The following is a 64,053-nucleotide window of genomic DNA, read 5'->3' as shown; positions in this document are numbered from 1 at the left end:
ACAAAATTGGCCGTAGTGTATGCGTGAGAATGAGAGTGTATGGGTGTTTCCCAGTGATGAGTTGCAGCTGAAATGTCATCTGCTTCGTAAAACATATGCTGGATAAGTTTGCGGTTTATTCCGCGGTGGTGACCCCAGATTAATAAAGGGACTAAGCCGAAAAGAAAATGAATGAATGAATTCTAAATTTGACTGGTCATTATTAACAGGTAAACTATAAATAAGAATGTTAAATTACCATCAAATGGCAGTATTACAAACAGAGACACGGCATGCAGCTGTGATCCCAGCAAACAATTGTGTTTCTAATAGACATCTAAATGTAGATAGCTTGGCTAAACATGGCTAAACTTGGGCTGTCAGTGAAAATCTAATAGACATCTAAGAATAGCCCAAAACTAGACTAGTCATCAAATAGACAGATTAGACAGACTTTATATGTGTAGTCATTCATTTCTGTTTATTTGATAACTAGTCTAGTTTTGGCCTATTCTTAGACATCCATTAGATTGTTACATGACAGCCCAATTTTAGCATTGTTTTAGCCAAGACGACTATGTTTAGACGTCTATTAGACACCTATTAGACATCTTTTAAAAACAAGAAATGCTTGCTGGGATGCCTCTGTGAATGGTGAGGAAAAATTAAGGAAAATATTACATTTCTTTCATTTACAAATGTAGAGCATTTTGTTTTTGGAAGAGTGGGTTATGCAAAAAAACTAAGCTAAACGCTTTACAGCTTTGAATGATGTCCTGTGCATATATGTACATCAAAAATAGATGTTTTATTTAGCCTACATTGACAGAGATCAGCCCAATCTCATTAGGAAACTTGACTATTTTACATATTGTCAGAAAAGTGGCTGATTTGAACAAAATCATATGACTTCAATCATTTGAAAACACAATTTTTAAAAGGAGGCATGACTCCAGAACACTACCCCTCATTGGGGGAAGAGCAAATCATGCTAAAATGTATGAATGAGATTGTACAAATTAATCCAAATTAGTCACTAAATCACAAAGTTACAAAGATTCCCAATGGGGTGATCAGTTCAACACTGCAGCTGGAATTGCTCACCAGTTCATCTCTGAACAGGGCAAAGATCTGAATCTCAATGTTTATTTCTTTTACGTCTTAACACCATTCCAGAATCTATTGCTATATACATAGCAATAACCAGTTATTAACCTGCATGTCTTTTTGCAGTGGGTGTTTTTTTCTAAGTAGGATGCAATCCTGGAGTAACATCCATGTTGTTCCTGGAACATCACTCCAGGTTCGAAAATATAATCCATACCTACGGTAAACCTAACCATAACTGTAAATCATCCCCAAAATCAGAGGGGATTGATAGTTGGATAACAATGATATAGAAGCACAAAACCCTAACTGTAAGCCCAAATTTAACAGAAACTGTAATCTTATCCCTTAAATCTGATTGGCTGATTGGAATGTTGTTCCAGGATCAACATAGATGTTGATCCAGGAACATGTCCTACTTGCTGAAATCACACCAACCATATTTTGGCTGTAGGAGGAAACCGAGCAAACCCATGCAGATACAGGGAGAACACAGAAAGGCTTCCTGCTGCATGGGGCTCGACCTGAGCATTCGTCTGATTCATCATCTAAATGAACCTTTGCCGAGGACAATTTTGTGTGAAGAACTGAACCAAAGTTTACTTTACTAATGAAAGCAAGTTTATTCGATCTGGGTCCAATAGGAAACATTATTCTAGTCAACTAAAACTGTGGAAGAGACTGGATAAAGAGTTCAAGATCACACCAGAGCAGTGTTCAAGACTAGTCATTCAAGTCGATGAAGTCATTCAAGTCAATTTTTCTCTAACATTGACCTGCACAGTATATGTATGTAAAATATATGCTAGAAAAACAGTCCCTGACAGTGACAGTAAGCAGCAGTGTGTAATATGACTCTGCTGGAGCTCGAATAAAAATGGAGACTTGAACAGTTCTCACGTGCTGTGTCATTTATTTATTTTTAACACAACATATGGTATTTCCTCACAAACATATGTCTGCTTTTCTCTCAGCAGAGTGCTGTTGTAGTTTAAACCAGACCTGGGTCATGGCACAGTGTGAGATCATCTATAGGACGTTTTGTTAAACATGCAGTACCGCACTGTACCTGAAACCAAAAACTTTGAATGTCCTCTGAAGTGCCTTGAAACACTTAGCCCCATCTAATGTGTTAATGTAATTTCAACTGATACAGGAAGATGGGAGGGCCATGTTGAGCAGCTCCTCCTTATTTTTTTTTTTAAATAGCCAGTAGAGTTTTGATTATAATAAAGCTCAGCCGGGGCAGTTTAGTTCAGCTACATCTGATTGCTTATGACAGCCACAGTCTAATAGTACTGAGTTTGTCTAGGAATTGTGTAGAATTCAAATGGGTTCAATATGCTTTGTGGGGAAAAAGTGACCAATATCAGCTACAGCTTTAATGGAATACTCCACTTTTTTTGTAAATACACTCATTTTACAAGTCTCTTACAGTTGTATCATTTTTTATATCCATTTAACCAATTTCCAGATCTGACACGAGCACTTTTAGCTTAGCTTAGTATGAACCATTGAAGCAGATAGCTTGTCACTCAACAATTAAATTCATTTTCCTTCAGCTTATCCAGCATATGTTTTACACATATGTTTCCAGCTACAACCCATTTCAGGGAAACACCCGCACACTACGATCAGTTTAGTCTATTCAATTCGCCTATACCGCATGTCGTTGGACTGTAGGGGAAACCGGAACACCTGGTGGAAACCCTAGCAAACACGAAGAGAACTTGCAAACTCCACACAGGTATCCCAACTGGCCCAGCCGGGACTTGAACCAGCGACCTTCTTGCTGTGAGGTGACAATGCTAGTCACTGAGGCACCGTGTCACCACTCAAAAATTTCATTTCAATTTCACTCAAAATTACATCATGTACTAAGACCAATGGTAAATGAAAAGTTGCTATTTTCTTAGGAACTTTGCGGCTTTACCATGGCTGCAGCAGGCACAATGATGTAGAGATTGGCTGAATGGATTAAAAAAATTATTAAACTCAACTGTTTAACTCTAGAGGAGTTGTAAAATGAGTCTACTTACAAAAAAGCAGAGTGTTCCTTTAATGTTTATTTGTAGTGGGGTCAAGACACTTTAGATTCTAGAGAACATTTGATTGAACAGAATAACTCATAAGAAGTTGTGAAGTGCAGAGTGACGCCATCAAAACACTGATTCATATTGGTGGAAGTGAAAGACTGCAAGTTTTGAAATCACATACTGTATCTTCTAAATGCAAAATTAGTCTCTGTTTTGGAACACACTAGCTAACCTTAAAGTCCATGTGAAAATAAAAATGTACCACACATTGTTATTCATTAGGTGAACAATTAATCTGTGCAAGTTAATCCACTGAAAGGAAATGTTTAGGTAATCTTCAATTGTAGTCTGGTAAGTTTGCTACGAGGCAATGATTTGCAAAACTAAAGCCCCGTCACCCTCATCACTATTTTGTTTCAGATGGATGTACATCCATACTGAAATAAAAGTCTCAGCAATTTTTGATTCAAGCTGACTTTAACAGTAACATACTACTACAGTTAGTAAGAATGCCATCCCTCATCTCTGCCATTCACCTGGACTACACCTCCCACTATATGCATTACGCCAGTCATCCCACCACAGCTGTGACCCATCAGACTCTGATTAAACTACACCTGCAGGAATGTATGACTCACATATGAGCACCACACTTATACACATTCAGTGCTTAGTATTCTTTACCAGTTGTGGATATTGCCCTACCTGTTTTTATTCCTGAACTGGTCCTTGTTTTATGTTTGTTTTCTTCCTGCCCTGACCTTCACTTCTTTATTCTTTATTTATTCTGAGTGAGTAAGTGCTTTTTCTTTGTTGTTTACATTTAAATATAATTGTTCTTAAGATTTAGAAAACCCCTTAACCCATTTAAAGCTATTACACCAAAAATACCTAATCATGGGAAAAATGGTTGCAGTGGTTATTATAATTTTCAAAACAAAATACTGTGATAGTGTTTCTGATATTAAGTGTAAGTACTTTTACATCTTGTATTTCACTAGGTTATAGGGCTGCACGATATTGGAAAAATCTGACATTGCAATATTTACATTTTCTGCAATATATAGAGAGATATTGGAGAGAATTTTTGTCACAATTTTATTTTAAGTTTCAGTTCTCACTCTTAAAAAATTCTTTTGAATTTTGCTTCAATAAACTCCTAATTTTCTCCTTATTAATAGTTATTAAGGTCGTTTAGGTATTGGACAGGATTAGAGATGTACAATTAGATTATACAGAACATGTGCTTTTATAAGTACTAATAAGCAGCCAATAATCGTAGTGTGTATAATAACAGTGACAATTAGTCCCTAAAGTGTTACCGAATGTATTAATTTTGATTGACAGGGATGATTCAACTCTGAAAACTGGACTGACACATTTTCAATTTACTAGAAGTTCTATGTTAAGATGCTTTGACACAATCTACATTGTAAATGCGCTATATAAATAAACATGATTTAAATTGAATTGAATATTCTCTTGGGTTACGCTTTACATTGTTGTTTGTCGTTCTATATACCATTCTTTTATTGAAGCTGCTTTGGGTATGTCATCTTTAATTCATAACACGTATACTAAACCAAGAAAAAAATAAATTTTGATTTCAAAGGGGATTTAAAGGTAAATGAAGCAAACTCTGTTCATTAGTTATGATGATGTCACTTGTATTTCAATAAGTAAATATTTAACTATTTTGCAACACATTTACCTGAAAAGCATGATATATATACCACAGAGGCACAATGGTGTAGTAATACTGATATAATGAGGCCATGGGTATATATGTAGAATGATTTACAACAGTTTTTAACCTGGCTCAACTAATTTGTGCCAGTTCGTAGGAAATAAATCCATTTTAATCTTTGTACATTTTGTTCCGTTGGCACAGTCATTGGGAATATTCGAGAACCATTCAAACTCAAATCATTTTGTTTCCCTCAAGGTTATATTTGCCTTGTTGAACTTGTTCAGCACTTTTATTTCACATTTGACAGTTCAATATTGAATTTAAAAAAACAACAATGAATGTGTTTATCTCAGAGTCTGGAATGATGCAAAATCACAAGATGATGTTGAAGAATGGGAAAATAGCAACATGTTTTTTTTTTATTATTATTTAAAATGACTCCTGGCTACTGGCTCATTGAGAAATATGGGTAAATAACAGGGTGAAGTGGAGTTCGGCTGTCTCAGACCTTTCAGTCATATGTCAGAATGACAAGAATAGTGAGACTCTGTGTTGTTTGTTATAATAAAAGCATAAAATATCAATCATTCCATTTTTGAAAGCCAATACAAATATTGGATATCAGTAGAGCAGATTAGGAAAGACACAGAGCCTCCCACAGACATTAATGACAAACAAATGTTTAAAACAATACTATCACTATCCACTCATTTATGTCAAATAGATCTTTGTTCTCAGACAAAATCAAAGTATGATGCAGATGAGGGTAATCTTGCTGGTTCCAAAACGAATTACCCCACGATGTGCTTGTCAAAATCAGCGATAACGGTGACATAAATCAAACCAATGTGCATGGTTTATAAAAAGGAAAGTACAACAGACCTACAACCCCCTGCTAAATCATTCACCTATCACCTCATGCAGTAAACATTATTACTATCATGAGATAAGGTGATGTGTAATTATCTTTTATACCTCTTTTTGCATCTGGAAACACACAGCCTGTGTTTTAGTGCTAATAACATTCCATGAAGGTCTGTGAAAATCTAAATGTTTTAGTTTGTGTTGCAAATTCACCATTGACAGATCAGCATTATCACACACAGAGGGGTCTTTATTGAATCTGCAGGCTGATAAATCAATTAGATCGCCCTACTTATCATTATATACTTTGTTATGGGCAATTCAGAGTTTCTTCTGACAAGCCACGTGTCACCCCGTGGCACTTGAAACCTCTTTTGTGCGTCTCAGGTATGACTAGTATTATTGCTGTTGATGTTGTTACCTCCCTGTCCCCGCCCAGGCTCGCTCGTCGTTCCGCATGACCCGCGCGCAGGCTACAAGGTAGAAAACAAGGCTGGCCCTTTAAGACGGCAGTGATCGCTCCGCAGGCGACCGTTCGGCGTTATTATCGAGCTCCAAGACTATACAACACACATGAGATAGATGGACTTATAACAATGGAATATCACTGCGTTCTGTTTACTGTTTTGTTGCAGTTAATCATCCAACCAGGTAGGGCGGCTGTTGTCATTTTTTGTTGCTTTTTTATGGTCTTACTTTGTTTCCCAAGCTTAAAGATAGACTAGAAGTTGTTCAGTGAAGAGTCGGGATGTGCACTTGCTGAGATGAGAGCCTTGCTAAATTACTATCGCAAAAGCAAAACGGATTACTTTCTGAGAATAATGTACGGACCTGTTGCTTCTTACTACTCATGGTTCATTATTAAAGCAGTTTAATATTAATCTACACACTGTTCTGTCTTTCATCATAATTAATATAAATGTGTATCAATAAGGGGCTTTCACGCTTACACTGGTCTGTCAGTCCAGAACTCTTCTATTCTCTGAAAACTGCATGTGAGAGCTTCCACTGATAATCCCTTTGAATCATATCCTCTTCACTTACCGTGCAGAGACTCTATATATCAGGAATTTAAGCAGTTACAGGAACCGCTCATTGAAACAAGATATTGATCCGGAGAGCGGCAGGTGAGAATGTAAAGTAAAGCCGATCCGCGCGCTGCTCTCAATTATTCATCACTCAGGCTCGAGCGCGCGCGCGTCTCCGCAACAAGTGGAGGAATATGAAGCCTATTTCAGCTGGCGAGGGACGTGAAGGAAAGAGTTTGGAGGCTAAAAAGTACACAAGTTGATGTTTTTAGATAAAATGCCTATTAACGCATTGTCGCTTGAAAGTCCCGTAAAGCTTTCGAAACAAATGTTTCCAAAGGCGTACATACTGCTACAAATAACATTTTATAGAATCGACAAAAGTAGACATTTGCGAACAGAAACCGCGGTCATTTGAGGAGGTAGCCATAGCAACAGTGTCCAGCTTCAGCACTTTTGGTCCAAAAGAATTCTTAAGACAACAAGTCTTAAGAATTTACGCTTCCAATATAAAGTTTGCTGAGCAATGCATTTAAAAAACCATTTTGATTACTTTAAGCACATAACACTGATTGGAAATGTTTTTTATATGTAAAGAACGTTTAAAAACATGTAAATAACTTTTTTTCACCTATAAAAAACTCTTTTGTGGGAAATAAAGGTTTCATCGATGTTAAGCGTTCTAAAAACATTGAAACCAATGAATAATGTTAAAGAATGGGCAACATATAAATGACCAGAAATATAAACACGAGTTTCCAGTATAACTGAAGATAAAATTGGACCTTAAGGTCAAAGTTTGTTGGAGTTTTCAAAAGTGGCTTAAAATGTGTTTGCATTTGCAGTTAATTTTATTATTGCCCTATCAGCCTGGACAACGGTTGCATGTAAATGATCAGGAATTCCTTGTTTTATACCAAAAGCCATTGAAGATGTTTTGCATGCTTCACCCTGACTTTTTTTTTTTTTTTTTTTTGCTTTGGCTCGCTGGCACCTTATGGACGTATCAGATGGTCTTTTGTAGTGCTCAGATAAGCCCTTATGGATGTTCTGAAAGATGAGGGGCGAGTCTGGACTGCATCTGTTAACTGACCACTGCGTATCATGTGTTCAGACTTTTATCCCAGTGTAACTCGTGCTTTTAAACAAAGATACTTTTTGTCTTGGTTACAGTTTTTAACTGCTGTCTTGTGCTAAATTTACGTTTCCAATAAGAATCTGTTGTGAAAAATCTGTTGTGATACTTTGCTTAAATTCCACGAACGCGCTCTTAGAGAGCATGGGCTTACCTGGAGAATCGTGGCAATCAGAGCCGTGTTATGAAGGACTTCATTCAATTCAAATGATCAGGTTTAGAGCGAGCGTGGACAATGCAGAACACATGCACACGCATTTAGTGTGGTTTTGGCATGAATCTGAAGATCAGCTTTGTAACGCTAGAGGGCTTCAGCGCTCAAGTGACTACTTTGCATAGGGTTCTTGTAAACCCATAACGCTACGGGCTTTCGGATAACAGCCATGAGAATTCGTTTACATGGAACGAATATGCATAATTAATTAATGCCATGATATCAACTGTTTGAGCATAATAATTATATTCAAAAGTAAGCCTTCTGGTGGTGCATGTATTAATTGGGTCTGTGTGTAGGCTGATGCCTCTAGTGACTGACGATGGTATCACAAGTCCTTATGAATATATGAAAGATCTGTTTGCATCTGGGACCAAATGTTACTGATCTTGCATGCTATTATATTTATCAAGCCTCATTAGCTTATAGTGAACACTCAGCTCCTTTACATCACCTCTGTTTAGCAACTCATAATGTTGTCGTAATGGCGTAATTAAGATTTAAAAAACCCTCTCTGCATGGTTTAAATATTTACCTGAAAAGCAGTGAGGTGATAATCTGTGTGCATTACCAGTGTTACTCTCAGAGTTGTTTTCTCTCTTTCTTATTTGTCTTTGTGGTGTTGGTGTTTGGAGCTTTGGAGAAGATAAGTAAATATGGAACGGTTGTGCTTAGGTTTTTCTCTGGAAGGACACCTGACTTTGCAGATGCTGTTTTCTTGGCACAGAGTGACAGTTTGCACTGAGGCAAGCAGCTAATCAGGCTAAACCACAGCTTCTATATTTTTATCATGTTATCTCATTTTAACTTGAAGCAGCCATGGGGGCCGTATAGCGTACTCCCCTCCTCCTGTCTCTCACATTCTCAGAAATCAAGACTGAAATAAGCAGATGCAAAAAGTAATGTTTTATTGAACATTTATTGAAGATACTTCCATTTATACATTTACATTTAAAATATATATTTCCTTCATTTTTGAGTTGCTTCTGCCACAAGACATTAACTTAGGAGTCATTAATATTATTATCTATCAATCAAAACTAACTACAGAAATCAATCACAGCTTAATGCACAGAATTTATTAACTACCAGGAACCATTATTACACTTCATTGCTTAATCTTTGAATTACACACACGACAGTGTTTTTTTTTTTAAGAAAATTATTCTGTTCAGCAAGGCGGCATTTATTTTATTAATTAAATGTAAAAACAAAAAAGTTAAATTGTTAAATATTTATTACAATTTTAAATGCTTTCTAATTGTATGTAGTTTCAAGTTAAATTATTACTCCAGTCATTATTGCTTTTATTACTATTACCATTAATAATAATAATAATTCATATTAGTGTGATTTCTGAAGGAAATAGATCTATCTATCTATCTATCTATCTATCTATCTATCTATCTATCTATCTATCTATCTATCTATCTATCTATCTATCTATCTATCTATCTATCTATATATATATAAATATACATATATATATATATATATACACATATATATATATATATATATATATATATATATATATATATATATATATATATATATATATATATATATATATATATATATATTCATTCATTCACTCATTTTCTTTTTGGCTTAGTCCCATTGTTACTCTGGGGTCTCCACAGTGGAATGAATCGCTTATCTAGCATATGTTTTATGCAGCGGATGCCCTTCCAGCTGCAACCCATCATTGGGAAACATCCATACACACTCATTCTCAAACATACACTATGGACAATTTAGCTCACCCATTTCACCTGTACCGCATGTCTTTGGACTGTGGGGGAACCTGGAGCACCCGGAGGAAAACCACGCGAACACGGGGAGAACATGCAAACTTCATACAGAAATGCCAACTGACCCAGCCGAGGCTCGAACCAGCGACCTTCTTGCTGTGAGGCGATTGTGCTACCCAGTGCGCCACCGCGTTGCCCTAAATATATATTTTCATTTTTCAGCTATTTTCATTGACTAACTTAACATTTAACATTTTACTTAACATATTTCCACATATTTAAAACGTAAATTTTCCACAGAAAGAGAGGGGGAGAGAGAGAGATTTTTTTTATTTTTTAATCAAAAGCTCCAGTGGTTTTAGAGTACTAACTTGAGTATTTTTCTTGAAAAGGTTACTAGCAACTTCTGAGGGAAAATATTTTCCCTCAGAAAATAAGTCCTTTTTGCTTTTTCAATGTGTTTGTTAGGGAAAAATATGCTTATATAATAATCAGTTGCATTTTTTATTTCCATGCTACTAAGAAATGGGTTTTTTCAGTTTGACGGTTTTCCTGTTTCTATCCAGTTTTTAAAATACATGTTTACCATGTTCTCAGTCTTGCGAAGAAGTGCAAGATGACTACACATTTATTTGTTTAAAACCTTAAAGCTAAAATTAAATATTGCATCTGTATAATAAATTGCAGTACTGAATGGAGCGTTGCATGTAGAAAGATGCTCTACTTTAATCAAGAATCTAATTCAAGATGAGTGAAACTTGATGAGCAGCTGTACAACTGTCTGAAATTGCAACCCTTGCAACCCTGAGGAACAGGGAAGACTTTTTGAATTGAAGTTGTGAAATTGTACATTTCACACCCAAAACTGCTATTTATGCAAGGGCTTTGGTTTGTGTAGGTGTGTTTGTATGCCTGTGTGTGTAAAATATCCATGCACCTGGTATATTCTTTATAGGTTTTTTTTCTCTTCAAAATCAGAAACATAGTATTCTGTCTTGTCAAATGCATTTAACACAGAGCAGATATCACCTTAATACCATACATTGACTCATTTCTGCAACTCTTCAAAACATTTTATCCGAAACATGTGTCAATAAATTCATAAGTAATCTATCCTCTTGTACGTTCATCAAATGTTCAACTTCTTTATCTTTCCCTTGCGCACCATGTTCACATTCTTGTTTCTTCTCAGGCAGGTCGAGGCCTACCATTACCCCACAAGGTCCCTGGCTCACAGTACCACTGAACAGCAACTTCAGTTTGCACTGCCAGGGTAACATTTCAGTGCGCTGGCAGCATGAAAACCGTCCCATGCGTACCCTGAAGGAGGAACAAAGACAGGGTCAACTGACAATTCTTAAAGTGAACAGAGCCGGCCCTCAACACTTGGGAAAATATTCATGCCGAGAGGAGAATACTGGTGAAAAGAGCTCAATCTATGTGTACGTGAAAGGTAAGTCTTCCTTTTGCATCTTTTAGAGAGTGTGTGTTAATTGGGTGTAATAAATTGTCTGGGCTGAGTGACATGTCTGTAGGGAAATATTTAAGGAATTCTGAACCCTCCTTTACTGTATGTAATTTAGCATCTGCCTTGTTTGTTATACCTGCATGATTGTTGCTACCACATTTTTTTATGTGTTTTCAAATCTGCATGCAACAGTTTGAATAGATACTAATAGAGATACTGTACAAACCAGTGGCATGGGCAAAAGGTGAGTGGACATACTCTCAAATTAAATAAATAAAAACAAAGATGTAAATTTTGACAAATAAAAATGTCATTATTGGTTGCATATATCATATAAATTCGTAGAAAAAATCTCTATGGTAGAGATCAAAGAGTAGCATACATGTAAACTCTCTATATATTTGACTTTGTAGCTTCATCAAACAATATTAAACTCTATTAGATCACATATATTTGAATCATGTGCTCTAGATTCAAACAAGCTTTATACAGGACATGTGGGATGACCTTGGCATTCCTATAATGAAGATGATATACTGCAGTGTTTTCCACCATAATGTGAAAATGTTGAGACCCTTTTCACGAGACTGTTATGATGCGTTTAACGATCATCATAATCTTAAATCCTTGAAAGTTTTTAATATTTAGATAAAAAAAACGTACAAACATTTCAATACATTTATTGATGTATTATATTATCTTTGCGTCAAATTACAAAAAGCGAAATACCACTTGTGTGAGGTGTTTGTAATGCAGCGTCTATGGGGCTGAGAGTATTTTTGACGTTAATCTCTCTCCTGATTGCCGTCATCAGTCTGACAGTTTTTTTTTCCTTTTTCTGAAAGTCTCGATAACACCACGGTGGAGTTTTTCTTTTATTATTTCAACAAATAGGATTGTAAAAAAATTATTTGTTGTGCTCTCCCACTCACTGTGCTCTCAGTTTACCCAGCTATGATGCCTTCCGCTACTGAGAAACCCGGAAATGTGATAAGGGTCTATTGAAACTGGGGGTGGAATGTTATAGTGGAAGGAATGATGAAATGATTGGATCAGATCAGCTTGTTTGACAGTTCTAGCCCTAGCACATACAACTGGAGGATGCAAATGAAAGGACTATTACTTCTAACAAATGCTATGCAGGATTTTACTTCTTAGACAAAAATCAATAAATAAATTGTGTCTCATTTGTTTCGATTGAGAAACTGTCAATATTAGTGATTAGGTATGGTCATTTTTGCAGAAACACATACAATAACCAATATTTCTTTGTATTTAGAGATCAAATCAGGTCTTGATATAAAGCCTGGTTAGAAAACAAAGAAGCAAACAGACACATTTCTGAAATTCAGATTTCCTTACAAAATAATTTCATGTAATAAACACCGATTAAATGCCTTATGGCTAGCAAGACATGTCTTTAACACTAGAACCGCCATGGGGTCAATTTTACCCTGCACTGTTATTCAATTGTACATAACAGACCTTCAATAAAACATTCAAGCCTCCCAGTCATTGACTTTTACTAAAACTACCATATTTACAATTCCCAGATATTAAAAATTATTTAGATACAAATAGATTTAAAAAGTGGGACATTTATACCTACAGTATAAGCGCCAACGTGGGTCAAATTTACCCACTATAAAAAAAATGCTTGTATTTATGCAATGCTTATGTTTGAAATTACTCATCACCAATAACTTTTACTTTTACTTTCAATTTTACTTACTGAATTAGTGGTTATAATTAACGAATAAAATCACAATGACTAAAAGAAGGCAATTTGTAGAGCTATTAAAAACACAAAATGCAATGAATGACGGAGAGTCTGGAGAAATAAGTTATGTATCAGAATATGATGGCTCAAATTTGGATATTTTAACCTTTACTCTTAAATCAATCTTCATTCATTCATTCATTCATTCATTCATTCATTTTCTTTTCGGCCCAATTAATCTGTGATCGCCACAGCGGAATAAACCGCCAACTTATCCAGCAAATGTTTTACGCAGCGGATGCCCTTCCAGCTGCAACCCATCACTGGGAAATAAAATAATCTTGTTATCCTAAAATAATCATTATCATAGTCATTAATAATCATAGTCTATACACTTTTTGTTAACAGTGGCGAAAAACAGTGAAATAGTATGTTTGTTTTTTTAACTATTTCTAAACAAAATTTGTGCTGGGTAAAATTTACCCACACTAGTGATTTTAGGAATGCATCGACCTTCGGCGGTTCTAGTGTTAAGGCAGGGGTGCCCAAATTTTTTCTTATGAAGGGCCAAAGGTAAATATAGCTGCCATGGGTACTTCCTAATTTATTTAATAATATTTAAAAATAACTAGAAAACACTGCTTTGTATTAACTATTGCAGTATATTTTTTAACGTTTTTATAATGAACTTATTACAGTAAAAATGATCTCATTTATAACAGAATGGAGTTACGCTAGTCAACTGCATCTGATTTGCCTTTGTTTGCTCGAAGATGTCTTCTGCATTGTCCTTGATCTGTCCAGTGACAGTATTTAAATTTTTTTTTACAAAGGATTTATTTACGTATGTACAATTAACATTTAAATGAAACATTAAATTTCAGTTGGCTTTTTTTGTAGCTCAGCAATATAACAAACAAACAAAACATATGATTTAAAACTAGAAATCTCTGTTAAAATCATTCGCACCCTGCCCATCATTCATACTCTTTTCTCAGACATGATGGTGGGCCAAATCAAAGGTTACATTAATTCACTCAAAAATGAAAATTTACCCACAGAAAGTGGTTCAGAGTTTCTTTTTTTTTGTCGAACACAAAAGAAGATATTTAAAAAAACAATTGACATCCAGACGACGCGGTGGCGCAATGGGTAGCACGTTCACCTCACAGCAGGGAGGTCGCTGGTTTGAGCCTCTGCCGGGTCATTTGGCATTTCTGTGTGGAGTTTGCATGTTCTCCCCATGTTTGCGTGGGTTTCTTCTGGGTGCTCTGGTTCCCCCCACAGTCCAAAGACATGTGGTACAGGTAAATTGGGTATGCTAAAATTGACCGTAGTGAATGAGTGTGTGTATGTTTCCCAGTGATGGGTTGCAGCTGGAAGGGCATCCGCTGAGTAAAAACATATGCTGAATAAACTGGCGGTTCATTCCGCTGTGGCGACCCCAGATTAATAAAGGGACTAAGCTGAAAAAAAATGAATGAATGAACTGACATCAATAGTAAAAAAAAAACAAATACTATGGTAGTAAATGGTTACACGTTTCAAAATAACTTCTTTTGTGTTTAACAGAGGAAACAAACTCATAATCAGGTTTGAAACAAGGAAAGGGTGGGTAAATGATGAAAGAATTGTAATTTGTGGGTGAAATATCCCTTTAAGCAAATCAAATGACAGAAATAATCCATGATAAATTGACCAATGATTGTTCCTAACCATCCGATAATATTCATTTATTGGCTGATACTGATATAACTGTCAATTTACTCTGCATTATTAGTCAATATAAGTGCCACTCTGAGCCTTATGTAGTCTCACCACTGGTATTGAAATGACATTTGCAGTATTTTATGTTTTTTTCATGTTCTTGTTCTAACTATTTATGTTCTTTATATCTTCCTCTCTAACTCTCCCTCTTTTTCTTTTACGAACACATGCTTAAGCATCTCTCATCTTCCTCTATCATTCCATATTGTGCCAGAAATAAACCTACAGATGCCCTAAATACCAACCTTCAGCCCTCTGCATTTACTTGTTACCTGCATGACCTGCATGACATTCTGTGTAATTTTTTTTTCAAGCATGTTCTTATAATCTCACTTAACCAACACTTAAACTCAGTCCTTGGCAGATTTGTTTTTCCAAGAGTAAACACTGTTGGTGTGGGTTGCTTGTATTTGTTTGTTAGGTATGATGGAGGGTTGTTTTTCACTTTCTCTCTTTCTCTGAGCTGTAAAGTCATGATCTAAGCCCCCTTGGTTGTGTTTCATTGGTTTTTGATTTAGCATTCCTCTCAGCAGATCCTGAAAATCCCTTCAGGAGGACCATCGTGTTCGACATTGTTGCGGCAGAAGGAGATACGACGGTGATCCCATGCTTGGCCACAGACCCAGATATGAAAAATTTGAACCTGCAGAAATGTGACGGACAGCCCCTTCCCAACAGCCTGCGATATTCAGCCAGTCTCGAGACGGGAGTGTCGGTGGAAAAAGTCAGGAAGGAATTTGAGGGATGTTACGTCTGCGTCGGAACTCTGGAAGGCGTTGCGGTTAAATCCGGAAGATATCAACTTACTGTCCGACTTGGTGAGAGAAAGAAATGGAGATATGCATGAATATTAGGGCTGTCAATTTAGTCTGAAGTCTTTTTTAATGTTGATAACAATAATAATGAAGTATAATGATAAAATTACAGTATTTTATTCACCAAGAAAGCATTTAATTGATCAACAGTGACAGTAGAGATATCATTCTGTTAAAGGTTTGCGTTTCAAATAAATGTTCCTTTTAGCTTTATGCTCAACCTTAAAAAAATGGCATCACAGTTTCAAGGAGAACGTATAGAAGCTCAATTATTTTATACATTGATTACAATAAATATCAAATCAGGATTTTATTGATAATTCTGAAGAATCGTGACAATGAAGACTATTAATAATTATTTTTTAGGGGGTTTTCACCTTTAATTTGGATAGGATAGTGAAGGTTACAGACAGGAAAGTATTAGGAGCAGAGAAAGGGGAAGGGTTGGCAAAGGACTTCGAGCCAGATATCGAACTCAGGTCGCCATGAGCACCATGGTGCTATATGTCGGCGCACTTAACCACTTGGCTATTGGCGCCGACAAGACTAGTGTAATTGTGATGAAAACTCAGGCATCACAGAAACTGAGTAACATTTTAAAATGTATTAAAATACAAATGTTCAATCGTATTAATATTTCACAATACTTCTTTTTTTAATGTATTTAAAACTGACCAAATAAATGCAGCCTTGGTGAGCGTTGATTAAAAATAAACAAAAAACAAAAAGAAAGGTTTAATGTAATTTTATCCACAATTATACTTTTATTTTTGAGGAATATAACATACCGAATTAGTCACCGTGTATTTTATTTAATACAGACGATTTCATTGATTGCCAGCCCTGATAAATATATCAAGAGTACACGAACAGACACCAGAGATATGCATGTCCATGTAACCCCACTGTAGCTTGCTCTTCCTTTCCCACACGTTCCTGCTGCTTTGATACAATGCATCATAGCTCTTTGCTTTTAGTTCCAGACGCACCTCCTCCGATCACACTGGGTCAGCCTCAAAGAGTGTTGCTCACCCAGGGGGAAAAACTCTCCCTATCCTGCTCCACCTCAAATGTCAACAGCGACATCGCAATCAAGTGGAAGGCTCCGAACGGAGTGGTAAGATCACTAACCAACCAGCTCTCACCTGTTTACCTGAGCACACTATGGCCACAACACACTCATATATAAACTGTACATACTGCAGGCTTTAGTAAACACAGCACCTGTCAAAGAAATCCACTGTTTTCCAAAGCATACTTATAGAAAGCATACAGAAGGTATGAGTGCACAAGGAAGTTTGAGTACCCATGATCGGTTGAGTGTTTGTAGACTGAGTATGATCATTTAAATGTTGTTTGTACTTAATATTATGTCAAAAACGAATGATGTGTGCTTTGAAAGGCTCTTTCGAATTCTATATGATCAAGGTTTATAGATAGAACTAAATATAGGGTAACACTTTATTTTGATGGTCCATTAGTAGACTGTCTGCTTAATATCTGTTGATACTGCTCCTTCAACAAACGTTTAACTGACTATAAGAAACTTTTTAAGAACATGTCAACTTACACTAACCCTAACCCCAACCCTAAACCCAACCTAACAGTCTACTTTTAATCTATTGAGAATTAGTTTGCATGTAGATGCACTCTAACTTAAATTCAACAAACAGACCATCAAAATAAAGTGTGACCAAATATAGTTGTGTTCACACAGAGTTTAGTTAAAGTCTGTAAAATCAAAATGTACATTGTTTATGTTGAGAGCACACATTGTTATTCTTTAGGTGAACATTTAATCAAATTAATCCAATGAATAAAAATGGTTTTGGTAATTTTCAATTAAAGTCTGACCATTGGCTTCTATGTTTCGAGTGAAGTCTTTCTCTATTAATAATAATAATAATAATAATAATAATAATAATAATAATAATAATAATAATAATAATAATAATAATAATACATTTTTATTTATATAGCACCTTTCCAGAGCTCAAGGACACTTTACAAAGAAAGTACATTGAAAGTAACAGTAATCAAGTAGAGACAACATTACGTTCACAAACATACAGGAAGTCAAACTTAAAAAAATGGAAATACAAAACAAGACCTAGGAGACATATATGCAGAGTACAGGTTAATCAAACAAAGTGGTCAGTTTATCAAATCAGAAGTGTAGTATATTTAAAGTTTTAAATTCTGAGATATTATTAACAGAACAGAGTGAACGTGGTAGAGAGTTCCAAAGTTTGGGTGCAATAACACTAAATGATCTGCCCCCCATAGAAGAGAGGTGGTACCGAGGGACAGCAAAAAAGCCAGAGTCAGAGGAACGAGAGGAACTATTGATGTCAATATTCTTGAGCACGCCACTCTTACCATTAGTTTGCTATGAGGGAATGATGTGCAAAAAGAAAGTCCCACCCCCTACCTAATATTCAGTTTCAACTGGAAGTACATCAACAAACTGAAATAAAAGTCTCAGCAAGGTTTGGTTCATGCGAAATTTAAAGTGTCATTTCACCCAAAAACATAAATTAGCCCATAATTTACTCATCTTCAATAAACAAAATTCCTCAAGAGCAATTTTTCAAGTAAACAGCAAAAATTTGACTTTAAAGTGTAACCCCTCTGGTTCAACATCTTCCAAATCAAATCAAAAAGGTTATTATGACATGGAAGGTGGGCTAAAACTGTAAAACTCTAAAACTGTAACCTTTGAGTACCACCACCAGAACACCCCTTGATATCAGAGGAGTGAGGCTTGTATACCTTATTAGCTGGCCTCTGCTACACTGGGATATACACAAACAGATGTTTTACTAGTGTCTGGAACTTCAAGCTGTTGTGTTCGTGCCATGAGAGCATTTGTGTTTTTACTACTTATTTACACAATTATTTAAAGTATAAAACACTGTTATTTACTGGGGATGGGAGGGTCCACCAGCGCTCTCAAAGTTCCCTAAGTCTATATGACTTTCCTCTTTCAGTCAATTTCAACAGGAGTTATTTTATTTTTTTAAATCCTTTAAAAAAACCTTTTAAGCTCTGCAATAGCAACAGGCAGTTTTTTCTCTTTAACAGTCCAGAACAAGTCCAATAAAATTCTTCTATTCGTAACGAATGGGGTAAATAAACATCTTCTGTAGTGAATTGATGCATTCCTGTAAGAAAATATCCATATTACTGCTATATAACTAGCACTTACTTCTATACTGAACTATATAAGTAGTTTTGTATAACTTCTGCATTCTGTTATACATGCTTAAAGATGAAAGACAAATGCAGTTCAATGTTCAATGGTGCATGCAATACACATACTTCCTACAGTATGTCATCTGCCAGAAAGACCCCCTTGTAAAGCATGTTTTATAATGGATGGATGCACTTTATTGAACTTGTTTTAGAGCAGACTGTTAAAGACAAACATCCACTTGCCGCCAACATGAAAGAGCCAGGAAATTCTTTAATATAACTCTTGAAGAAAGTCATATACACCCAAGATGCCTTGAGGGTGAGTAAATTATTGTATAATTTAAAGTTTTGGTTAAACTAACGCTTTAACAACGACTGACAATCACATCTGCGAACTCCCGTACATTTTCAGGACTCACAGCTGCATTTTTGGCAAACCTGTGGTGTGAGAACACAAGCAATGCACATAAACACATCTTCAGTCAGTCTTCAAGACCACACTGGCATCTGAGAATGATGTTTGAAGGATGAATAACACGCTTTGTTTTACATAAAGATTTGGAAATACAGCCACACCCACACATAGAGACAACCACAAGCACTTTACCCAATACACGGCCAATGCACATATTTCCATAGTTGCCCAATCAGCTTAATGTCTGTTTTTATTCTGTTGCATGTGCCAAGAACCCATCAGTGCACCAGAACTCACATCTTCTGACGGAGCCCATTACTCACGTGAGGACGGCCATCCTCAGCCTGAGCTCTGTGACCATGCAGGATGCCGGCAATTACAGCTGTGAGGCCATGAACGAGAAAGGGACCACTGCAAAGCGAGTCTGGGTCAACATCTTTGGTAGATTTCATTTTATTCTCAGGGAATGCATGAACTTATCAAATTTCTATCTTAAATGCAATCAAAATTGCTTTGGATATGAGTGTGTGTCAGATAGAATAATATAATACAACAATGTTTTACATGTTTGTGTTTCTAGAAAAAGGATTCATTAATATAACAAGTGTGGACAACAGCACTAGGAGAGTGAGGGCTGGAGAAAGTCTGTCTCTGCGTGTGGTAATGAGCGCTTACCCAAAGCCTCATACGTTTTCCTGGAGCTACAGTGGTGTAAAACTTACCAATACTACTGATCATGTCATTACCAGCCGGACACATGGAAATAGGTAAGAATTTGGGATGTTACAGACATTTATTGTTTTTCAGATGGAGCAAGAGCTAGAGATGTAATGGTAACATACATCAGTTTTTGGCTAGCGTTAGAGGGCTTTTATTTTTAATTAATTGAAAATATTAGCCAATATTGCTTATTTAACTGTGCTGCATATTCCTTTTTAAATTTCAATTAGCTTTTTTCCTCATGTAATGCTATATATATATATATATATATATATATATATATATATATATATATATATATATATATATATATATATATATATATATATATATATATATATATATATACATACGTACATACATACATACATATTTATACACTACCTGACAAAAGTCTTGTTGTTGATCCCAGTTGCAACACAACAAATAATAATTTGACTTCTAGTTGGTCATTTAAAAAAAGTAGCAGAAGGTAGATTTTTCAGCTGAATCATCTGTTGAACTGCATCCCAATCATCACAAATTCCCAAGTTTGGTGAAGGAAAAAAACATGGCTTGGGGTTACATTTATTATGGGGGCGTGCAAGAGATCTGCAGAGTGGATGGCAACATCAACAGCCTGAGGGATCAAGACATTTGTGCTGCCCATTACATTACAAACCACAGGAGAGGGCAAATTCTTCAGCAGGATAGCACTTCTTCTCATACTTTAGCCTCCACATTAAAGTTCCTGCAAGCAAAGAAGGTCAAGGCTATCCAGGACTGGCCAGCCCAGTCACCAGACATGAACATTATTGAGCATGCCTGGGGTAAGATGAGGGAGGAGGCGTTAAAGATGAAACTAAAGAATCTTGATGAACTCTGGGAGTCCTGCAAGAACGCTTTCTTTGCCATTCCACATGACTTTTATAATAAGTTATTTGAGTCATTGCAGAGATCTATGGATGCAGTCCTCCAAGCTCATGGGAGTCATCGACAATATTAATTCTTTTTCCACTGCACCATGACTTTATATTCTATACTGTACATTATTTCTGTTAAGTGACAAGACTTTTGTTTAAGCAAAGTCAGACTTATTAAATAATTAAAAATCAAGGCATGATCATATTTTATTTAGTCAAAATAAGCCTAATCTAGAGGCCTTTGCCTTTCATATAAACCACTTCTGATACCAAATGATCAACTAGAAGTCAAGTTATTATTTGTTGTTACTAAAACTTAAATAAGCGACAAGACTTTTATCAGGATTATGTTTCTTTGTTAAACTGAAAAGTTTCATGATTTCAGTTCATTTGAACTTATTTTTCATCATAATTTTTTAACCATTAGAATAGAGTTCAGCAAAAACATCTAAATAAGCTGAAAGATATTTTCTATCCATATCTTTATCCAACAGTTACACCAGCGAGCTGAAGCTAGTGCGTCTCAAGGTGTCAGAAAGTGGCATTTACACCTTTTCATGCTTAAACCGAGATGCAACTATCCGTCAAACGTTCGAAGTCCATGTCATCAGTAAGTGTAAACTTTTAATGCAAATGACAAATATTTGGATTTTCCACTTGCCAGAAAATTGCATAGAACATACATGATCTATGGCTTTTGTGTGTATTCTAGTTCAGCAGTGATCATTCATATTTCTTGAGCATTGTGCCTCATAAACGAACACAATTGTCTCTGTAAGACCCTGGCTTAAAGCCCACTAACAATAGCGGAGGCCATGTAAAGACAGATAAGAATGGGTTGCCCTTGAAAACTGCAAACAAGACATTTGTCAAATTGTCAATTATATCCCTGAAACGGGTCTTACATTTCAAACGACAAAAATAGTTAATATCTGGCATTCATTAATCCACATTTCACAACATTTAAAGTAACTGCAAACTAGACAGCTGTACAAACATCCATCTCATCAACCAGGCTTATAAATCTGACCCTGAACCGATCTTTGACTGTTAGGCAAACCGCAGATTGTGTCCTATGAAGGGCCGATTGATGGACAGGTGCGCTGTGTGGCCGAAGGTTATCCCACTCCTCAGATCAAGTGGTATTACTGTGACCTGCCCCATTCAAGGTATGTTTAATGCCGGTTTCAAATACAACCACACACAGATAGGCACATACAATGGGCTCCCAAAGCTCCCTTGAGCAGGGTTAGCATATTAGCCTCTCTGAGGGCACATTGTGACGCAGCATGGATTAGCCGCTAACCGCTAACTTGATGTTTGATGATTGGACAACAAAGGCTTTAGCTTGTTATGGATGGGGATAAGCAATTTGACTCTGTCATGACTGTGACATCACCAAAACGAATGGCTGCTGTCAGTCATGTGATGGGAACAAGCCGCTCCTGTACAAGGGCTGTTTGTTCTTGGATAGTTTCAGTGTTGACAGAACACCTTAGCAAAGACTTAGTGACGAGCTTATCCAATCAATTCCTCTTGATGATCAAATCCGATCGGGATAACGCGGCCTGTTTCAATTTGAGCATATAAACATGCAGTGCAATGTCTTTTGATCTCATCTTTGCGTTGCTCGCTGTATCTGTTGCAGGGCTGTTGAGAAACTGTTGAGAGGTTTCCATCAAAGCTAAACGGTGTAGTTATTAGTAATGAAGAGACAAGAGCAAAGAATGTAAACTGATTGAGATTATTTGCTCTTGCTTTTATCCAATGCTAACTGTGTTCAGTAGCAGTCATAGTTAACACTGAGAGAGACAGCATTAAAAAAAAAAAGGAGAGAAACAAATAAATCATAGCTCTTGACGGTAGTGCATTCCAGTCTGATGTTTTAAATAAAAGAGCCCTGGAGGCCTGGCACTTTGCAGCTTGATTTTTTGCTTTCTTTAGAAAAGAGCTATTTGTACACATATCTGTGAGAAATTATAATAGCTCCTGAATGCACTGAGAGATGTTAATCACAAACCATAGAGCTTATAAAATGCATTGATGTGCATTGATATACTGATATCTTGCATTGCTGATATGCAGTTCTGATATGCTGACTTCCATTATAATTTATTTATTTATTTTTCAAACTATGGAAGTCAATGGGGAACAAGCACTTGTTTGGTCACCCACAAGAACATGAAATGGAAACTGACCTCACACACTCTTGGTCTTATCATGAACGGTTCATTTGCGCATCTTTTTCCAAAGATAAGAAAATGTGGGCTTCATAATCTTTCATCAAATTTTCTTGCAGTTCCCTAGAAGTAAAATGGATGGCTACGTGCAAGTATTTTGCATGTTGATACAAGATTTTAATTGTGAATGCAAAAAAATAAATAAAGCAGAATAGAATAGGCACAATAAAATTATTATTAAATTGAAATTATGAAATGAAATAAATAAATAAAACTAAAATACATTCATGAGATAATAATCATACCAATACAATAAATGTATTTTTTATTTAAGAAATGAATAACATTTTAGATATTAAAAAATAGCTAAAATAACATACAAAACAACATATATGTTATATACAGTGCTCAGCATAAATAAGTACACCCTATTTTGAAAATACATATTTTTATCTATTTCTCAGGGAATATAAGCAATGTATTTTGGTGCATTTAAACAAAACAGATTTATTAAACAGATATATTTATTAAAATAATATTTTAGTCATCAAACATATTTAGAAACTGAAATTAAAGCAAAATATTGAAAAAACAAATTACAACCTACAAAATTTCAACAAAATTTTTCTATTTTTTGCTTCTCTTGATTTTTCCTCTATTTTTAAATTTGTATTTAATATTTTTCTCTGACATTTAAATTTGGGTGTACTAGTTTTTGGACTATTATCGTAAGTTATTTTGTTGGATAAGCTCCAGATTTGGCTTCAGTACTGACTAAACTAATGTATATGCACTAATATAATATTATATAGCTTCCTATTAAAAATGTTAATTTAAAAGATAGATTTGTGAGATGTGTACTTATATATGCTGAGCACTATATATATATATATATATATATATATATATATATATATATATATCCTTAATATTGCGATTGAAAATTCTAAAAACCAACAAAAAAAATCTAAACATCTGCAAATAAATTTGAATTAAAATTTGATTTAAAATTGTTTCGTTTTTGTGGAAACAAAAATGCTGCTTTAAATGCTTTGAAAGCATATTTAAATGCTTTTTTGTCAGTCAGAAGATAACAATCTTATGTGTTTCGGGTTATTAAGATTAACTAAAACCATAAAACTAAGCTAATAAACTAAGCTAATATACACTGTTAACAATTTCATGTAGAATTTACAGTAACTTACTGGCAGCAGTTTGCCAGTAACTTACTGTAAAAGAAATTACAGGTAAAATACTGTATTTACATTTACAGCACCATTTATCTTGCTGTATATGTATTTACAGAATTGTATGTATATCTTTACTGTAAAATATACAGTAATTTTCACAAGTGCAACTTTAAAATACAGTAACAAACTGCATAACTGTGCTACAGTAAAATGCAGTTCATTTTACAGTTACATACTGTGTAATTTACAAATATCTTTAACAGTGTACTGTTGTTTTCACATATGTTTTTAGCTGGTTGACCTTTCATTTAGTTTAACTTAAATTAAACTGTAAATAAGAAATATCAAATAAATGTTAATTTACAGTTGAAATCAGAATTATTAGCCCCCCTTTGAATTGTTATTTTAATTTTAAATATTTCGCAAATGATGTTTAACAGAGCAAGGAAATTTTCACAGTATGTCTGATAATATTTTTTCTTCTGGAGAAAGTCTTATTCGTTTTATTTCGGCTCAAATAAAAGCAGTTTTTAATTTTTTTTTAATTATTTTAAGGTCAAAATTAGCTCCTTTAAGCTTTTTAATAGTCTATAGAACAAACCATCGTTATACAATAACTTGCCTAATAACCCTAACCTGTCTAGTTAACCTAATTAACCTAGTTAAGGCTTTTATTGTCACTGTAAGCTGTATAGAAGTGTCTTGAAAAATATCTAGTCAAATATTATTTACTGTCATCATGGCAAATATTAAATAAATCAGTTATTATAAATGAGTTATTAAAACCATTATGTTTAGAAATGTGTTGAAAAAAATCTTCTCTCTGTTAAACATAAATTGGGGAAAAAATTTAATAGGGGGGCTAATAATTCAGGGGGTTTAATAATTCTGACTTCAACTGTATCATTAAAAACCATAACAGTTACATTGAATACTAAAATAGCACAATATGCGAGATCTTTTTTTGCAGTATTATTCTACACTGAGCATTTCTGGAACACAGTTACTATATTCTCTTGGTCATTTCTGCTTTGTTGAATGCCTCCTCAGGTGCTCTAATCTACTGAATGCCACTCAGGAGGAGGAGGATGTTGTCACCGTGACCATGACAAATCCTCCCTTTGGGAAAGGCGCAGTGGAGAGCCGTCTAAACATCACCAAGAACAATTACGCCACCCTTGAATGCGTGGCATCTGCCAATGGGGAAATCGTGTACACACTCTTCTCTATCAGCGGTGAGCAAACAACCTATCAAATATCTCTCAAACATGTTTTTATACACACACACACACACACACACAACACACCCTTTCAGACAATGACTGAAGACTCGGTTAGCAATTACAACGTCTCAGTCTCAGACGACTCCACCTACAAACCGCCTACAGTCTGTTCACTGACCTTCTGATCCATATTGCCTGATCTGCAGGCTGTAATCAGAGTTGTTAGTATGTCTTAGTGTTTATTAGCCTCTTTGTTGATCTTTTGCATATCACACACACATGCCCTTTAAATCAACTTTGTACTGTGTCAGTATGGTTCGTACTGGCTGTGTTCATTTCTCACAGGTATGGTAGGTGTGTGTCTTTGCTTTGGTGTCCTGGTGGTAAATTATTCTGTTGATTTTTGTTGATTTGTTTGTTTTGGGGTTTGGTTTTTTTCCATCGTTAAGCCTGAGGGTGTGTCTCAATACACTCCCTAGGTCATTAGTTAGTATGTTTGCCAGTCAGCTGTTTCTAGGGCTTCATTTCCACAGTTAAAATCCTGCCTGTGCTCACGTAATAGGCTGCAGAAATTGGTGAACATTAGCAGCTCAATATATATTCACTTAATGATAAAAAGTATATATATATATACATTTTCAAATACTGAAAACAAATATTGTGCATGTTTATGCAATTTTGTTATTTATGTAATTGTTTAAAGGGGCTATATGTAACATTTTTGTTTTATTTTTATTACTTAAAATACATGTTTTTATGAAAACTTTCCCATCTTCCTATTGGTTGATACTGTTTTTGCATCCTTGTCAAAAGGATGAGATTTTTAGCGAATGTGAAATCCAAAGATAAGGGATTAATTCATAGTCTGCCAGGGGCGTAGCGAACATTTTAAAAGAGTGTGTGGGGGGGGGGGGGGGGTGGAGGGGAGGGGGGGAAGGGGCAGCTGTATGAGATCATACGTTCATATAATTATTAATCACCTGTTTCTAAATGGTCTGTCTTTAAAAGTGAGGGGGACTTATCCCCCCGTCCTCCCTGGTTGCTACGCCCCTGGTCGTTGCCATGGTGAAATTTATAAAATGTAGGTGATTACAAAAATGGTTATTCCGCCAGAATGTGTATGATCTGTAGTCACTGTAGTATTTTTAATACTACTGTAATAAAATAATTATTGTTATGTCTGAATTTTCGAATTTACCATTGAACACTACCTGACAAAAGTCTTGTCGCCTTTCCAAGTTTTAGGAGCAACAAGTAATAACTTGACTTCTAGTTGATTATTTGGTATCAGAAGTGGCTTATATGAAAGGCAAATGCCTCTAGATTAGGCTTATTTTACCAAAATAAAATATGATCATGCCTTGATTTTTAATCATTTAATTAGGACAGTAAGGTCTGACTTTGCTTAAACAAAAGTCTTGTCACTTAACAGAAATAATGTATAGTATAGTATAGTATATAAAGTCATAGTGCAGTGGAAAAAGATTTAATATTGTGTATGACTCCCGTGAGCTTGGAGGACTGCATCCATACATCTCTGCAATGACTCAAATCACTAATTATTAAAGTCATCTGGAATGGTGAAAAAAGCATTCTTGCAGGACTCCCAGAGTTCATCAAGATTCTTTGCATTCATCTTCAATGCCTCCTCCTTTATCTTACCTCAGACATGCTCAATAATGTTCATGTCTGGTGACTGGGCTGGCCAATCCTGGAGCACCTTGACCTTCTTTGCTGACAAATTTGCCCTCTCCTGTGATTTGTAATGTAATGGGCAGCACAGATGTCTAGATACCTCAGGCTATTGATGTTGCCACCCACTCTGCAGATCCCTTGCATAGTGAATGTAACCCCAAATCATGATTTTCCCTTCATCATACAAGATTGATTTCTGTGAGAATCTTGGGTCCAAGCGGGTTCCAATAGGTCTTCTGCAGTATTTGTGATGATTGGGATGCAGTTCAACAGACGAGTCATCAGAAAAATCTACCTTCTGCCACTTTTCCAAATGATCAACTGGAAGTCAAGTTATTATTTGTTGCTCTTTGAACTGGGATTGACGACTTTTGTCAGGTAGTGTACAAGAACGGCAGAATAAATAGTAAAGTATTTTTTTATTATTCAGATGTCCGATGATAGTTATATTGCAGTCTTCATAGCAAAATATCACCATATTAAAATAATGACTGTTTCTGATAAAATAATATTACAATATATAAATAAAATAATATGTAAATAATAAAAATTCATGCTGAATTGTTTTTTTCTGCTTAGCACAAATGATGCTCACAATTTTGCTTTGCTATTACAGGACTTAATTAAGCTTTTGTCTTTAAATAATAATAATTCTAAACAATTATTTATATTGTAATACTATCTTATAATATTGCTGTTTTATTATGTATGAAATAAATAGAAAAAAAAATCTATGACATATAATAATAGCATTGCACACCTACACAAAGATGAAGCAACCTCAACCTCAAATGATCAGTTTTCCAGTGTCTAAAATCTCCTTCACATCATAGAAAAGTATGAAGCAAAATAAAACTCGGAGACCTCGACCCAGGTGCTATTAGTTTCCCAGGAATACTCAAGCAACCAGCCAAGAGGAAACGTTCATCTCCTTACATTCACTCCAGCTGTGCTTTTTGAGAAAATCTGAACCAGCTGCCAACTCGCAGGTCGCCGTTCCTGCTCCAGCTGAACTTGTGTAGGCAGACTCTCTTTTGAATAAGACCAGATAACAGCAGACTATTATATAAACAGAGGTGCTGAGTTTTATCCCTAATCTTGTTTCTTTTGTAAACCTAGCATTACCAACTGTTGGGGATTATCTCCAGAGTATGGGGGGGTTTCGTTTGGGTTTGTTTTAAAAACACCAGGCTTTTCCACCGCAGTTATTGCTGGTATTATTGCTAAAGACAGTGGTTAACCAAAGGTCATCCACATCCTTGTTGGATCGTTTGCTACATTTATTATTTCTACTATGTCTGTGTACGTGTAAAATCCTTACATTGCCTTCATTTAGCATTTTCCCTTTATTAATTAAGTTAAAATAATTATACTTTAACAACACAATTGTTATTATTATTAATTGATATATTAAAGGTAACGCAATTTTACGCAAAAATTATATCTACTCTCTAAAAAACAAACAGAATTAAAATAGTAGGCATCGCCACTCATAATGTTTATCATTTAACCAATTTATCATCTATTTTAGCTTGTTTGCAACATTTATTTTGTGTGTTTGTGTGTGTGTGTGTGTGTACTGGTTTTGGTGATTTACAAGGACACAAATTTGTGATGGGAATGACCTAGGTATTACAATGTTGAGGGTTTATGAGGACATACCGGGTGTCCTTGTAATTATACTTTAACAACACAATTGTTAATATTATTAACATAATTAATATTAATTGATATATTAAAGATAACACAATTTCATGCAAAAATGATATAATTAACTATTTTATTATTTCAAATAATTAAAATAGTAGACATCGCAACTCGTAATGGTTATCCCATCTAGTTTAGATCGTTTGCGACATTTATTTTGTGTGTGTGTGTTTGTGTGTGTACTGGTTTTGGTGGTTTATAAGGACACAAATTTGTATAAGGACATGGGAATAACCTGGGTATTACAATGTTGAGGTTTATGAGGACATACCTTGTGTCCTTGTAATTCAAAATGCTTAAATATCGTACTCAACATGTTTTTTTGACATTTAAAATGTGTGTGTGTAACTTGTATTCATTACATTGTGGGGACCAAATTCTCCCCACATGCATAGCAATACCAGTAAATGTTGACCTTTTTATGATTGTTTGCTAATTGTTTGTTTCTACTACATCTGTGTATGTGTAAAATAATGGACTACATTGCCTTCATCTAGCATGTCCCCTGTATTCAAGTTACATTAATTATACTTTAACAACACAGTTGTTAATATTATTAACATAATATTAATTATTATATTAAAGGTTATGCAAAAATAATATCTACTCTCTAAAAAATCTATTTAATTATTTAAAATAATTAAAATAGTAGGCATTGCAACTCATAATGCTTATCATTTTACCATTTTATCATCTAGTTTAGATTGTTTGCAACATTAATTTTGTGTTTTTGTGTGTGTGTGTGTGTGTGTACTGGTTTTAGTGGTTTACAAGGACACAAATTTGTATAATGACATGGGAATGACCTAGGTACTACAATATTGAGGTTTATGAGGACATACCCTGTGTCCTTGTAATTCAAAATGCTTAAATATACTTAACATGGTTTTTGACATTCAAGATGTGTGTGTAACTTGTATTCATTACATTGTGGGGACCAAATGTCCCCACATGCATAGCAATACTAGTAAATTTTGACATTATTGGGTGATTTTTTTTGTCCTAATAAGGAAAAGGGCTCTTAAATCACACAGAATAAACTATGGTTTCACTTTATTTTAATAGTCCCTTTAACTTATTTTGTTGAATTTAAGTTACATTGCATCTACATGCCAACTAATTCTAAATAGATTATAAGTAGACTGTTAGGTTGGGGTTAGAGTTAGTGTGGTGACATGTACTTGCAAAGTTTCTTATAGTCAGTTAAATGTCTGCTGTAGGAGCAGTATCAGCAAATATTAAGCAGAGAGTCTACTAATACTCAAATGACAAGTAATTGGCATGTTGTTGCAATACAGTTTTGGTCAACAAAATGTGCAATAGGGACCATCAAATATAAAGGTTTTGAAAATGTCAGAATGATTCCTGTGAGTGTTGGGTTTAAGTATAGAGTTGGAATAAGGGGTTAGAATATACAGTTTGAACAGTAAATAAATTCTATGGGAAGTCCCGATGAAGATAGTTGTACAAGTGTGCTGGTGTTTGTATGAATGTGCGTGTGTGTATGTAAAATGTGTTCTCTACATTTTACATTTTCCGTACTAAATTAGCCAGAAGTAAAAAAAAAATCTAGTTGACCTTTGTTAGAGGTCATCTGGATTTGGACTGGAGGTTTTTAAGTGTTGTAGAGAATGAACTTTACAGTCGGGTTGCCGCAGGAAAGCCTGTTAGGTGATGTTGGAGCTTCTCAAGGTTTCGTCTCCAACAGGAAAACCAGTGGGACAAAGAGCCTCAGGCAGGAGCTATTCAACCTCGGCTGGGCGAGAGTCAGAAATGCCTGTTGTTCGGGAGAGAGCTGCTTTTGTGGGAGTGCTGGATGGATACGCTTGGATGCAGTGGGATGATGATAGGTGGATGGATGGGCAAGGATGGAAGAGAGAGAGAGAGAGAGAGAGAGAGAGAGAGAGAGAGAGAGAGAGAGAGAGAGAGAGAGACGCACGGCTGTGAAAGCCAGTGGCAGGTTTACAAGGGATTACTTCCTGCAGAGTCTGCATTCTTTGATTTGAAATGGAGAGAAAGCTTCTTATAGCTTAAGAGCTTTACTACACTGCTCAGAACAACGCAGAAAAACAATAACACAACACGCATGAACACATACACACAGCAAAACACAGCTACAGTTTCAAAAGTGCAAAACAAATGAGTGGCAATAGAGCATTTTAGTGAGGATTATTCACACATCATTAAATACAAGCAATTATGACATAACTGTGAGGCATGCATGTATTCATGTTGATGGGGTTTTATTGCTAATGAACTGTTTGTTGCATTTCCAGCAACACTGTGGTTTTGTCTCAGTGTCAAAACCTTGTGCGATAGGCATTTTTTTATTATTTCCTTTGGGATTCTGGCTCAAGGGCCGAGACTAACATGAGATAGAGTGTGGTTTTCTGTGTTAACAGAATTGATCCTCAGGGATGAGCCGCGTGTATTGATTATCCGCCGATGCCTGAAACAGATTGCCGCCTTCACACAAACATAGTGATTCCCAACAGAAACTAATCTCAGGGCTTAAAAAGCTTAACATTTTCAAGTACTGTGTAAAATAACCAAAATTATGCTATTAATAGATTTAAAACTATTCAAATTATTAATTAAATACATATTCATTTATGTAATACCATTAATAGTAATGTTAAATCTATCTACAATATATTATTATTATTATTATTATTTATTTATTCATTTTTTAACTAATAATATTTCAATACATTGGCAACAAATAAGTGTTGTATTTGGTAACATCAATATAATTAATAAAATAAAATAATTTAAATTAAATAATTAATAAAATGACTATAAAATTTGTAATTAATATTAATAATTTTTAAAATAATTAATATTATTAGAATTTATTTGTTTAAGTTTTTATTAAGATGTTAACATTTTAAATATTAATATATATTTGTTGTAGTTTCTTTTTATTTTTTATTTATTATTTCAAAATTTCAAACCTTATTTTGTCATACATTATTCTATTAATTACTTAATATTTTAAATACATTTTCATTCTAATGTTTTAATTTATCTTAAGATATTAGATTTTCTTTTATTGATTAATTAATTTGTGACTATTTTGTGTAACCATACAGTATTAATTATCAGAATTACATAATATTATTATGCTTTGTTACAAATCATTAGTGATCTTTATTGTCTGTCATTTATCTTTTGTAAGCCATTATATAAAACATATCCTCTTATCAAGATACCATCAATAATCAGCTAGAAAGCTTACTATTCGTGCACCACTATTAAAAGGGGTACATATTCTGATCTGGGGCTGATGCAGGAGTAGATGCACGTAGGCTATCTTGCCTGTTTCTGATGTCCGCTGTGTGTTGTTTTAATCTCCACAGAGAACACTGTTCCTCATGAACTCTTCACGCCGCTGCTCATCGGTTTTGTAGCCGCAGCTGTTATTCTTGTTCTCATCCTGATCGTGCTGACCTACAAGTACATGCAGGTAAAATAGCATTCATTTCATAGCTTGTCTTTGGCCACAGAAAACATATGCTGACTCACCGAGGTACTTAAGTAATGAGATAAAATTGAATAGTTTTAATCCTCGCCATATTAAAGCAATCAATACTGCAACATGTATTGTTGTTCTAGCTCAACCCATTTTGGGTTATTTGATATTGAACGTGATACTCAAATGCAGTGCAATTTACCTATCACACCTGGCTACACTCCCACACTTCAGGGGAACAGAAACAATACACACTTAAGGAAATTATTTACTTAGTTTACTTAGTCAGGTCATAAGACCTGATGTTTATCTGCACAGTTTTGCACTGTTGCACAGAGAAGCGACCACTGATAAACACACAACGCACACACTGCAATTACTGTCCACACTTTTGGTTGAAAAATTGATGTGTATTTACACTAATCTTTAATAGACTCATTAAACTGTAACCGAATCTAATGAAAAAGGTTGTCTCTACACATGTGAAGTGTTTAGACTGAACGTTGTGAATTTAAAATGACATTAATGTGGACTTTTCATATACATATATATATGTGTGTGTGTGTGTGTGTGTGTGTGTATCTATCTATATATATATATATATATATATATATATATATATATATATATATATATATATATATATATATGTATATATATATATATATGTATGTACAGTATGTATATTTGTATTTTATTTTATTTATTATTTATTATTTTTGTGGGGGAACTAATGGGACAGTTACCCCTATCATGAAAACAACTGTATAAGGAGGATGTAAAAATTGTATAACCTGTCTGTCCAGTTTTTTTTTTGTTTGTTTATTAACTTTATTAACATTAACTAACATAAAACACATGAATAAACAATGCAATAAATGTATAGTTTATTGTTTCTTCATCATTGTAAATATATTAGCTAATGTTAACTAATACGTTATTGTAAAGTGTTATCGTTAAAATAAAGCATAAAAAAACAGGTTGTTTAGGTTTGTCTGGCAACATTGATCTTATTTTCACCCTTTTCTAATTTCCATCTTCTACAGAAACCCAAGTACCAAATCCAATGGAAAGTCATAGAGGGTATTCATGGAAACAACTATGTGTACATTGACCCCACTCAGCTTCCATACGACCACCAGTGGGAGTTTCCCAGAGATAAGCTGCGATTTGGTGAGTTAAGTCTTCTTTAGAACGAATAAATCATATTCGAAATCACTTCTCCATATTGTAATATTTCTTTTGTTTGGAAAGGTTTACAAGGTTTATTGCTCCAGAAAAAAGAAACACATTTCGAACAGAACAAAGCTTGCTTCTTTTCATTGTTGGCTGTTGCCCAGTTTATGACACTGATAGCTGCCGCCTTCCCCGTGAAGGAATAGCTGTATCCGTCAACAAACAGGATCTAACAGGATCTAGCATATCCCACTTCCCCACAAGCCACACCTCCTTAATTCAAAAACAAGCTTATGTTCCAGTTGATAGCTGGTTTTGGATCAAGACCTGATGACAAAAGTGAAAAAAAAGTTAAATTGATGCGTGTGGAGACTGTATCAATATTCTCAATCAGATTTGCTTTCTTGCATTTCCAGGAAAAACTCTTGGATCTGGAGCATTTGGAAAGGTGGTGGAGGCAACGGCTTATGGGATGTCAAAAGCAGACACTGTGATGACCGTAGCTGTGAAGATGCTGAAACGTGAGTGAAAAGCAACCGAGAGTATGTTCAGAATTTTGTGAAATGCGAGTTGAATTGTAACACCAAGGCCTGTTTGACCAGCACGTTTATTTAAACAAATGAGGCAGCGAGTAATGACACACCAGAAAGTACACAAACCTGCCTGATGAGAAGAGCGATGGTTAAACATTTGCAGTAACCCACAAATTTTGGTTCCCAGAACACTCTGGGATTATTGGTTTATGCCTATGAGCCATAAAACCTTTAAATAAAATAAAGATTCACACATCTGAATTGCAAGGCGTAAACCACTGTGAGATTGTGAGAACCAAATAGTCAAAATTATGATATAATTAAAAAAAATTAAGATTTTTCAGGAAAAAGACAGATCAGAATTCAGAGTTAATGGCCTAGTTTCACAAGCAGGGATTAGTTTAAATTTAGCAATAAATGGAAGTTAAGGTTGTCCTTTTTTCCCCTATCATCACATACAGGGTTTGACATTAAGTTTTTTGATCAACAGCCACTGTGGCAAGTAGTTTTCCAACAGCCACAATTTTGGTGTTGGGAAAATATATATTTTAAATTTTATATGTCCACATGCCTATTTAACTTTTTGTTTTTTATTTCACGTGACTTTTTAGGGCTTAACACTAAGGATTTACCACTTTTTTCTCTGGCCACACCAAACTATTTATTTCCTTGCCACAAATTTAAAACTATAACTATATATAAATGAAGAGTTAATATATAATGGAGAGTTAATCTCCTATTAAAACAATGTTATTGTAAAGGATGATAGTTAAACCATATTTACAAAATAACTTCAAGCAAAAAAAAAAACAGGTGAAAAACATACCGTGCCATAGTAAAAGGATGATCACGGTAACACTAGACCCATTAATAATCTGTTCAAAGAATGGTAAAAGTGAAAGCAGCAACAGCTGCTGCTTACAAAAAATCTGGAGATCTCTTGAAAGCAGCAGGACTGTGGGTGCACGAGCACTGCTTTTTTCCAATCTATTTCAAAGAGAACCGATCGCACCAGTTGCGTTTCCAGGCATGATTGTTTTGCGCAAGGAAACGGGAGCTTTTAAGCACTCGCACGCTTCACATCAGCTGTGCCTCGCTCAAAATGTTAGTGAGTGAGGATTGTCTGTGTCTCACCGTGCGGCTGATCATCCTCTCATTCAGTATTCACTTGCTTTCTTTTGCTCGTGCGAACAGTTATCAATCGTGTTACTTCTCAGTTCAAAGATTTGCACACATATTGACAAACGGTCATAAACTAAAATTGTAATCATTAGGGACGAGGCAGCTCTGGCAACTTAAAAAAATATTTTCAACCAGCCAAAGTGGCTAGAGGGGGCGTCTGTCTAACCTGCCACAGCTGAAATCTACCCACATTTGGCAGGCTGGTGGGTGTTAATGTCAAGCCCTGGTCACATACTGTACATCCACTTGAAATGTTTTTTAAAATGTAAATTGGTGCACGATTTCGTCCCTTGGGAACCAATTGGATCATTGGTAGATGGGGATTGCTAACAAAATGGAGGAGATTTTTGAATGGACGAAATTAGGGCAGAAACGAGATACGTCTTGATAGCCCCACCCTAAAGGTATACCATGTGACTAGAAGTGAAGAAAATTAGTTTCGAGAGAGAGGGAAGGTTATGGTTTCCGATTAAAGATTATGAGGGCAAATAAATTTTTACTAAATAATTTGCACATATACAATAATTTGCACATATAACTCCTATACATACTTATAAAATAGGGAAAGTAATTTTTGATTTCAATGCGAGAATTAGGCCTTAAAACGTTACTTAACTAAAACACATAGCTAGTGTGTTCCTTGAGACAAATCAATGGCACTATTTTAAGATCTGTTTGCTTCTTCTGCCTAAATGGACAAATGTTTTTTTTTAATGTCCCCTCATACTTCAGTTTCTCATCAAATCTTCTGACCAATTACGTGATCTCTACTATCTGACATGTCCTTTCTCTTTCAAGACCCTAATGCTATATGGGCTTGAGTTTAACCACTCTCACTGGCAGAGCTGTGATAAAACCAAATGCTATTGGCGGTTTTCTAAAAAGGGGAGGGGCTACTGTATGTGCCACCCCGTCTTCATGTTTCAGTTTAAATTAAACAAAATTCACATTTCAAAACACTTCATGGGACCTTTAAATCTGGTCTGTGAAACCAAGGGAATACAATTCTTCAATTTGTGAGTTCTCAATTGTGAATTTATATTTCTCAAATTGAAATTGTGAGATATAACCTTTGAGAATAATAAAAAGGTTAGATCAGAAGATTGTATCTCACAATATTGGCAATTTTCTTGTGAAAAGGTCCATAATAATTATGCAATTGCAAGAAATACAATAGCTATGTTTCCATCCAAAAATGCGAATTAACTTTATGTGCAAAAGTGGAATATCGCATAAAGGACGTGAGGATAAAACCAGTCAAAGAGAATAAAATCGTCACTTTCTTATTAACTGGCTCCAAATATTAACAGTGAAGATGGAATTTGCTGCGGTAGAAGAAGCTGCGTCAATCTTTTCCTTATTTAAAAAATTACTTGCGCCTCAGAATATGATGGCGACATGCAATGAACATTTGAAGGTGTGAGACTCGGAGCAAAGACAATCCTGATTCTGGAGGTAATTAATAATATGATACCACTAATACTGAAACGGTTAAGGTGTTTTGGAATGACCAAAACAACATTTTAGATATTTTACAATCTGCTCAGTCTGCTGGTTTGTCCATTCACACATTTTATACTCAGTTATGTGCATACGTTTTTATACTCAGTTATGTGCATACGTTTTTTATGTGCATTTTCAAAATACATGCACATCTTGGCATTTCCATCAATGGATTTTTTTTCATATGCGCATAACCAAAACGTGCGTTAAAATAGGTGGATGAAAAGGTAGTGACACTTCTGAGAAAAAAATTGTGAGATGTCAATCTGAATTCTGGCTTTTTATTTAGCAAAAAATGCCTTTAATAAGCACACAATTTTGAGAAATGACTTGAAATGTTAAATTTTTTCAGAACTCTGACAGAGTTCATACTTAACGAAAATTGCATCATGTATATATTTAATCCTATAGCGGAAATGGAATACTATTGATGTATTATATCAAAACTGTGCTGTTTTTGGTTGTATTATTCATGCATTTATCTGCTGCTGTCTTTTTTCCTACAGCGAGTGCCCATGCGACAGAGAAAGAGGCTCTGATGTCAGAGCTGAAGGTGCTTAGTTATCTTGGGAACCACATTAACATTGTCAACCTGCTTGGGGCATGCACTGTTGGAGGTGAGAGACCAACACTAGATATTATTTCTGTATGTTTTTGCAGTGTATTGCATGTTCTTCTGTCTGTTGCACAGGTCCAACTTTAGTTATAACAGAGTACTGCTGTTTCGGCGACCTGTTGAACTTCCTGCGCAGAAGGAGAGTGTCCTTCTACTACACTACACTAGGCGAAGATGCTTACTATAGAAATGTCATGATGCAGTCAGAACCAAAGTAAGTAGCATCAGTGCAACTGGTGAAGTGGGATGTTGTGAGGTCCTTCTGGATTCACTAAAAAAAAATTGTATTTGATCACAGTGACAGCAGAAGTGGATACATGACCATGAAGCCCTCTGCACTGGGGAGCCTGTCCTCAGAAAACAGACGATCACTTACTAAAGGTTGGATTCATGTCTTGTGTCTTCTTTAACGTATGCCTTCTTGTCTTTTATCTTTTTATGCCATCTCATCTCTTCTTGTCTCATGACTTATTTATTCCTGTTGTCTTGTGTCTTTTCCTTTAGTCTGTTTTCAGCTCATCTCATCTTTTCGTCTTTCTATTTTGTACTTTAGTGTACATTTCTCATCTCGTCTCAGCATGTTTCATGTCTTGAATTTGTCCCCCTTTTAGGTGATTCATACAGTGATTCAGATGCCGTCAGTGAGATTCTGCAGGAAGACGGCTTGACTCTAGATACTGAGGATCTTCTCAGCTTCTCCTACCAAGTAGCCAAAGGGATGGATTTTCTGGCATCAAAGAACGTAAGTGTTTCTTTAGTGAAAGTGTTTGGGAGGAGCCTAATCATTGCTGTCAATCATTATTATATTCAAGTGCATATAAGCAGTGTAGCAGCAACAAAACTTCTGGCATTCGGTCCCACCCATTCCTGTAAAAAATGGCTAAAACAGATTAACTGCAGTTTTTTACCTTTGACAATGAATTTTCGTGAAGCTCCTTTCATTGTTGAGCTTTTTCCAAAACCCCCCAATCGCTGGTCTCCCAAGTAGAGAGAGCAATTAGGATTGGGGCCACCCCTCTAGGCATCCTTCTGCAAATTCGCTAAGGTGCTGCCACAGACTTCGATCTTCTTCACCTCTGTGTAGGCATCCATGTACCCCAGCTGTTTCTACTTCTCCATGCACTTCAGCTCATCTGGTTTCATCTGGAATATATCCCATCCCTTACATAATAAATTAGCTGTTAATAGGTTGTGGCATGTGCTTGCCATGTGTTGCTAGCAAATGTAACTTTTTTCTGCCCATCCTTAAATTTAAATTCGAAATTGAATTATCCATTCTTTTATCACTGGACTATTTACATTTGGTAGATTACTTTTGAGGGGGTTTAGCTTAGAGCTTAAATCAAGGATTGGTTGAGAGCCACCAGGAAGCCAATTTCTTTTTCCATTATTTACCAAGACTTAAAGTGTTAGGTCATCCAAAATTAAAAATGTATGATTTTTAATTATTTTTATTTATTAATTTTTTTTTAATTGAATAATTACTTACCCTCATGTCATGTGAAACCTTTGGTCATCTTCAGAATACAAATGAAGATATTTTAGTTGAAATCCAAGAGCTCGCTCATCCTCCATTGACAGCAAGGTTCTTGACTTGTTCAAAGTCTAGAAAAATGTTTGTAAAAAAAAAACCCTTAAAACACACCATATGCCATCAGTAGTTCAGTCGTAATATAATAAATCTTTGAGAATACTTTTATGCATTAATAATATCACCGATATAATAAAAATAACAACTTTATTCAAGCATTTCTTCTCCTCAATGTCAGTATATTGTGCACATTCATGACATCCCCATCCATGACTTCCTCTGTTTGAAAGAAAGCACAGGTGTATCCAAGGTAATATGCCAGAGGTGCAACATGTCAACACTCTTGATAATATTCATTCATTCATTTTGCTTCGGCTTAGTCTCTATTTCAGAGGTCGCCACAGCGGAATGAACCACCAACTATTCCAGCATATGTTTTATGCAGCGTATTAGGCGTACACCCATTCAAACTCGCCAGTATTGGGAAACACCCATACACACTCATTCACTATGGACAATGTAGTTTATTCAAATCAATTATATCGCATGTACCCAGCGGAAACCCTCGTGAACATGGAGAGAACATGTAAACTCCACACAGAAATGCCAACTGACTCTGCCAACTCAAACCAGTGACCTTCTTGCTGTGAGGCAACAGTGCTAACCATTGAGCCACAATGCTGCCTACTCTTGATAATATTCCAGTGGAAATACTTAAGAAATGGTCTGTTTTGAGAATGTTTTTAGTACATTTCTGGAACAAGTCTGGAACATTAACTATCTATGGACAATAATCTCTCAGAAGTCACCTAAAATATTTTAATTTGTGTTCCAAAGATAAACTAATATCTCAGAGGTTTGGAATGACCAAAATGGGTGAATAATTAATAATAGAATTTAAATTTTGTGTGAACTAACCCTTTAATTGACAACTTGTGAAGTTCAAAATAAGGAGGTTTGGTAGGAGCCAGATCGTTGAGTTCTGTCATATATATGCAGCTTCAATTCTTTCAGCATACCTCTACGTCCTATATTACTCTTCTGCATAGTACCAATATGAGGGAAGTTCTAGCTCAAAACTTAAGCAGAACCTCGGGTTTGAATGTCCTCCAAGGAACTCAAGCCAAGATTGCTTACCATTATCTACCAAGGCTCAATGGGCAGGTGAACTCGTTAATCATTTGTTTGTGCTCTGTCTCTCTAACGGATAGCGAGTTTTATATTCCGAGTGTTTTCAGTAATCCCATACCGCAGATCTTCTCGCTCTTCCTCTACAATGCCACAGGCTCACATTCCATTACCTCTGTCCAGTCGAGGATTGGGTTACGCCAGGTCACATACAAACCCACACATGTTGTCAAGCACATGCACACACTCATTCACTGAGGATCATGCTGAGAAATATCACATTTCCCCACCTGGTCAGCAGGTCCAGTATTCAGTTTAGTTGAAGAGCACTAAATTAGTCACACCGAGTTAACTGTCAGCACATTCATTTCAGCACCTCCGCGCTAACTTACATTTGGGAATGCGCAACACTTCTTTGCTAATGAGGTTTTGAATTTTGGCACTGTTATTGTAAATACTTGGCACTTTGGATAGTCCTGACATTTGGAAGTGGATAGTTCACCCTAAGATGAAAGTTCAACCATCCTTTATTCTCCATACTAGCTTCCATACTATAGAAATAAAAACTATGGAAGTCAATCATGTTGACCAAGAGCTAAGAGTGAATAGATTTTCCAATTATGAATTGGATAGAACTTGGTTCACTCAGTGGTCATTTTTATAGTCCTTTTAGCCTACTGTTTTTATCTAAAACAATCAATCAAAATAAAATAAATCACCCTTTACTACGGCCAATTTCATTTTGTATGGGTGGTCCATCTCTGCTTCCTTTAACCCTTATGTACTGTCGGGGATGTTTTCATCCACTCTGGGGTGATGTTGTGTCTTAATTTGGCCATAACTTGTTCTTTGTTTCAGCTAGCAGAATGCTATTTTGCTTATGCTAAATGCTTATTTTGACACATATTTTGAGAAAATGCTTTGAAAATATTTAAAAACTCAATGATATACTTTGGACAAATTCACTACCCTTTTGTCATGTTTGGGATGAAAACATCCACTAAATTAAACTGCTGTAAAAATGCATCATATACATATATTTTAAATTATTATTATTATTATTATTGTCATTTTAATTATAAATCGAGTAGTTTTCATCATAAATCTGTTAATAAACCTCAGTTCTGATCAAAACTACTAAATTCTTTTGAAAATTACATGGTTTTAACTTTTTATTTGCCAAATTCGTAAATGATGTCACTGATTTGGTGAAAAAAAACACACACACAAAATAACGTATTTTCAATATGAACAGTAACTGTGGACTGGATTTTTTTTTCTTTTATCAAAGTCTCGGACATGTGAAACAGAATTGCCTTTGATTGCTTATAATTGATTTTCATTTTTTTTCTCCCTAATTTACTGTTGGTGGCTGTTTTTGCCCCATTGACTTCCATTATAACCACATTTCTTTGATTACAAAACCATGACACCATATAATCATGCATTTTTGATTGTTGATAGTTTTCTCTGTTGGAATGAGGTAAAATTAGTAATTTTTACTGTTGATGATCAGGTGGCACCATTAACCCTTTAGAGAGCCCTGAGCAAAAAAAGCTTAGTTTCTGGATTATATATGGAATATAACAGTAAATTTAAAATGTGTGTATGTGTGTCTGAGTATGTGAGAGAGACCTTTACACACTTATCTTGATGTGTCTGAGAAAATCAAAATATGCATCTCAGCTCTCAGAACTACACGGAGTAAATAAAAACAAAGACTGTGTGTTTATGCACCATTAAATGCGGTTATAATGAAAGTCAATGGGGCAAAAACAACCACCAACAGTAAATTATGGAGAAAAAATACAAATCTAACAATGCTTCAAAGCCAATGTTGTTATTAATCGTTCACATGTCCAAGACTGTGATAAAAGATTTAAAAAATCCAGTCCACAATTACTTTTCATATTGAAATACGTTATTTTGTGTGTGTGTGTGTTTTTTTTTTACCAAATCAGTGACATCATTTATGAATTTGGAAATTAAAGAGTTAACATCCTGTAATTTTCTAAACAATTTAGTAGTTTAGATCAGGACTGAGGTTGATTAACAGATTTATGCAAAGAAATTTGAAAACAATATTTATCTGATGCATTTTTACAGCAGTTTAATTCAGTGGAAGTTTTCATCCATAACGTAACAAAATGGCAGTAAATCTGAACAGTGCACAAGGGTTAATGTCTGTGCTTTATTCCATAATATATCAGAGTGTATGTTGACTTGTATTTCTACATGATTGTTTAATCTATCTGTGTTTGTTTTCAGTGTATTCACAGAGACCTGGCAGCTAGAAACATTCTCCTCACCCAAGGCAGAGTGGCCAAGATCTGTGACTTTGGACTAGCCCGAGACATCACAACTGACTCAAACTATGTTGTCAAAGGCAATGTAAGTCATTACTTGTTTCTTAGAAACAACTTTAATCTAAATTTTCCTCTGGATCGTCTCACTAGATTTTACATGTCATACGGTAAATGTAATTATGGGATTAAGTGAATGGCATGTAATCCAGATTGAAGACACTTCCTTGAGGTTAAAAGCTTTTAATTTGCATTGGCATCAGTGCTAAAGGCTGACTGCCAGCCAAACATAAGTTGCATCCTAAATAACACACTGTACACTATGCAGGGTTGTGTGTGGGTTTTATCGGGTTAATATGTCATTCATCATTGGAGTCTGAAAGCCCTGCCCTGACACTGTGTAATTAAAATGTGACAGTTGAGTGCATTCCACACTTTGCTGCTTTTTGTTGTTGTTGTTGTTGTTTAAATAAGTGTTTCATACAGAGCACATAATCATTTTGGATTTCTCTGTGTGAACACACTACTTGCACTAAATGAAATAGAAAAGAGAAAATGTGCATATTAGGGCACAATTATGGCATTCAGACTTGCGTCAAGCTTGTTACCATGTTGTCTTTAATGCCAAATACCTATTATTTCATTAATTTAATAAAATGTATAATACAATAAAACGATTTAAATAATGACAACCTATTTAAAATGTGAATAATAAGACACAATTCATAATTGTGGATAATTGCTCTTTAGTTTGTAATATTCATTCGTTAATTAATTTACTTTTTGGCTTAGTTCCTTTAATCTGGGGTCTCCACAGCGAAATGAACCGTCAACTTATCCAGCACATGTTTTGTGCAGCGCATGCCCTTCCACCTGCAACCCATCACTGGGAAACACCCATACACTCCCATTCACATACACTACGGACAATTTGGCTTACCCAATTCACATATAAAGCATGTCTTTGGACTGTGGGGGAAACCGGAGCACCCAGAGAAAACCCACACGAACATGGGGAGAACATGCAAACTCCAAACAGAAATGTCAACTGACCCAGCCAAGGCTTGAACCAGCAACCTTCTTGCTGTGAGGCAAAATTGCTACCCACTGCGCCATCGCGCCGCTTAATTTGTGATAATGATTTTTAATTTTGCTGAATTGAATACTTGCTGAATGAATACTTGCTGAATGAACCACCAATTACTCTCAAAGTCCCTTTAAAACAAGTCATTTCACTTGGCGGCCATCTTTGAAACACCTCTTGGGCAGTATGATCGGGCATTTTGTCTGAATGGGAAAACATCAAATTCTCCGAAACTCTTTGCCAAGCGTACGATTCCATTACATATTTGGAATTACCAATAAAATTAAATGACAACCATCTCGTAAGTTTAGTTTCTAAACGTTCGAATCAAACAAAATCTGCATTTTTTTCAGGGTGCCCACGCTAATGCGCATGTGCACTCGAAAGGAATGAGATCATGACACCAACCTCATTTATGGCCGTTCTACACATTATCATCCTCTAAATAATGCTTCATCAGATCGTGCTGGTCTTCTAAAGTAATCCACAACTTGGTCTTGATGGCAAATCTCCTCCAGAAATGACAGTGACCCTCTGTTTACAAGTGTGTGGACATTTGAGTAGTTGCTGCTGTAATGTGATGTGCGTTTGACAGGACAGACTGTACCACACATTTGTTTTATATGGATTACAAAACCAGAAAACTTTTGTTTTTAAGTATAGTCAGCTCATTCAAAAGTACAAATTTCAAGCTTTATCTGAATATTTCTTATGTCTGTGAAGCAAGTATTCGCTGAGATTCGTGCATTTGTTGTCCACAAAAACTGCTGTAAAAGCACACGTCTGGTCTGAGCTTCACCCCTGGAGAAACATCAGTCTACAGCAGTGGTGGGCAAACTCTGTCCTGGAGGGCCGGTGTCCTGCACAGTTTAGCTCCAACTCTGATCAAACACACCTGCTTATAGATAATTAGTGATCTTGAAGACACTGATTAGCATGTTCAGGTGTGTTTGATTAGAGTTGAAGCTAAACTATGCAGGACACCGGCCCTCCAGGACCGAGTTTGCCTACCCCTGGTCTATAGTGATCGATGATTGGCTCCTTTAGTAGACAGGGCTTCATTCGCCATATTGACCTTTACACTTTTCCCCATTCTAAACTATACGAGTATATGTGTATTCTATAGTCTTTGGCTTTAGACAGCATATGAACTTCCAGCCCCAACCTAGCACTCAGAGTACAACCCTCAGTGCTGGGAAACACCAACACACTCTCCCAATCACACACTAAGGTCAATTTATTCCTTCAATATCCATAACCTGGAGCACCCGAAGGAAACACACACAACCATGCAAAAGAAAGGCAACCTTCTTGCTCTGAGGCAACTGTGCCAACCACTTAACGCCCCTCAATAGAAACCATTTGTTACAATTTATAACTATATTAGAATGTTTGTAATTCAATACATGCATTATAAATGACACCATTATCTGGCAATGCATACAAAACATACTGTGAAAGTACTTTAGCACAAATTAAATACAAAAACTCTTCTTTATATTCTCTGAAGCTGCAATATAAATATTTTACTGAACTCGTGTCAGCATTCTGTTGTTACAACATGAAGGAATTTGAAGAAGTGCGTAGAATTCAGTCAATAATCTGATTTCAATCATGACACCATAATACAGGTACGTTAGTTTTTAGTTAGGCCCATTTTTGGCCAATATTTGTTCATCTTTTCTTCTATTATTGTATTGTTATGCGTGAGCTTTTTGTCTAAATACAATTTTCTAACCCCTTTTGGGACCGACAATAAAGCTTTTTGAATTTTATCAAATAAAAAAATGCCACAAACCCCTGTAATTTACTCTGATACTCCTGATATGTGTGTGTGTGTGTGTGTGTGTGTGTGTGTGTGTGTGTGTGTGAGAGAGAGATGGGTTTTATTCCAAGAACACTTAGAAAGGAAATCCCCCTTAAAGCACTATGACCATATTCAGTAAAAAAATACAAGAACTTTTATCCATGTTGAGACATGCACTTTACCTGAATGTAAAATACTGGCAAGAGATCCATGCAAAACAAGCTGAGAATAGGGTCATTTCTGCAATATCAAGACAGTTGATTTATTTTCCAGGATTTGCATTAACGAGAACACTAATGTTGCTATTGCTGGCTTCTTCTACAGATACTCAATTTGCATCCAGGTTTTCATGGTGTAAACGAAGCCCAAAGCAACAAACAGTCATGACAAACATGGTTTACAGTTCAAGCCTTCAAGGATATTTGTATTCTATACATTTAGAGTATTTAGAGCTTTAGTTTGAACACTTGAAATAATTAAGCCCTAGGTAAATCGAATAGTCATCATTTACTCGTTATTTTACCTGATTGGTGTCCTAGTAGATTACTGTGTTGATTTGTTTGTTTTGAGTGTGTCTCAATACACTCCCTATAGGTCATTAAGCAGTGCGCTTACCTGTCAGCTATTTCTAGGGCTTAATTTTCACAAAAATCCAACCTACACGCACATACTGTAAAAGTCAGAAAAATTGTGATTTATTTATTTTTTTGTCAGTTTATTTTATACACTTATAGTTCACCCTAAAATGTAAATTGTCATCACTCAATCTCCGCTTGTTCCAAACCTCTTTGACTTCCTTTCTCCTATTGAAAACAAAAGAAAACATTTTAAAGAATGCTGGAAACCAGTATCTATTGACTTCCATAGATAGGCTAACCAACAAGATCACTGATGTTCGTCCACCCTGTTTAAATGTTGCCTGATCAAACTAGGCTCCCGAACAAGCTTGAACAACATGTGTCTTTCCTGAAAGAGGTTATTTAAGACAACAGAAATTATAAACTGTTAATGCTTACCTCATAACATGCTCGCTGTTGATCTGCTCCTTCAAAATGTCGTCTGATCACTGCCGTTGTTGAGATTCAAATGCCAACATCTCAATCAAATCCACATAATTGAGCCAATTTTCTGAAAATAAACTTGAAGCCATCTTGCCTTCATTTTATTAGCTTAATTGGTTTCTCAAATTAAGCCTTATAATTGCACTGGTTTCCTTAAAAAAATAAGTTACATTTATCTCTTGATTTTAAAGATTTTTTTTTTTTTGCCTTTATTAAGCGGATAGGACAGTTTTACAGACAGAAAGCGAAGTGGGAGAGAGAGAGGGGGTAGGGACAGGAAATGTCCACGAGCCGGGATTCGAACTCGGAACGCCCTGAAGTGCTATTGCACCATATGTCAGCGCGCTAACCACTAGGCTATTGCACTGACATCTCTTAATTTTATTAGCAAAGTCTTCTCAATATTTTATAATAAATCCAGAATATCAATTTTTTAAAGAAATTATGACCATTATTTTTAATGACCACATCAATTTTTTTAATGAAAATTACAAGCCTCAAGATTTATTTTTTACAACGTATTTCAATATTCCTCCATCTATGGAAATTAATGTCTACTGGTTTCCTACTCAAAATATCTTCTCGTGTTCAACAGAAAAAGTTTGGAGCCACTGAAAGGTGCTGAACTATCCCATTAAGCACTGTGTGAAAGACCTCGTCATGTAACATCAATCTACAACTTGTTAATAACATCAAAACCACACGGTTGGGGTTTCCAAATGTGTGTTTTGATTGTAAACCGTTTCTATGGGAGTCGCAGAAGAAATGTGTGATGCACTGTTTTCAAGCTGTCCGTGCTGTTAAGGAAGGAATGTGTGTAATGTGTGTTTTCTCTGCTCAGGCTCGTCTCCCAGTAAAATGGATGTCCCCGGAGAGCATCTTTGAGTGTGTTTACACCTTCGAGAGTGACGTCTGGTCGTATGGCATCCTGCTGTGGGAGATCTTCTCCCTTGGTACGTTCAGCTCATCTCATAATAGACCATATTCGTATGTATACAATAAACTGATTGTTAATTTAAATATTGTGCTTTTATAGGGAGTAGTCCATATCCAGGGATGCCTGTGGACTCTAAATTCTATAAGATGATCAAGGAAGGATATCGAATGGAGTCACCGGAGTTCTCCCCGAATGAAATGTAAGTTTGAGATGAGAGAAGTTCTGTAGGAGGAAAATGGCAAGATAATGAGACCATTTACACTCTACAAAAATGTTCCCAGACACACACAAATAAACATTGCTTTTTTGTTGTGTTTCAGGTACGATATCATGCACTCGTGCTGGGATGCCGACCCCGTCAAGAGACCCTCATTTAGCAAGATAGTGGAGAAGATCGAACAACAGATCTCAGACAGCACCAAACATGTAGGCTGCCTTTGTTTTTCCTTATTTTTTAGCTCTCAAAACTTTGTAAAAGTGCAAAGGTCAATAACATAATCTTGTTTTTTTTTTTTATATAATTGTATTTTTTTAATACACAAAAATTATATTTTTACATAAAATGGTTTAAAACCAAATTTGCTTGTTATAGTTAACTTAAAACCATATTTTTTATTTAAAAAAGCGTCATCTAAAAAAAAAAAGATAATAAATCTGCTTTCTGCTAAGGAAATATTTCCCATTTTCATTCAGTTTAGCTAAAAAAATATACAATGTAACCAAAATGACAACTAAAACGTAAATACAAAAAATATAGAGTAAAATATGAGTAAATATAAAAAATACTCACATACTTGAGAATCTTTTTACTACAAATAACAATAAAACACAACAAAATTACTAAAACTTTAATAATTAACATTGCTTTTTTTTCAAAATGTATTTGTTTAAATAGGTTACAAAACGCTGAATAGTTTGAAACATGATAAACATGTTATAGTTAACAAGGCCTCTAGAGATTGTGCAGCACCATTGATTTGATCTAAGACCTGTGAAGAGATGATCCCAACTACAGAGCACTTCTAGAGGTCTCCATAATCCTGGACCAGGCTGTATCCTGAGCAGATTCTGTGGTGGCCATGGAGGAGCGGAGAGCATGAGATTGATTCCTGAAGGGACCCCAATTTCAGATTTCTTCGCATTGATCCCATGGGCCAGCCTGAACACCCGCTGGTGACCTACACACACCTGCAGCTTTTCCACGATGGACATCCAGCGTTTTTCTGCCTCCGGCTCGTAGACTGCAGCTCTGCACAAGAAGTTTGGCCAGAAGAGAAATGGTCATGCCCAACTGAGCCTGGTTTCTCTCTAGTTTTTTTTTTTTTTCCTTCACTTTAATTAATTGGTGAAGTTTGTTCCTCGCCACTGGCTTGCTTGGTTTGGGACTTGTGGAGCTGCGCATCGATGGATTTGCTCTTCAGTGTTTGGACTTCCAGCAGTGTAAATTAAACCACACTGAACTAAACAAACTCCAATCATTGATTGCTATATGGCGAATAAAGCCCGCCTTCTAGTACAGGACCAGACATGTGTTTTTGCAGATTTTGTGTGATTCAAACATTTAGAAATGAAACTAAAGAGATGGATGTTGTTTAATTTTATTGGTGGCTCCTAATATGAATTTCAATCATAAGCTTGGCAAGCAGTTTTGGAGAATTTGATGTTTCCCCATTTAAACAGAATGCCCGAGCATACTGGCCAAGAGGCGTTTCAAAGATGGTCGCAGAGTGAAATGACTTGTCTTAAAGAGACTTTGAACTAAATTTAAAACCATAAGACATAAATAATTTGTTATAATATAATGTAATCTTATAAAAAATAATTAAACTGGAATCAGGGAATTTAAATTTAATTAAAATTAAACTAAAAGTTAATTAAAATTAAACTAAATCAGGAAAATTTTCTCATTTTTATTCAGTTTAGCTCAAAAATCTGAAACCAAAATAAAAACTAAAATATTAATTAATAACAAAATACACACATTTGATGAAAAAATTAAATATTCAAAATGTAATAATTGTAAAATAAAAAGAGGAAAGTTTAAAGTAAGAACAGTTTAAAGTAAAAACAGGAATCATTTCTATATTTTTTCTGAAAATAAAGGTTTATAAAACCCACTCTAAGAGTACTATTTTAATTTTTGGTGAAATAAGTAGTTAATAAAACAATAACTTCCCTCTTCTCTTCAGATTTACTTAAACTTCAGCTCCAGGTTGCCAGCAGCACCAGGTCCCCGTGAGGAATCCAGTTCTCATGTCCATCGACTAAACTCAGTGGGGAGTCACAGCACCGCCACTCAACCCCTGCTCTCCAGCAACGACGTCTTTTTGGATAGATCGAGTCCAAGTCAGCCTCTAGTCTGAAGATCCCACTCTCAGCAAAAAACTTCATCTTCTAAGACTCTCTGCGTCATTGTAGCTGTCTGACATATTTGAGGACTTTGGTGAAAAACACTGATCGTAAATCTCAAGAGCTTACCGGCTCTTTCCACCTTTCTTGCAGACTGTGTATATAAGAAAGGACAGTGATGGTGTGCTTTCCTATTACCATTTCATGCGTTCTTTGGAACTGTGGGACACTGAGTTTTCAAGAAAGCTAATAATCAATGCTGGCATCATTCCATGGTACTATATCTCCAATGCGGATCTGCAGGAGAACTGAACTTGTTTTCTATAGAATCCCTTCATTACGTGGGATATATATAAACACAATAATGCTTCTTTTTGCTAGTCGTCGAGTCTTTACAAGTGACAGTCAAACGGGCTTATTTAAGTCGGAGATAAGATCAAATCACGATGAGAACTTTGGAAATTCGACATCTGACGTCATTTTGACATGATCTTTTAGCTGAAAATGCATTATATCGCACCTTTAACACTCGTGTGTTGAATATGACTCACTGAGTGTCAGTAGTAAAAGTGTAAATCGCTGTTATTTTCCTATCGAATTTATCATTTCTGCTCAAAAATGAAAATATCCAACACGTATAAGGCTACGTTATCTGGAAATGTATGTATAAGCAGCAATAAGTCCGCATTGTAACTTTGACAGCATGATCATGCGCAAGCCAAAAAACAAGCTACTTGATGCATGTTGCGTTGGGGCTAGTATTTTGTCTGTTGGCAGCTGAATCTGTAAGTTTATGTTTCAATAGACCAAATTAAGGCACAATTCAGTTCACTGTCAGGAAAGATGTTGAGACAGGTAGAGGCAATTCATCACAGCTCATCATTTACTCAGTGATATTTTGGTTACATAGCAGTATTATGTTATTAGCTTGTGTTGTCTTCTTTTTTTTTTTCTTTCAACCTGGAAACGTAATTTGGGACAGCAAAACGATCCAGTCAAGCGGTAACTCAAGCTTGAGGCATCAAACTTTTAGACAGTGTTTCTTTTAGGGATCACTTTAAACCGTTTCTGTCACTTCTACAAGGAAAATATCTGGTTAAAAAAACACTGGTTTCATTTGTTCGGCTTGGTTTAGAGTAGTTTTTAAATAGGACGTGGTTCTATAATGGTGGAAGATCAGGTAGCTTCTGTAGCATCAGTTCTGTTCTTTATTCCACAACAATCAGAGTGAAAACATATCTTATGAAACTGGAAGGCATAGCAAGTAGTGCTCTTTTGTACATTTGTAAATGTTTCGCTAGCTTCTCTTTTTTTGCATTAAAAGTAATGTGGAGGTTGATTCGTTTTAAGTAAAGACACCTCTTAAGGTACGTTTATACAACAATGACTACATTTACATGGACATCTGTAATCAAATTATTTGCTTTGATCTGAATAAGACAATAATAAGATTAAGGTGTTTACATGAGTTGCTTTTTGAATGTTCCTTTCATGATCCCATTTTACATGCTATAGCACGTAATTCGATTAACGTAATTGCATCACCGTGCTATCCACATTTCCTCCAGAGTTTCATGTAATTTCGGGTGTTTTATTTTTAATTTGTCGACTTTAACTGAAGTTTGCCACTTTCACTTTAATTAAAGAACATTTCATGCATGCCCCCCATGACAAATGAGATATTGGATGAGAGTATGAAGTGCTGGAATAGTGGTGTTTTAATAAAATTTGATACCACACACCGTATGGGGGGAAAAAACTCGCAATGCAGGTGTCTGTGGTGCTTTGCTGACTCGGTAGGTGCAGAGAATAGTCAAACAGCCGTGTGTATAGAATATCTTGTCGCAAAATGCGGTGAAAATCCTACACGACGATAATAGTTTAGGCATTTTCATGCCTGTAATGTGACTAAAATCTGCATGCTCCACACGGTAATTTGATTTTTGTTTAGTTCGATAATGACCTTAATCGGATTAAATGAATAAAAAACACTGTTTACATGATAGACTCTTAATCAGAGTATTGTCTTAATCAAAATATAATCGGATTATTCTTGTCCATGTAAATGTACTCAAATGTTTTTCTCTTGTGTATTTGAAAACTTTCGCAAATGACAGTGTTGTCAAAATAGTTCCTGTGGAAACAATTGCTAAACAACACTGCATTATGCTTGCCAGACCAGTAGGTGGCAACAAAACAAAACACTTCGGCTCTGTGCACATACAGTTCTGTAGTGGTTCTTGGTGTTGTTGTTTTTTTAGGATGTCAATCACTCATAAAATATGAGTAATAAGTCCACTGATTAGTGGACGACATCAACGTTTTCGCAAAATCACGTTTATTGTTGTTTACAAAAAGACAATAATTGTATTCTTTCTGAAATGTTTGTGAAGACCGATATTAAAATTAAAAATTTCCAGACCCCTGATTTTTGCAAAATTTTGTGCAAACATTACGTAAATACATTACTAGTTACTGGCGATATTGTAATCATGATTAAGGGTGCTTTCACATCTGCGATTAGATTTATTTGGTTCTGACCAAGGGCAGCAAATAATACATTGTAGTTTTTTTCATCAGGTTTTTTTTCACACCACGCTGATTGTGCTTTTCCAAAACAGTTAAAACAAACCAAAAAAATGCAGTCATGTGACTACATCCACATCACTCGCCAGATGTCATTGAACGTATTTCCTAAATTGCTTTTCTAAATGGTCAGAATTAACATACGCAAACATTCCTTTGGTAACTTCGAAAGTAAAGAAACAAAGGAGGAAAATTTGGCCGATCACGCATAACTGACTACGGCAGCTGGTTTAGTCCAATAATGCACAGAACTTTTTGCAATTGGGTCTGTTTAAGTTCAGATCATATTCTCAGCACAAGTGAACAGCTCCAGTGTTCATTTAAAAGCATAACTGGACTACCTCTTTAAGCAAGTCTGTATAATTTTTGGTCTGCTTTTGGTGTGCACTTGGGTGCGATTGCTGCGATTCAACCCAGTTAAATGAGGCTAGTGTGAAAGCACCCTTAAACAATAACTATATTTTTTTTGGTCACACTTTATTTTGATGGTCTGTTTGTTGAATTTGAATTACATTACATCTACATGCCAACTAATTCTCATTAGATTATAAGTAGTTAGGTTGGGGTTAGTGTAAGTTGACATGTACTTGCAAAGTTTCTTATAGTAAGTTCAATGTCTGTTGAAGGAGCAGACAGTCTACTAAAATGGACCATCAAAATAAAGTGTTACCTTTTGTTTTATAATTGGCCGAATATGTATTCAAGAGTTAAAATTTTCAGGCAATGGATGGCCAAAATACTTAAAACATGTTCCATTATTATTTCATTGTTGTGTAAACGTACTCTGAGGTTGTGCGGTCTTTCTGCGTTCTTGTGTTTGCGGAAATGGCGGGTTATTGTTTCCTACAGACTTGACTCAGTTACTCTTCTACACCAACTGTTGTGCCTGAAACGTTATCTCTGCTCTTTAGCCAATGAGAATCATGCTGTCGATGGTTGAGCCAATAGAAAGCTGCCGCTGGGGTGTAGAAACGGGTGCCAATGGCTTCTTGCTCTATATAGGAGTAGCCGACGAAGGATCTGCCAATAGAAAGGTGGCTTTCAGATGGAGGACACACAAAAAAAAAAAATAAGAGCGGCTTTCTGTTACTTAGATGAGCCAATCGGATTCTCATTCCACTGCCAAAGGGAAAAAGGCAGAAAATGCTTTTGAATATGAGCAATGACTGAGTCGAGCTGAGCAAACATCAGTAGTCCAGGCACTCAGTCAGGAGCTCGTTTCCCAGGTCTCCCTCTGTTCTTTGTGTCCAGCTGCTTCCCCCGCCGGATGTCTCACTTCCACAAAGTCAGCCGGGGAGATCTTTTTCAGACTGTCTCCCATCTCCACGCCACACTGGGACATTGTTCCTGATAGGCACTGGCTCTTGCTTCCATTTGCGCTAATGTGTTTTGCGTGTCTGCATGAGTGTATGAATGTGTAAATGCAGGTCATTTGCTGTTAAAATAGCAGAGCACTGATGGATCCTCCAGTAGAAGGACTGTAGTTAATGAATTTCAGATTTGAAGTCAAATGCTGAAGCCGCTGCATACATACCATCACTATTTGCTCTTTTCTTTATGTAAATAATATATATAAATATATGTATATCATATTGTTGCTTCTTATTTTATTATCATGGTACGTTCTCTCATGTGCTGCAAAGATTTTGTTTTGTATGTTACAGTTTGTCAATTCCATATAAGTTTACTTGATCATCTTCTGTTATTGTCTTGCCTCTTGATTCTTTTCTTCATAAGTGCAGTTTTCAGACACACGGCAGGTACAGTTGGTTACACATTTAATCCATTTACATTATATTCGCCGTTGCTTTTCTGTTTCAGTATTTTCAATGGTGTCTGAGTGAACGATGCCAGGAGGAGTATACGTGAAAACTAAACACAGACGGTCCAGGATTCCCAATTGTGACCGCTACAGTTCTCATACGCATTTTTCTATAATTGAAAGGTGTTTTGCCCCTGAGAAGATTTGTTTAATGTATTTTATTGTATATTTATTTTACAGTTTTTATTTTTAAGACAAATGTGCAAATCCTGTGTGTAGCTCTTGTTACTTCAGTATGTAAATAAATAACTGAAACCATGAGTCTTGTAGTCATTAAGGCCTTTAGCTTGAAGCCTTTTATTGGCCATCTGGAGGAAGATTATAGGTGTTCCTAAAAGAAAAGCAGACCACTGCTCTGTGTTTTTTTAAAAACAACATGTCCTGAAAGGAAAACAGTAAACTAATTGTGATTTCAAACTGGGACAAAGGGAAGAAAAATGGGTCTGTTGGTGGAGAAATTAGAGAACAATGCTTGAAGACTTGATTTTGTTTTTATCAGAAATGTATCCATTGTACAAAATCTAAAAGGATTCACATTGTGGCTTACTAGTAGAAAAGTGCATTACAAAACCAGCCAAGGAACTTCAACAAAAACTATGTTGTGGCAAATACTATTAATATAAAATAATTCGCTGTAATATCTCTACTGTTATCTGAATACACTCTTCCTAAGTAATTTTACAGTTAACTGTGAGTTTCTTTATCAACAAGGATTTTCCAGAAATTTTCAATAAGGTTTATTTTGAATTATAATTATAATTTTTATTTAAGGATTATATGCTTTCAGCTTAAAGGAACTGATTTGCTGTGTGACAGGGTTCATTGTCCTGCATGGAAATTAGTGGCTGATTCAGTAATGAGCACAGAAAAGGAACCACATTCGCTTTGTCATGTAGCTGTAGCTGAAACAAATAAATTAAACTTGCTTTCATTAGTTTTTTAATTTATTTTTTTATTTTTTTTGCTGTTGAGCGGTTTGGTCACTGCAGGGTTTTCAGTCCAAATTCTCTTAAACATCGAGACACTGGATGACACATCTTTACCCTGTTCAGAGCTGAACTGAAGCTGCAGCATTGAACTGGTTTAGATTTTCTACATTAGCCTGCTCTCATCTGCTTTTGTATTTTGCAGTCTTTTGAGGGGACTTGATGAGTTGGTGACATTGTAAAGCTATATTACAAATTGAATTGTATTAGAATATTACAAATCATAGATTTGAAACGACCAGCTTCTCTTGCTATGACTGAGAGGCTCTTTTTAGCCTTCATCTAGACAAGCAGCAAAGATGGTCTGCACTAAATAATGTAATCAATACAACAAGAGAAACGAAAAACAAACATTTCAGCTATGAGCGTTCATCAGTGTCAGTCTTATAGATAAACTGCTGTCTGAGGGTTTTGGCCCATAAAAACAATCAAAAAAATATCTAGTGAAAATTCTAAACATCTTTAGAAACAGCAAGATTATACATTTAAATTCAAGCTAAATATTGCAAGAAACATTTCAACAAATTGTATATATGTTTGTTTCTCTTGATTTGTCCTCTTTTTAATTGTTTTTATTTAATACTTTTCACTAACATAAATTTTAGTGTACTACATTTTCTCCAGATTTGGCTTCAGTACTGACTAAACTAATGTATATATACAAATAGTATACTGTATATGACTTGTGATGGGTGTACTCCAATATGCTGAGCACTATAGCCTACATTTCAAGTGGATCAATACCTTTCATCAAAGTTGTCCTAAAACTACTGAACAACACTCAAAATCTTAGACAATTTTGAAAAATGTTTTTGATCCACTTCAAATGTTGACTACTACTGTACATATTATATACCAGGGGTGTCCAAACATGGTCCTTGAGGGCCGGTGTCCTGCATAGTTTAGCTCCAGGTTCCTTCAACATACCTCCCTGGACGTTTCTAGTATACCTAGAAAGAGCTTGATTAACTGGTTCAGGTCTGTTTAATTTTGGACACCCCTGTTATAAACAGTAGTTTCAAGAGTTCACACTTAGTGAAGTTTATTTATAAACTAATTTCGAGAGGATCACGTGCTTATGATTTATCACAGCCGGTCTCGTATTAAGCTAATCATTATCATTTAATCATATGAGCCATAAGCTACTATAAATAACCCCAGTCTTCAGTCCACTTTATCTTCGTTTGGAAGAAACCCCCCCTTCCTCCCCATTCTTCTCCTTTACCATAGATTGGACAGCACGGCGGCCCAGTGGTTAGCACTGTTAGCCCCACAGCAAGAACACTGCCAGTGCTGGTCCTGCCAGGTCGGTGGGCGTTTCTGTGAGGAGTTTGTATATTCTCCCTGTGGCCACGTGGGTTTTCCCCGGGTTCTCTGGTTTCCTCCCACCATCCAAAGAATTGCATCATGCATAACAATCAAACATTTGTCTAGCCCCATTTTTTTTCTCACGTGTTTTCTTAGCTACTACAGCTGGGGAGTTCTGAGATCCACCGAGCTCAAGCTCCCCTCTCGCTCTGCGAACGGGAGGAAGCCCCGGGCTCGAGGATCCCTTGAGCTCAGGGCTCTCTCCCAGGACAGCATGCCAAACAAGCTTTTGATGGATCATCAGCTAAGGGTGAACTCTTGAAGCTGATGATTGATTATACAGCGTGTTTGGCATGCTTTCCCAGGAGACAGCCATGAGCTCTGAAGATCCTCGAGCCCAGGGCTCCCTTCCATTTCATTGGGAGAGAGAGGAGTCTGAGCTCAGGTAGGTCTCGAGAACTCCCCTGAATTCGTTCATTCGGCTTATTCCTTGATCATTAGGGGTTGCCATGGAGGAATGAACTGCCAACTATACCAGCATATGTTTATGTTGTAATGCCCAATACTTAACGCTCATATACTGTGCTAATTTGGTTTATACAATTGACTTATACAGCATGTCTTCGGACAGTGGGAGGAAACCAGAGTACTGGAGTAGAAACCCATGCGAGTACGGGGAGAACATGTAAAGTTCACACAGAAATGCCAACTGGCCCACCTGGGACTCGAACCAGCGTCTTTCGTGCTGTGAGGCAACAGTGCAACAGGCAACCACTGAGCCGCCATGTCCTAGAAAGGAGAGGGAGGAGAAGCGGTGGAAAGGGGATTCTTCAAGAGGAAGATGATTAACGTAAGGAAATCTAATTATTTACTGTATGTACGTTTGGATTTGTCTGATTGGTGAATCATGTATTGGCTAATGCGGGACCAGCCGTGGTCAATCATAAGCACATGATCCTCTTAAAATTAGTTTATAAATAAACTTTACTTACTGTCTTTATTTTTTTGGGGGGAAAGGTAATTGATAGTTGACAAAGTTCTTTTCTTAATACATGCATAGTATTTATAAAGTGTCGTGCAATATCCTTGAAATAAATCCCATTGGACCATGTCTAATACTTACACTACATGATTTTGGACCATATTGTCAGCCATCTGTTGGAGCACGCAGTAGTGTTTCTGCAGACTACAGCAAATGCAACTGTCTGTGACGAAATGGTGTCCCATTTATGATTATGCCCAATGGGCTGAAAATGATGTAAAAGCATGTTGTCAGAGACGGTCTGTGATTTTGGATTTGCTGCAGCTCTGGACATCTGTTTCTAATGGGCCACAGACATGAACCCTCATTACAATGAACCGTCATTTTGTTCGCAGAGTACCTCAGTAAATTGTTTTGGACTCCTTAACAGTAAGATGAAGTGTATTGTGTACATTTAGGAAGATCTTAGCTGGTAGTTAGGCTCTGAGATGTCCCAAATACATCACAGCACTCTCTGAGCATGTGAATCTCCCACAGTCAGAGTTTATTGTTTGCCTATCTGATAAGAAGCTAAAAGGATTTCCCACTATTGAAGATGACAAAAATACATACAGTGAGTCAGCAGCACCTGAGGACTTCATGAGAAAGTGAAAGAGCGAGAGAGGGATTAAAAGAATAATGTTTCAAAACACATTACAGTTTTGATGCCATACAAGAAACACCTGCAGAGACGTCCAGATGTTGAAGAAGTGAAAACAGTTACTCTTAGATGAAGTGTGTAATTTCCATTGCCGTTCTGAAAGGGAATTGCAAAACTAATGACATACTGACAGGCTTATTTACAACCCCATGAATGCCACATTACCGTCCTTTTATCTCCACAACACACTGTAATTTTTAGAGAATGTGAAGAATTGTGTAACGTTTTAACTCCAGCTAGAAAAATATACAAAAAAATTATACCTAAATTTATTTGAGTGTTGTCTGTGTTGCTGTAAAAGTGCTTTCATTTTGCACTTCAGTCAGAGTGGTTTGCCGAATGAACATCACCTCCCTGTGGTTTCTGTGGTGTCGATGACAGTTTGACCTGTTCATGTCCAGGGAGGGTTGAAGGGTTTGAGAGCTTTATAAAAGAAGGGATGAAAACTTTGTTAACTGTTTTAAACAGATATTTCACCCAAAAACATTCACTCAAACAACATTTTTTTTTTAAATCTGTTTGAGTTTCTTTTTTGTTGTTGAACATAAAATAAGATATTTTGAGCAATGTTTAATACTACTAATACTATCTTTAATACTACTTGATTACCATAGAGCTGTTTTTTCATACCATGGATGTCAATGGCTACTGGTTTTCTATATTCTTTAAAATATCCTCTTTCATGTTCAGCAGGAAAAAAAAAACTCATAAATATCTAAGCATCTACTTTACAATTCTCAGTTTCTTTGAATTTACTGGATTTATTAGCCATGGGTTGTAGTAAACTGTTATTGTTCTTTGGTCTTTCCATTTTGAGTACAAATATTCATTCATTTTTCCTTCCGTTTAGTACCTTTATTGATCAGGGGTCACCACTGCGGAATGAACCGCCAACTTATCCAGCATATGTTTTACACAGTGAATGCCCTTCCAGCTACAACCCAGTACTGAGAAACATCCATAAAAACTCATTCACACACATACACTACGGTCAACTTAGCTTATTCAATTCACCTATAGCGCATGTCTTTGGACTGCGTGGGAAACCGGAGCACCTGGAGGAAACCCACGCGAACACAGAACATGCAAACTCCACACAGAAACACCAACTGAGCCAACCAGGACTCGAACCAGCGACCTTCCTGCTGTGAGGTGACAGTGCTAACCACTGAGCCACCGTGTTGCAGAGTACATATATTGTAATTCTGAATTTTTCTTTCTTTAATATTTATTATTCCTCAATGTTTTCCACGACTGTATAGACTTGTGTAATGTGCTGTCTTGGTTTCCTTGCTCATTTTATACCATGCCTTCTGCCACACATTCCTGGTGTCTGTGCCGTTACAGGAAATGAAAACTATCAGACAAGACAGAAACAGGCCTCTCTGATTCAAGATAAGACTGTGACTTTATGTAGATAAAGAGTCTCCTGAGGGGGCGATACTGTTGTTTGGGTCTCAAGGCACAGTCTAACATACCGGCATGAGATATGGTGCAGCATTAGCCAAAATAACATCAATGTTCAAGCCAGATTTTTTATTTTTTTGAGGAGGGGGGTTTATGGCAGAAATATGAGATCTGGGAACATCTTAATCCTGGATTCATCTAGAATTTACTCATCATTTTTTCTGGTATTCAAACAATCACCTAAAATGTAGTGCTCCATTAGGATTATGGAATGTTTCTGTTTTAGTTTTGGGAGTCCCCAAGAACTGGTTGACATTTATGCAAGATAAATGAATGAATGAATGAATAAATAAATATAATGTAATTATGCTAAAATATGCATTTATTTTTACCTTATGTGCTCAACAACTCCCAAATGAATAGCTCAATTTTTTTTCTTCCAAAGCCCTCCTTTGTGTGACACTATTCTGTGGTGATTGGTCTGATGACTCAGTCTGTTGTGTTTGGTCTACCGCATGCCAATCAGTGTTTGTTGTAAGTAAAAAACTGTAAATTACAGTTTTCAAAGGTACTGCTATTAAATGGCTTATCCTCTGAAAAAGTATAGGTTTACTTTTCATTTTTGGGTCATTTTATTACAGTTACTTACAATACAGTTGCCTTAAATACTGTAAATAAATTCAACTGTGCTGTATAAATCAGTTCAGAGAAGCATAAGATTTGTAATTTTTGTTTTGCAAATATTTTTTTCCAACTAAAGATGTTTACATTTATCAAGATGATTGAACATGCTTAAGAAATATGAATTCAGAGAGAACTTAGTTCATGACAATATATGATAAATATAATATATTTATAATATCAACTCAGAATATAAATTCAGAAAAGTAACTAAGATAATAATGACAATATATAGTAGGGCTGCACAATATATCGTTTCAGCATTGACATCACAATGTGCGCATCCGCAATAAATCACAAAACCCAGGATTTACCATGTTGTTTGTATTATAGTTGACAAGGTGCCACAAAACACAGGATTTTAGAGTCACTGCTAAGATTAATCATAATAAGTGAAGGTTTATCATTTGGATGTGTTTTTAACGCCTATGAAGGAGCATTTCAAGGGAGTTTAAAACATTTGGGCAAAAGAAAGAATGACTTTTGGAGGCATAACAAAGATTAAATGCATTTAAATATTTATCAAATGAAGATGATATAGTGTTTATTTACATTTACAAAAAAAATGTGTTTCTTAGAATTGTTTTTTGTATTGTTTCATGTCCTAATATCTGCATTTCAAACCTAAAATAAGATTATTTTGCTTACATACTGACAGAATATTAAGGTTGTTTTAAGGTAAATCTCACTTAATTTTGACTTATTATTTCTAATATTTCTATATTTTTTAGATATTTGGACTAGAGACAAGGCAACCCTAAGTAATTTGCATTGCGATTACTCAATTTCTGTACCTAAATACTTGTTAGACTCCTTAGAAAAAGTCAAATAGAGAATTCAAACCATCTGGTGAAACTGTATTCATATTGCAACATTTATCGCAAAAAATAAAATATCGCAATGTCAGATTTTTCCAATATCGTGCAGCCCTAATACATGATATGAAATTCGACATAAGTTCTTTGAAATGTTTCGTCTTATATGTTTAACTTTTCTTCACTATATCTTTTTTAAATGAAGTCAAAAGCCTATTTGACTCAAATTTAAAGAATTAAAAGGCTTTGATATTAATAGAGATTTATGTTGAGTCAAGTAATTCAATTATTTATTGAATTATATTTATAGTAATTTTTATTATATTATATTATTTATTGTAATTACATCACATTACATTTCAGACAGTGTATTCAGAACAGTAATTTAAAAAACAATTGTAACCTTTTTTTTATACTTTTTGAAAGTAATTTGCCCAATACTGATCACAATTACTGAATTATGAATTGTCAATTGTTGATGATTTTTTTATACAGTGAGAAAAGGCAACATGGCATCAGTTGGACCTCATCAATTAGACCCTGTGTCCAATGAGGAAGCATTCTTCAATAAAATAAATGAGGATAATCATTCCTTCAATAACAACCAGACATTTAGGTAGCAGTCATTAGTGATGGGAAGTTCGGATCATTTTACTGACTCAGACTTTGAGTCTCGTTTATGGAAATTAACAAATCTTTTTGAGTCATTTTGTTCAATTTGCCAAGATAACATTCAAATGTTAGGAGATGCTTCCAAACACATTTAAACACTATTCCATCACAACATTCCAAACACTATAACTAGCCCAAATGTTGATCACACAACAAACAAGTCAGAACAAAAATGCTACTATACTAAGAAAGAGAAAATAATCCTTATTTGTTTATCTGGTGTTTTGTCTATGATTAACTCTGATCACCTCATCTGGCATATCTTTAAATTTGAGTTGTCCACTAACACTGACAGTTCCATATAAGCTTAACCAATGCATAGAGTCTGAGCTGGAAGCATCCATGACTACTTCACCTTTTGAGTCTTCGGGTTTTGGAGTCGTTCGGTAGTCATGTGACAGCATGGACAGAGATGACTCAAAACAAAAGACTCAAGAAATTAATTGATCAAATCTTTTTCTGGCTCTAAATGCATTTGATTGGCTTCTGCCTTTCAGGTAATGAATGAACAACTCAAACCGAAGACTCGACAGATGAACGGATCAAATCTTTTTCCGGCTCTAAATGTATATGATCAGCTTTTGTCTTTCACGTGATGAACGAACGACTCAAACCCAGCAGAGGACTCGAAAAATGAACTAATATTCTCCTCCACCTGCACAAATGTGTGCATGTGCGAATGAACGAATCACTCCCTGAGAAGACTCATCGTTCTCGAGTCACACATAAGTCTAGCACTCATTAGTAAAATGTTTGGGGCTTCACTGCTGTGGTTTTGGTGTAAAAAAAAAACACACTTTAATTAGTCACTCTTCACATCCTCATCCTTTGGCAGTAAAAACTGTATTTACCCTCACAGTGTCAACTCGATATGATGCTATCTTGTAGGTGAGGACTCTGCTGATGTTTCATGTTGGCTCTATAAAAATGACTCATTTAAATGACTCTTAGTCGATTCTTTTTTTTTTTTTTAAGAGACAATCACTTTACACAGGGCACACTTTCAGATTTCAATCTTTGCAGAATGTCTTCATTCACTTAGAGCTGTGGTACACCCTGCATGAAAGGTAATTTTTCAGAATCCATGACTAGGGCACTTTTGCTCAGGTAATCAAAATATATTAAGATTTACTGACTGTTTTTATCTCCTTTGCCTTGGGCGGTGGATTGCCAGCAGTTTAACTGTAGAGGTGAAGGCTCACGAAGGTCTAAAAGTGTATAAACAGGGAGGAGTCGCTTCTGGCAATGTTTGAGCAGTTAAATGATGAAGCAAAGCCCCGGGCAAATGAGACTGAACACACACACAAAGATGGTGAGGCAGATTGTGGTTGTTTTTAGGGACCTTATATGTGAAAGTAAATAACGTTTCAGGGAGAGTATACATGGGAATATGGGTTGGCATTTCTTGTCATTTTATAGTCAAGTGCTGTAACCCAGTAATGTCACTAATGTCAAAATGGGCTGTGAAGAGACACTGTTGATCTCTATTTGACACATAGTGCACAGCAATCATCAAATCAAATTTGTCCTTCATTTATAATTATTGGTCATTATGACTGTTAAAGATATAGTTCACCCAAAAATAAAAAGTGCCTCGCTTGTTCTCCTTCATTGTGGCTTTAAACTTTTATGAGCTTTTGTTCTGCTAAACTCTGATTTCTGTTGAAATATCACCATGATCTGATAGGAATCATATTTCGTAATGAAAATGTGCTACCTACATTTTGAATAGGAGGTAGGAAAATCTGCCAGCTTAGCACCAGTTTAAAAAGGAAAATCTGATTGACAGTTAATACGAACGTGATGACTTGCTGTTGCAAGCAACCCAACAGTTATGTCTTAGAACAGAAAGTACAGAACATGTACTGTATTTTGTGCCACCATTTAAATATATATATATATATATATATATACCTTGTTTAAGTCTCTAGCCATTCTGTTTGAGGAGATGAGTTCTCTCTCTTTTTTTCCATCCGTTGCACATCACCCAACACCAATCACTAATTTTCTGTTGAGGTCACAACAAATTAAATTTCAGTTAGTTTATCATTCATTTTCCTTCCGCTTGCTCCCTTATATATCAGGGGTTGCCACAGAAAAAAGAACTGCCAATCTGCAACCCAGTACTAGGAAACACCCATACACTATTGCATCCATGCACTACGGCTAATTTTGTTTACCTGTGTCTTTAAACTGTGGGGGAAACCAGAAAACCCAAAGGAAACCCACACCAACACGGGGAGGACATGCAAACTCCACACAGAAACACCAACTGACCCAGCCGGGACTCGAAACAGCAAACTTCTTTGCAGTGAGACAGTGCTAACCACTGTGACACCATACCACATAGTTTGTTTATCACCAAACATTATTATATATATATATATATATATATATATATATATATATATATATATATATATATATATATATATATATATATATATATATATATATATATATATATATATATATATCACAAGTACATATATATATGAATTGGAGTTCACCTGTGGTAAATTCAGTTGATTGGACATGATTTGAAAAGGCATACACCTGTCTATATAAGGTCCCAGGGTTGATAGTGCATGTCAAAGCACAAACCAAG

At 35.7% G+C, this 64,053-nt stretch overlaps 1 protein-coding gene across 3 annotated transcripts; it reads left to right on the top strand.

The window, feature by feature from the left end:
* Window positions 1-6,178: 6,178 nt before the first annotated feature.
* On the top strand, window positions 6,179-54,155 carry kita (KIT proto-oncogene, receptor tyrosine kinase a). 3 transcript variants are annotated; one of them, XM_056480937.1, is made up of 21 exons: window positions 6,179-6,327; window positions 11,000-11,260; window positions 15,296-15,580; window positions 16,555-16,694; window positions 19,460-19,628; window positions 19,768-19,954; window positions 21,304-21,419; window positions 21,864-21,978; window positions 25,230-25,414; window positions 32,164-32,270; window positions 33,323-33,449; window positions 33,869-33,973; window positions 37,177-37,287; window positions 37,362-37,500; window positions 37,585-37,667; window positions 37,898-38,028; window positions 42,214-42,336; window positions 47,042-47,153; window positions 47,237-47,336; window positions 47,458-47,563; window positions 49,327-54,155. In XM_056480937.1, exons 1-21 carry the CDS (start codon window positions 6,273-6,275, stop codon window positions 49,498-49,500), a joined length of 2,931 nt encoding a protein of 976 aa, XP_056336912.1. In that variant the 5' UTR covers window positions 6,179-6,272; the 3' UTR covers window positions 49,501-54,155. The 3 variants fall into 3 exon arrangements, with proteins under 3 accessions (XP_056336912.1, XP_056336910.1, XP_056336911.1); XM_056480935.1 differs by having other exon boundaries at window positions 6,190-6,327; window positions 15,281-15,580; XM_056480936.1 differs by lacking the exons at window positions 47,458-47,563; window positions 49,327-54,155 and having other exon boundaries at window positions 6,190-6,327; window positions 15,281-15,580; window positions 47,237-47,340.
* The last annotated feature ends 9,898 nt before the right edge of the window (window positions 54,156-64,053 follow it).

The sequence above is a fragment of the Danio aesculapii genome, chromosome 20, assembly GCF_903798145.1.
Source record: "Danio aesculapii chromosome 20, fDanAes4.1, whole genome shotgun sequence".
Taxonomy (NCBI): Eukaryota; Metazoa; Chordata; class Actinopteri; order Cypriniformes; family Danionidae; genus Danio; species Danio aesculapii.
This window is presented reverse-complemented; position numbering and strand designations above follow the sequence as displayed.

What these genes read in the sequence shown, in the direction of transcription:
- kita (XM_056480935.1), top strand. Translation starts at nt 6,273, where the DNA reads ATGGAATATCACTGCGTTCTGTTTACTGTTTTGTTGCAGTTAATCATC. An exon ending in TGACCTACAAGTACATGCAG is followed by an intron (nt 32,271 to 33,322) that starts GTAAAATAGCAT and finishes CATCTTCTACAG; the next exon opens with AAACCCAAGTACCAAATCCA. An exon ending in TGGGGCATGCACTGTTGGAG is followed by an intron (nt 37,288 to 37,361) that starts GTGAGAGACCAA and finishes TCTGTTGCACAG; the next exon opens with GTCCAACTTTAGTTATAACA.